The following is a 72,089-nucleotide window of genomic DNA, read 5'->3' on the forward strand; positions in this document are numbered from 1 at the left end:
GGTCTGTAACCTTGACATCCAGAAGAGATTTGGCAACATACTATAAATCACGGTGCTTGATGTTACCGATTGTTCACATGTTTTAGAGAACCAAGCTAAAACGTTCTAACGATTGTTCACGTTAGCGTGCCTCACAGGGCAGCTCTTTAAACGCCTGCTCTTACGTACAACGTAATCACACACTTAGCGTGACTGAAAGAAACGTGTTTTCTACCTATTTCCTTCCAACCGGGAAGGGAGGGAGCGTATTAGTAGGTGGAACCTTTCAGCCTTGCTGGCTTTGCGTGCCGTACAAGATAAAGGTGGAACGACATTCCTGTCACGGGGAAAATGGACTCATATCGTTTCAAGGGCGAAACAACTTCACATAAAATTTCAATGTACTTTTTTGCGACTCTCATACTTATTATGAAGGGAAAATAAAACCATTTATTAATACACTTTACAATTTGGGGAATTTAATAACACCTTATATGTGTTAACATTGTAACACCAATTATTTTCTGCTTCTTGAATAGCTTGAATTCTTTGTGCTAAGTAAAATACGTAAAATTAAATGAGAATAATATATATATATATGGGAAATATACTATATATGATCATGCAATGACAAATTCGTTATTTTTCTGTAATATTTGTTCCTCATATCCAGTGGCATATGCAGAACTACACTAAGGGGGGTTCAAATATTCGATTGCATTAGGATCAAGTGGTCTGCTTCCACACTTCGCACACTGGTTAGACATGCTACGGCCTTTCGAGACCAGCTCTGCTTCATGCATCTGATCCACAGTTCCTTAGATGTGGACATTTTGTCCATATGTACGCAATGCACCATCAAGGTGTAGCCCTTTACCTTAATTGGCAAACCCGACGTAACCCGTATTCTCTAAGGGAGTCGGACACGCACACTGCGCTGACAGACCGAAGTCCTGAGTGCCTAACAGGTAACCTATTGGTCGAGGCGGCCTACTAACGAGTCAGGTCCTCTCACACTATGCAGGCATGTTGCCTGAGCGTTAAGGCAAGCTCAACTCCCGCTCATGCTTGCAGTTACCCAGATTCCTGAGATAAACTCACACGAGCTACCAAATCCCACGATATGACGACAACCCGGCAGAGTCCAACCCAATCTGCGATCCCCAGCCATGCCTGAGGCGATTTGTTCAATCCCAGCCCTGCCTACCTCTATACGCACACTGGATACCATCTATCTAGCAGAGGTACCGTGCGCATGTCGAGATACTCTCGTATCTCATCCCGGCTCCAATAGTACGTGTTAAGTCACTATTAGACTTTGATGCTAGCTCCTTATCCTGCAGCTGGCTTCCTCCCTTCTATTGGGATCAGAAACCGTTACCCAGATACCTGGATAGGCATTTCTCAGTCACCGTTCAGTCCCCGTGTAGGTAGTAAGCTGACATTCCCCTCCCAGCAGGATCGTCCAAGCAATATGGGACTTCCTCTAATTGCAGTACAAGTACATCGTACAAGTACATCGTACATGATCAGAGCCAATGACTGATATAGACTGTCTGGGAGCGGATATGTTCATTTGAGAGCGTCTATTCCCTTGGTAGACTCGTCCAAGTAATACGGGGGACTACCTATCTTTTACGTGTTTAGGTACCACGTACACGTAGTAGCAAAGTTGCCTTTCGAACCTATAGGTACGTGTAAGCCACCATTGGGAAGGACCACCACACCTTCTTTAGATAAGGCTGTTCAAGCAATACGGAAATTCCTCTATTTACGGAAGAGGTACTCCATACATTTCCAGACCAAATAGCTTATGTAGACTGTCTCCCTTTAAAGACAATGGTCATTTGGAAGCGGCGGCTCCCCTGATAGGGTCGTGGATCCTACACGCAGTTGATGTAGAAAAACTGGGACGAAGGACTCCACTATCTCTCTTCCTCTTGAAATACGAGTGTGCGTTAGGAGACAAGTATCCCATCTTGGAACCAAGAGCACGCACGAAACATTCTTTGAGAGCTGTACTGGTAAATCTTCCTCCCAGAAGGGCGTTGGATCCAACTCTCTGGGCACATCTCTTTTTCTTACGTGTTTGGGTACGGTATTATTTCCCGGACCCAAGGGCACAACCTAGATGCCGATTTTGGAGGATAGCCAAAGTCTCACTTTCGCCGGTAGGTTGTTATCCTGACATGCTGACGCCAGCTCATGGCACAGGATATACGAGAGTAACGTGTTTCCACGCACTTCCCGACACCTATATCCTCCTCCGAGTGCACCCGGACACTACACTGTGTGTGAATCAAGAAAAGAGTGAGGAGTCTCTGCCCATTGCTCAGCACGGGCTTGGGGCCGGTCACGATGGGGTTACCTGGAAGTCCCAAAGCCAGGAGTTGATTTTGTGAGGAGAGGGGTGAAAAGCTGGTTTCACAGTCATTGCCAATATCATTTCCCTCTTGTAGAACTCTGCAGCCGCAACTGTAGATTCATTGATACTTATAAACTTAATAGAAATACCTGATGTTGGAAACACGTAAAATATCTGGGTTGGCAACGTTCAGGCGGCGACCACAACACCGAGTTGTGTGTTAGAGCAAACTCTACACTACGTGACAAGGAATAGAATGATAATGTGTAACGGTAACGGTAAGGTTCCGCCAAACATTAACCGGACTTTCAATCAAACCAGCGTACGACTGCGGTGCAGGTAACGGAGGAATTCAAGTAAGTGCTTCTGACAGTCTATTTCGAGTATCACTCACAGTCCGCCGTGGGTTACGTAACATAGAAATACGAGGTCTGGTTGCACGGGCAAAACTGCTAATAAGGGACGTCGCAGGGGTGCCAACTTGGAATCGAAAATCGAATCATCACAATTGGAACGGAACAGAAAGATGTGCGCATACTTCGGGAGGTGATTCGTGACATCAAAAGAAGACAAAAAGTCCTATTGCATGTTGTCGAATTCGCGTCATGTACTCCCATGCGCAAAAAATATTGCGCGTATACTGTAACTCACAATTTTTCGCAATTATTCCATTTTCCATGTGTTTATTGGTAAAATTCAGTTATTAGTAAGTGGAAATAATAGAAAGCAATCCATCTAAGGAGATATTTCCAAAAAATATAATAAAATAATAAAAATATAAGCAAAAAACAAAATTATGTTCGGTTTTGTGTATACTGGCAATAATGCTTTCGAGGGAATTTTTGGAGTAGCACAGCACGATTGCAGAGGGAATAACAAGATTAGTAGGAGAAAAGCTGAATCAAGGAACTGGAAATTGGAGTAAAATATTGCATTTATTGGCTTAAATCTAGGGTGTAAATTGTCTGCCAAATATAAATTAGCTTCTGTAAGCAAGATGTTATACGGAAATATATAAACAAAGAGAAAAACTGTTGTCTTAAGTTTGGAAGTGACATGCTCTATAGCCATGAGCATTTATTTCTTAAGAAAAAGATAGGCAACAAAAGAAAATCTGTGTGGGCAAGTGGGTCAGGTTCGCTACGAGCCTTCATACCGCGAGGACGTGCTTTGTCGCTGGTGCGGTTTTGTGGTGTGAGTGTTTGAACTACGTAGTACTGGTTATTGATATACTATTAGTGCCTTTCACTATCTGTATATATATATATATAGATAGATAAATAGAAGTGATATATAGATTTCTTTCTGTGTTGATACTGCATATACTGCATTGATATCAATATGTCCCAGAATATTCGTACGAATACTGTGAAATTCGAATTCGATAAGAGTACAAGATCAAGGCGGCCATTAGCACTTGAGATACATAAATGGCTAAGTGAGAACTTCGCACCCTTATTATCTGAGGCAACGGCCATCCAACTGCATAATGAGGAATATTGTATATATGTGAAAATAGGTGATGTGCATAAGTTTAACGTATTTATGTCGAATAACCCAGGAACAGTGAATTTCCGCCACAGTGATGGCCTGATAAGTGAAGTACGAATTTCAGACGCCGCCTCTGCTTTGACTCGTGTACGCGTTTTGGATTTGCCTATGGAATTGCCGGATGAGATGGTAGTGAATGTATTAAATGAATATGGAACTGTACATAACGTTTCTCATGAAAAATGGCCTGTATATCTCCCATACCCTATTTATAATGGAGTGCGTATTATTTCCCTGGAACTGAAAAACCCATTCCCTCCAAAGTGTTTTTTGACAACCAGAAAGCCACGGTGATGTACCAGGGGCAACAAACAACGTGTTGGATATGTGCCTCCCCCGAACACGTCCAGTCCTTTTGCCCAAAGAAGAGAAATGTAAAACCACCCGCATCGCAATATGCTGAGGAACTCCGGATGACGGAAATATTTAAAGGAACACTTCCATCTACCAGGCGATATGCGAATGCGCAAGTTGCTGAGACTCTACCGCCAATGAGAACCCCGCCAAATGAACTGCCGAGAAGTGATAATAGTGTGCCTCCTCTTAATGATGAAGTTGCATTTCCGGCCTTATTCAAACCCGTTGATGCATCTCATTCGTCCTTAGCATCTCCAGCGATAGCGAGTGAAGTGACGCCTTCTGCCATCTCTGGGCCTACTCAAGAACTACCTTCGCCAGTGCGCGCTTCTGAAACAAGTGAAATGTGTGAATCGTCTTCCCAGCGAGTAAACAAAGTAAATATTAAAACCCACGAACAACAATTAAGTGCCACGCATATATTAGACGAGGAAGCTGATTCGCTGCCTTTAGGTAAGAAACGAAAGCCGAATCTTGCTGATTCCCCCCATTCGAGTGATGTGTGTGAAACTGTAACCGAAACTTTTAGTTATGATTTAGATACTTCCTCCATAACATCTAACGACCAAGTAGAAACAGTATCATCAGTGGAAACAGTAGAAAAACATGCCAATCAGTTGCCTGTTGAATTTACCTACTCGACAAAATAGTCTGGGTCCAGAGTCAGTTCCATAGCATATTTCTAAGTAGTGTGCATCGATATGTTGATTGGCCTTGTACTTTCTTTCCCTCAGACATTTGTCTGCCTTTATCTTTTTTTCTGCAGTTGTAGTATTATTGTTTCCAACAGTAATATGCCTCTGCCTAATGCGCGGTCATTTTGTACACTCAATTTAAATGCGATATCCAACTTCTCAAATCAGTGCTTACTGCAACAATTTGTAACACAAATTGATGCCGATTTTCTTCTGTTTCAAGAAGTGGCATTCTCCTTATTTTCCTTTTTACCGGCATATACTGCTATTATTAATCAAGGTGAACATCAACGGGGAACTGCTATTTTGTACAAGAAAGGTATACAAGTGGACGACGTAAGATGTTTACCTTCCGGGCGGGCAATTCGTTGTCGCTCAGAGGGGTTCACAATTATTAACATTTATTCACCATCTGGGACGCAAAACCGCTTACGCAGGGAGCAGTTTTATAATGAAGACATAGTGCCGTTGTTACCAGTAGTACCAGACAAACTTATCATGGCAGGAGACTGGAATGCGGTGGAATCACCATTAGACACGTCAGGACATTATATACCATGTAAGGCTATGCAAACTCTTATCTCACAGCTTCACCTACGCGACGTTTGGTTATTATGTCATGCAGAACGACAAATGACCTACCGCTCCGCCCGAGTACAATCACGTTTAGATAGGATCTATATATCAGACGTATGCCGGCAACATATTACAGAAGCGGCCTTGCGCATCCCCTCTTTTTCTGATCATGTAGCCGTATACATTACCTGCAAGTTCCCACAAGCTGTGAGTCGATCTGTTGGTCGCTCATATTGGAAATTGCCATCTCGACTTTTAAACCGCGCTGATATTAAAAACTTGTTCCTTCGTAAGTGGCAGTATTGGTGTAAACAACAGGGCTATTACCACAGCCTTAATCAGTGGTGGGTAGCTTACGCAAAACATAAAATTCGTTCATTCTTTCAATGGCAAGCTCGCGAAACAAAGACCGATCTTCTCCATACTCAGGAATATTATTACAAAATTCTGCATGACATATGGTCACAACCAAGCACAACGGAAAATTTTACTCTCATAAACCACATTAAAGCAAAATTACGTCAAGTGGAACATCAACTTTTTTCTAAGTTGTACAGCCGCACACATCTTGGTGAACAACTGGAAAATGAAAAGACCACCTTCTATCATTATATGCGCAATGTGTACCGCAATACCTCCAAATATATAGATTGTCTTAATGTAGGTGGGGAACAAACCCTCTACAATTTTGATGATATTCAAAATGAGTTTGTTCGTTATTATCAGCAAATGTATGACACACCTCAGGATACGTTGATGGACATACAAGACTTTATAGATTTTCCTTTACCGCATGCCCCTCCCGACGCCTTGGATTCCCTCATGCACCCCTTTTCGATCGAGGAATTAATGAGTGTTTTGAAGAAATCTCATAATATCTCCAGCCCTGGACCTGATGGACTCCCGTACCTATTCTATAAGCAATATTGGGATATTGTGGGTCAGACAGTACTTGAAATAATGAATGAATTATTGCACGCCTCTAATATTCCACAGAATGATGGTATCTTGATACTCCTTCCTAAAAAATCCGGACGAATTTCTCTTGAGGACTTTCGTCCCATTACGCTTCTGAATACCGATCTTAAAATATTGACCAAAATGATTGCTAGCCGCTTAAAACCCATCTGTAGTCAGCTCATCAGCCCCTATCAAGCTGCACTCAATCCTACGTATAATATGCAAGCAGCACTATCCAAACTGCGAGATATTATTTCATATTACCAGTTGAAACGTCTCCCAGCCTGTGTAGTCTCACTTGACTTTCGGAAAGCCTTTGACAGTATGACCCATCAATATATCTACGCGGTACTTAACGCATATGCATTTCCTCCATCCTTCATCAGCCTCATTACTACGTTATACAACAATGCATCCTCCAAAATTCATTTAAATGGTCATTTGTCACCTGCTATAGACCTTAAACGTGGTATCAGACAAGGCTGCGCACTTTCGGTATATTTATTCAGTCTCGGACTTGACCCTCTACTACAAAAAATTGCGAGGGATCAAGATCCACTATTACATGATTTTCACAAGCTTAATATCCAAGCATACGCAGATGATGTTACAATGCTCTGTACTGAATTTTCTCATCTTCAGAAAGCAATGCAACATATTGAGCGGTATTCCTTGCTCAGTGGACAAATGCTCAATACACATAAATCTAAGCAATTATTGTTTCATAACTGGCAATGTCCGGATTCCCCGCCGAACCCTTGGAACGTGCAGTCGGTCTCCTTTCTTAAAATTCTTGGTATTACATTCACTAATGATGTCAAAAATCAACAGCAGCATGTATGGAACACGATCATAACCCAAATGCGTATACAAAGTCAAGCAGATAAACCACGCGCACTTCCCTTGTATCAACGGGTATGGTATGCTAACGCCTACCTTTGCTCCAAACTTTGGTATGTGGCACAAATTTTTCCTTTAACAGAAATGTATGCCAAGAAAATAGACTCCCTCATTGGGTGGTTTCTATGGAAAGGATGCCTTTTCCGAGTACGACGGTCGGTTCTGTCCCTCCCATATGCTCACGGTGGTCTCAATTTGATTATTATTCGACAGAAAGCTAAAGCATACTGTTAAAAAACATACATGTACAGTCTTTAAATGCACATTCACACACTGCACAGTGGTTAACGTGCTGGACAGCCAGCCTTCATGGAAATAACCCTCCTTACTTACGCCATGAAAATCTTTGTCCATCCTATCTTCGTGACCTCATCTTAAACTGGGCATATTTGCCCACCTTGTCCCCAGAACAAGCTGGTAATACACGCATTTTATACACCATACTTCAACAACAGCACGACAATTCTGAAACTGCCTCTATCATCATGCACCATCCACACCACAACTGGCCCGCGATTTGGCAGAATTTGAATCATCCTCTCCTCACCAGTGAAGTGAAAAGTCTGTGGTACCAAGCAATTCATAATCTGATTCCCACCAATGAACGCTTATACGCTATTCATCGAAGTGATACTGACTTATGCCTTATTTGTGGACACAGAGATACCTTACACCATCGCCTTTCGGAATGTTTAGATGCTAGACCAATTTGGAACCACCTTATTACTTGGCTGGCACTCATCTGCCGTAAACCTAAACAGTATTTTACGGCGAACATTTTTCTTTTCCCTGACTATCAATGGTTTCCGCCAACTCGGAACACAACCGTTACCTGGCTCCTCGGGACTACTCTCTATTACTTGCTTCACACTAGACCTCACTGTACAGCAATTGAATCTTTTGATTATTTGCAACGTTCCCGGTGGAAACTACGGCGTCGGGTGGAGGAAAACAAATATTTCGCGAATTTTTTACATGTCATATTTGATTAGTATTTTTTTCTTTTCTTTTCTTTTTTTCCTAGCAGTGTGAACATACAAGTACAACGTCTTGACTCTTTGTATTTACATATATTTCTCATGTATAGATTCTAGTTTCATAATTATGTACTGTTTTAACACCCATGGTTCTTATGTAGTATTGTAACCTGGAGTTTGTATTTCAGAACATCATGAAATAAATAAATAAATAAAAGTAGGTAGAGTGACGGACTAGTAATTCTTATACTGTTTTGACACCAGATCGAATCCCATCCGGTCCTGTTCAATTTTTTTTCTTTACAAAACATTGTAGAAAGTGTATAATTTTTATGTTAATAAGAAACGAAATAATATAATAATGAAATAACTTTTTGTTTTTCTGATGACGTATTTATTCAGAATTAGCTTACTATTTATTACTAATAGCGATTGTTTTTAGTTTATGGTATGGTATGCTTAACCGTTCCCTCTCCGTTTTTACACAGCTTCAACTCACTGCGAGTGTCTGTGAGTCAGGAACAGGAAAAAACAAAACAAGAGCAACCTGCAGCTTTACACACAGCGTGAGGAACACAGTCACAGCGATAGCTCGTTGTCATGAAGAGAAAAAAAACTGTTCTAGTAAACTGTGTGTGTTTATTTTTAAAGTATTGACTCTCTCTCTCTCTCTCCTTTTCTTTCATATCCACAAATGCAACAAATGCAAGTCTGTGTGAAAAAAAATCAAGAGTGCTTTCTTTAAACAAAACTAAATTTTACAGCTCTCTTTGTGAGGAACGTGAATGCTTCCAAAAGATGCCATGAATATTAACTATAATCGTACCGAATTATACAGTAGCGTGAAAAACTGATAATAAAATGATGTAACATGCATAAGCTTTTTTTCTAGAGTAACCACACATTAAACATAACAAATTAAATTTTTCGGATTACAAATTATCACATTACGTGTCGGTGTAGGCCTATTCGTTTTCACATTCGAGCGACGAAAGAAGAAAGTGTGGTGATAGTTATAAAAACCGAATACCCGATTTCAATAAATTCAAGTTACATGGCTCCTACATATCGAAAAAATGATTTTTCGATGTCTGTCCATCTATTTGTCTCTCGGTTCGTCACGCTTTTACACGCACTCAAATAGAGGCCATACTGTTCAACGTATCTGCACCGAATTCTAGACATAACGTTTTAATAACATAATATCTTTCGAATTTTATGTCCTTCGACACCTAAAAGCAAGGGTAATTTACTGAAGGATTAAAATTTAAAATAATTCAATTTTCTCAAATAAAAAAAAAAGCTGTGACGATTTTATTTACTTTCGATAAATATATATTTTATTAACAAATCTCCACCACATATGAATAATTTTTCTGAAAAAATATATATAGTGTAATTTACTGTATGGTATGCGTTCTTTTTGCACAATTTTCTCAACCACATTTCATAAATAAACGTATCATTAATTACCTAACAATATGACAACTCGTTCGAAGGAGTAGCTTAATCTTAGGGTGAGCTTACCCCCGATGGTTTTCCCATTAACGCCTCAGGCAATTTTGTTCATATTTCGTAAAGAAATATTTCAGTAATAAACTAACATAGAGCATAAATAGTTTATTCCGATAACATACAGAAGAAGTGGTTTTCTCAAGGGTTGATTTTTTTTGGACAATTGTCTCAGTAATAACTGAAGACAAATTTGTTCTAATTTCAGTAAAAATATTTTCTGTAATAATCTTACAATATGGTATAACTCGCTTGTTCCGAAAAGAAAAATCCAAAAGAGATAGTTTACTTTGACAGTGAAATTTTTCCCGACGATTTGCTTAAAAATTACTCGATATACTGTCAAAATTACAGATAGAAGAGTTTACCTTTGAGAGTAAGCTTTTCCCGATGACCTTCCTAAAAACAACTCAGGAGATGTTTGTTGTTCATATTTTATAAATACGTGTTACATAAATAACCTAGCTATATGGTATAATTCCCTCATCCGGAAAATCTAGAAATGGTATATTACTTTTGACAGTAAGTTTTACCCTGCGATTTTCTCAAGAACGACTCAGGCGATTGGGTTCGTATTTCATAAATAAATGTTTTATGAAAACACTAACTATATAGCATAGCTCGTTTGTACTGAAAAGATCCACAAGGGATAATTGGGGGTGACTTTTTGCATAATTTTCTCAAAAATTACTCAGACGCTTTTGCTTATAGTTCACATACAATTATATCCTTTATAATTCTAATATATGGATCAAGTTATTAATAATGGAAATATGACCAATGGGTACTTTACTTTGGGCCTGAAGTTTCTTCTAGCAAAGTTTTCCAAAACATTATTTTATTCGCAATTTCCCAAATAAATGTTTCAATAACAGTTGCAGCCTAACATAAGTCAGTGTAAAAAATTCGAGCGAGAAAGTACAGTGCGTTTACTCCGTACCCTTTCTTAAATATATTTTTAAATGTTACACCTAATCACAATTTTCCGAACAAAATCGAAACTTCTTTTTAAATGTGCCTTGTTGTGGTCAAATGGTTCAAGTGCATTGGTTCTGGATTAGATTTCCAGTGAGAGCTAGTGTATCTTCATCCAAGAGATGTGACACGTCGGTGCAAAGAAGAAAGTGTTTAAATAAGCCTAACCAAGCTAATCAACAAAAGAAATAATACAATGTTACGAAATTATCGTAGAAACGTTGTTAATATTAGGTAGGTTCGACTGGAATGTCGGGGCCGCGGTGTCTCAGTGGTAGAGCGTTCACCTCTGGTGCTTGGGGTCCCGGGTTCGATCCCAGCCCCCGCCAAGTGAACTTTGTGGCGGACAAACACCGTGTGCGTGGGTTTTCACGGGGTTCTCCCGTTTCCTCCCACTTTCTTCATTCCACCATTTCATTCATTACTCATCATCACCGTCTCCTTTAGCCTAACCGGCATAACCGTGGGACGTAAAACTCAAAGATTTAATTTTTTTCGACTGGAATGTCCAAACAATTGTCAATTCCAAAGGTCTTTGTTTTCGTCCGGCGGGAGCTCATGTGGTTCGGATTTCACGTTAATCAGTAGGTCCACGTCTCATATAGCCTCGCTGCTGAAAGGGACGATAAACTCAAAAATCACATCACATATCTTTGTTTTCGCCTTTGTTTTAGCTCATAAATGTCTCTGTTCATAAGCTCCTTAGTGGTTAGCGTACGCGCCTTTGGCGTGGAAGACCCGGCTTCGATTTCCGGTGAGAGCTCACGTGGTTCGGAGTCCACGTTAATCAGTAGGCCGACGTCTCATATAGCTTCGTTGCTGAACGAGACGTTAAACTCAAACTCAATGTCTTTGTTCATAAATGTCTTTGTGTATGGTTTTGCATATACGTGGCATGGACATTAAATTTTGATTTCTACGCCATATGTATCTAATTACATACACACCTATAGAACGAACACAACAAACTTGGAATATCTACATTGTTTGCGTATGGAAAATAATCACGCTCTACTGTACAGGACAGCCGTGTGTATGAAATTCCATACACATGGCAATCAACGTATTAAGAAATGTATAATAATAAGAATTAATAATAATAATAATAATAATAATAATAATAATAATAATAATAATAATAATAATAATAATAATAATAATAATAATAATAATAATAATAATAATAATAATAAACAGAAAACGATACGATCACTTACATAATTTATAAATATAAGTTAACATTTAATAAGCATATAACTGCAATGGAATTAAGTTGTTTCTCTCTCTCCCTGAACGCTACAGCCCTTATTGTTCTAAGGCGTAGAAGAGAACTTGTGGCACCCACGATTTGGGACGGTGTGTGGTCACAACTTGGTATCCCTTTGTTGTTAGTCCTAGCTTTCTAGACGGATGCAGTTATTACCGGTAGAATATACAAGCAAATAGACTTTTGTATTACTATTAAAGTAAATAATTACACTCATTCCTTCAATGTGATACTTGTGGTTGCTTAACCGTATACAGACAGCTGATCCGTGTAAAAATCGTTAATAATAATAATAATAATAATAATAATAACAATAATAATAATAATAATAATAATAATAATAATAATAAATAACAGGAACTCGACAAATATTCTTGCAAATAATAGGAAAAAGTTTGCGTCACACTGTTCACTTTGCTGGACACACCAGTGGGGCGCGTTATACCGATTGTGGCACACTGGAATATAGGGTATTTTTTTTTAACTATTCCAACTGCTTCAATTGAAATGAATCTATAATAATAAGAGAATGAATTTAGTCTTCTTACCCTTCAATTTAGAAATAAGGTTCGCGAGAATTTCATAAAAGAATAATATACTCAGAATTGTATGTAGTAGTTTGTTTTATTCGAAATTACATACTTCCTGCAACTGTTTTTTGATTGAAATGATTTGAAATGAAATTTTTAAGTTTTACGTCCCACGATTATGCCGGATAGGCTAAAGGAGACAGTGATGATAAGAAATGAATGAAATGGTGGAATGAAAAAAGTGGGATAAAACGGGAGAACCTCGAGAAAACCCACGCACACAGTGTTTGTCCAGCACAAGGTTCACTTGGCGCGAGCATAGATCGAACCAAGGACTCCATGCACCAAAGGTGAACGCTCTACCACTGAAACACCGTGGTCTCTGAAATTACTTATGGGACTACCGAGAACTATGCTGTAATATTTGAATGTGCTCCAAGTTTACAATAATTAGTTTAGTTAAATTCATTATTAACAATTAAATAATTGCATTCATTATTAACAGGTAAATGCTGCTGATGCAAAGACTTAAATCTAGCGATACCGCGAGCGTAAGTATTAAACAGAGGGATTTTAAAGAGCCCCCTGAGCTGGGGGCCCTAGGCTCCATTGGCTCCGCCCTTAATCCGCTAATGCCTATAGATTATAAATTAAGGGGGACGGGCCAGGTCCGTTCTAAAAATTCCGGCCCGTGCAGACCTCTAGCTCCTGTGTATATGCTATCTGAAAATACATTAGAGTTTCGCTTATCCGACATAAAACAGGCAGGCAGAACGCCGGATAATATGGATGTGGTAAGGAAAGACCTATAAAAAGTCAAACTATGATATAATTTTATACGCATCTAATTATCATCTTTGCAAGAAACAAAAATAATGGAGTGACTCAGTGACGTATCCAGCGTGAGGTCCTGGAAGCTGTCCCTTACCAAACCTCAAGCACTTTTTAATAAACCTACTTTTTCCCTTTTGAGGTTTTTTTTTTTTATGTCAGATTACTTTGAGTCAATGTCCAAACTGTGGACAATGCGTTGTTGTTATAATTCTAACAAGTAACACTTCCCAAGTGTAACACTCCGATTTTGATAAAATTTGGCAGGTAGATACTATACATAAAATAAACAAATAAGTGCTTTTTTTATTTTTTATTTTTTGCTGAAAAACGGTTTTAGGGGGCAAAAGCCCTCACCCAAAATTTGAAAGTTGACGCTCGAAAGGCAAAAACAAGTGGACCAAAGTGAACGAAATTGTGAACAGATATTGCGGACATAAAATTACGGAATACGTGTTTTGTATTTTCCTGGAAAAAACGGTTAGGTGGGGCACAGATCCTTCCAAACCTTTGATCATGAAATATGAAAAGTGCTAATAACAGTATGTCAGAAGTGCCTAAATTTACATGAAGAATTGGAACAAAACTTTGTGTTAGGACAATAAGCAAAAAATAAACAAATTCGGCTTTTTTATTTCCTGCGAAAAAACTGTTTTAGAGGACAAAAGGTCCCCCCCCCCCCATGAATTTTGAAATTTGACGCAAGAAAGGCAAGAAAAAATGTACCGAACTGAATGAAATTGTTCACAAATGTTGTAGAGGTAAGATGAGGAAATACGTGCTTCGTATTTTCCTGAAAAGAGAGAGAGAAAAAAAACCTTTTGAGTGGACCGAGGCGTTGAGTGTCGGAAGGATTGGACCGAAGCGAATGAAATTGTCTGTAGATATTGGATATGAAAAATAAAACCTCTCGTGTTTCACAAGTGTCTCTATCAGATTTCTTCAAATTTGGCAGATCAACATCAAGCACAAACAGTATAGCGTATTTTGTAGTATTTCACGAGGCAACTTTAACCCTTACAATGTTTTTCCGCATAAACAAAAACACGTGCCGATTAATTTCCTGTTTGCTGTTGATGTGCCAAAATTGATAGGGACATCTTTAAAACACGAAAGTCCTTATTTTACATACAGTCTATACAATATCTACACACAATTTCATTTGCTTCAGTCCACTCCTTCCTGCACTTTTACGGTAATATTAACTTTTTTTGGAGGGGCTCTAGGCCCCAACACTGTTTTTTCATACAAATTAAAATGCATTTCATTTATTGTTTTGCAAATTGTCCCTATACGAAGTTTCGTTGCAATTCTCCATACTCTTTAGGAACTTCTGACGTATACATACTTATTTGCACTTTTGATATTTCCTAATCAACAGCTTAGAAGGTCCGTGCCTCACTCAATCGCTTTTTTCCAGGAAAATACGAAACACAATTACCTCAATTTACGTCTAGAATATCTGTGCACGATTTCAAAATTTTGGGTGGGGAATTCTGCCCCCTAAAACCAATTCTTCGCAGAAAATAAACCCGTTTTTTTTTTTTTTTTTTTTGCGTATTGTCCCTACACAATGTGTCGTTCCAATTCTTCATGTCCTTTAAGCACTTCTGACATACTGTTATTAGCACTTTTGATATTTCACGATCAAAGTTTTGGAGGGGTCTGTGTCCCACCGAAACGTTTTTCTTTTTTTCAGGAAAATACGGAATCCATATTCCCTCATTTTTCGTCTACAATATCTGTGCACAATTTCATTCATTTCGGTTCACTTCTTCTTGCCTTTCGGGCGTCAACTTTCATCATTTTGGATGGGGGATTTTGTCCCCTAAAACAGGTATTCGTTTAGTTTTTGCGTATTGTCCATACACAAAGTGTCATCGGAATTCTTCGTCCTTTACACACATCAGACATATTGTTACTAGCACTTTTGATATTTCATGATCAAAGGTTTGGAGGGGTCTGCGTCCCACCTAACCGTTTTTTCCAGGAAAATACAAAACACGTATTCCTTCATTTTACGTCTGCCATATCTGTGCACAATTTCGTACACTTTGGTCCACTTGTTTTTGTCTTTCGGGCGTCAACTTTCAAAATTTTGGGTGAGTGCTTTTGCCCCCGTAAAACAGTTTTTCCGCAGAAAATAAAAAACATGTATTCGTTTATTTTATGTGTAGTATCTGCCTGTCAATTTTTATCAAAATCGGAGTGTTACACTTGGGAAGTGTTACTTGTAAGAATATACCGTAATGCCATTGATACCAGGTGGAATTAAAGAACACTTTTAAATGGGATTACAATTTCGTTTCCGGTCTGTTTGTAACATTACTGTATTAGAACGATACACTCATTGCCATTTGCTATTTTTGTTATGTGATATACGTAGCAGACAGTTTTCCTTACATGTCTCTAGAAAATATTTTTTGATTTCGTGTGAGTTAGAATTAAGTTTGACCGGTTCATAAATGACAAGTAAGAAACGTTTAAGAGAAATACAGAACTGTTGCATTATTATTATTATTATTATTATTATTATTATTATTATTATTATTATTATTATTATTATTATTATTATTATTATTGATATTGATATTGATATTTTTGAAACATTAGAATTACGTGCTTACGAGGATTCGTGTCGGGTCCCCTCCGAAAAGAAAAGCTGGATATGTGCCTGCACTGAATGATAGACGTATGAGTCAAGGTATAGACGAGCGTGCTAGGCGATCGAGTCCGGAGCATCAAAAACAGACTAAGACCACAACTTGCAGTTCTTCTTGACGATTGATGCTGCTTTTTACCTGCTATGATATGTCGGATAATAATGTGGAATAAACGAAGGTCAAGACCATGGCGTATTGGTGTTTCATGCACCTAAACCTGTAAAATACTTGTGCCGAAAACATCTTTCACTCACTAGCTAAATTTGAGGGTATGATCGCTCATCTTGCCTTATAAAGTATAGTCTTATAAAGAATATATATAGCATAATAAAAACCTTAAGACCAAATTCAATGATTTTCTATAGTTTTCTTTTTTTAATAACGGGAAACTTGTTTATTTCATCACGATAAATCACGTTTGATACTAAGATGTCTGTTTCTGACTATATATATTTTTCATACTTTATTGGAGACAATTTTTTTTTCAAGAAAAGAGGATGATAAAGGAAGCTATACAACACCATAAACTGAAAGCAATCGGTATTACTAATAGTACACTAATTCTAAATAAATACGTCATCAGAGGAAACAAAAAATTATTTCCTAATTGTATTGTTTCAGTTTTATTAACATAAAAATTATACATTTTCTACAATGTTTTGTAAAGAAAAAAGTTGAACAGGACCGGATGGGATTCGATCTGGTGTCAAAACAGTATAAGAATTACTAGTCCGTCACTCTACTCACTTGCTCACACAGATTTTCTTTTATTGCCTATATTTTTCTTAAGAAATAAATGCTCATGGCTATAGAGCATGTCACTTCCAAACTTAAGACAACAGTTTTTCTCTTTGTTTATATATTTCCGTACAACATCTTGATTACAGAAGCTAATTTAAATTTGGCAGACAATTTACACTCTAGATTTAAGCCAATAAATGCAATATTTTACTCCAATTTCCAGTTCCTTGATTCAGCTCTTCTCCTACTAATCTTGTTATTCCCTCTGCAATCGTGCTGTGCTACTCCAAAAATTCCCTCGAAAACATTATTGCCAGTATACACAAAACCGAACATAATTTTGTTTTTTGCTTATATTTTTATTATTTTATTATATTTTTTGGAAATATCTCCTTAGATGGATTGCTTTCTATTATCTCCACTTACTAATAACTAAATTTTACCCATAAACATATGGAAAATGAAATAATTGCGAAAAATTGTGAGTTACAGTATACGCGCATTTTTTTTTTTTGCGCATGGGAGTACAAGTGACAGGGGTGTCAACTAGGGATGGCCACAAAGTTCCGGTTCCGGCGGAACCGGTTCCGCAAGGAACCGGTTCTCGGAGATCCGGTTTTCAGAACCGGTTCTGGAACCGGTTCCGGACCTGGATCCGAAAACCCGGTTCCAGAACCGGATCTTAGGAACCGGTTCCAGACCTGGATCCGAAAACCCGGTTCCAGAACCGGATCTTAGGAACCGGTTCCAGATCTGGATCTGAAAACCCGGTTCCAGAACCGGATCTTAGGAACCGGTTCCAGACCTGGATCTGAAAGCCCCCAAAGACCCGTAAAGGAGGCATAAAGTTCACCTTCAAAAATAATGCAAAGAGGACCATGCGCTTGTGCCTTCCTCGCCCAGACCCGCTTGTGCCCCCAGAAAAAAATTTTGGTCCACCAGTGGGTGTTTAGCCAAATGAGTTGGCCAGTTTGCCTGTTTAACCAATGAGTTTGCCAGTTACCCAGTTTATTTAGCCAAATGAGACAAGCTGCCGCCGCCTGGGCGCCTGCCTGTCGCTTCCACCATTTCATCTAGCATACTGTTCACAGCTTGCCAGCAGCTCGGGTTTAGCGTAGGGATGGTCACAAAGTTTCGGTTCCAGCGGAACGGGTTCTGCGAGGAACCGGTTCTGTTTCAGAACCGGTTCCAGACCTGGATCCGAAAAACCGGTTCCAGACCTGGATCCGAAGAACCGGTTCCAGACCTGGATCCGAAGAACCGGTTCCAGACCTGGATCCGAAGAACCGGTTCCAGACCTGGATCCGAAAAACCGGTTCCAGACCTGGATCCGAAAAACCGGATCTTCTAGAACCGGATCCGTTCAGACCCGAAAACCGGTTCTACTAGGAACCGGTTCTGGCCATCCCTAGTGTCAACTTGGAATCGCAAATCGAATCCTGACAATTGGAATGGGACAAAAATATGTGCATATACTTTGGGAGGTGATTCGTGACATCAAAAGAAGACAAAAAGTCCTCTTGCATGTTGTCGACTTCCGCGTCGTTACGACTCACCTGATCTCGAATCCGATTACCCGAGAGGTTTGTACTCAGTTTGTATCCGAGGATCCGAGACTAATTAAATTTATATAAGATGAAAATTAAAACGGGTATTTTCAGAAACGTTGGGTCTTGGGTTCTATTATTTTAATGAAGAATTCATATACACCAAGTTTCAGTTTCCTAGGTGAGAGAATTGTGTGATACTCAATTTTCAAATAAATTTTGACCTCTTCTCGCTCCCCTTTAAGATACGAATTTTCATCACAGTAACATGATAAAAACCTAGGTTATACCATGGCTCGTTCTGCACTACAAAATCAGTCTAGCGCTGTAGAAGGAGTTTGCAGATAACGTAATTTTATTAACTTCTAAATCTGTAGAGGATAGATGATGCACTTGAAACGGGAATTGTTAAAAACGCTGGAAGACGGGTCTGCTTATTTTAAATGAAGAATTGATATACCAAGTATCATCTTTCTAAATTGAGAGGATCATGAGATATTCAATCTTTCGCATAAATTTTGAAGCTCCTGCTCCCCCCCCCCCATTAGGATACGTATTTTAATGAAAGTAACATGATAAAAACCTGAGCTAGGGAAGTGTCAAGTCATGTTCCAAAAATAATCGGTCTAGAAGGAGTTGAGGAACAAAGATTGTTACACTAATAGACTAGAGAATATCCGTTCTTCGCCCGGGGAGAATAGTTTCATTTTGCACATAAAATATTGATGGAAGCTGAATTTGGATTTAAACGGAATCGAAAATGTCACTGTTCATCTCAGCAGCCCCGAGAACTATGTATTCGACATTAATATCGGTCATTTTCGATCATTTGTATAGGGCCTATATATATACAATGAAACCTCCCTTAACGGACACCTCTATTATACGGACATTTTTTTTCCGGCAAAAATATATGTTCTCTCATGGAACAAAACCCTCTCTTTTACGGATACTCTCAGATACGGACGCGGGCAGTCCTTTTCTCCCCCAAACGTTTCAATAACCTCTTCATAACGGACAGAAATTATTCTCGGTTCTGCGATACATTACAGTAGACAGAAAAGTCTTTTCCCCATAAGTGTATCTATAATGAGTAGAGACCGGATGTTTAAGCACTAAAAACCTGGAAAATAGGCAGGCAAATAGGCACTAAAAATTTAAGAAATAGGCAGTAAAATAGGCACTGAAATGTAACTCGAAATAATGAAGATAAATACTCAATATAATTAAAAATAGATTCAAGTCATAGATAATATTCAAAGAATATAGAAACATACTTCTTTGTTAATATCTTCTTTTATTGTATATATAAAAACGAAGCTTGTTATGCATTCCATATATACTGGTTGAACCTGAAAGATGTGCACATACGTCAGGAGGTGATTCATGACATCAAAAGAAGACAAAAAGTCCTTTTGTATGTTATCGAATTCCACGTCGTGTAGGAGTGACAGGGGGGCGAACTTGGAATCCAAAATCAAATCCTGACAATTGGAACGAGACATAAAGGCGTACACATACTTCGGGAGGTGATTCCTGACATTCAAGAGGACTTTTTGTCTTCTTTTCCTGTCACGAATCACCTCTCAAAGTATGCGCACATCTTTCGGTTTCGTTCCAATTGTCAGTATTCGATTTTCGATTCCAAGTTGGCACTCTGTCACTCGTACACGATACGGAATTAGACAAAATACACGAGGACTTTTTGTGTTCTTTTGATATCACTAATCACTTCTCGAAGTATGAGCATATCTTTGAAGTTCACTCTGTATATATATTGCAACGTACCACGTGCTTGTGTTTACAAACCTAATATACACACATATATGTGTGTATTATTGATGTTATATAAATTACATTTTCCCAATGAAGGCTTAATTTCAAGAAAATGCATAGAATAGGCAACATTAGGCACTAAAGCAATTATTTAGGCAGTAAAGGTCGAAATAGGCAAAATAGGCAAAATAAAATTGGCTTAAATCGAAACTATAACCCCCCATATAAACTTTAAAACGTTATTTTTGATCATATCTTTAATATTAAAGAATAGGCATTTTGCCTAACATCCGGTCTCTAATAATGAGTCTATACCTGGTGAACCATCAAACAGAACTGCTTCAAGCTGAACTTGAAATTTTTCTCTTTTTCTGCTCGCAATAAACTGCTTTCTGGTGGAAATCCTAGAAAACCTTCAATAAGCAATAACACTCATGCAGGGTCAGTCATAAGACCAAGAATTCTATGCGAAAGATCTTCACTTCCCTAACAAATTTAGTCCTTTTCCCTCTGGGCCTTGCATCTTTCCCGACAATTTCATAACAAGTGATTTAATGATTCTTTTACAGGGTGATGACATGTACTTAAGAAAATTACCATACACGCATTATCTTTTGCAATATACGAATATATTAATACGTCCCCAAGCAATAATATTATTTAACAGAAATGAATTTCTCCTTCGTCCCTCCCACTAATTCAAATACGTACTAAATAAAGTATTTTCATATTGAATTTTACGTATTTACGCTCATACATAATGTATTTACTATTTATTACTGCATACAATAAACGTATCCACCCACATCAGTGGATAAAGTCATCGTTTTTGATCATGAGCACTGAAAACCGTCGGAAACCTCAACGAAAGTATTCACATAAAATTTTGTTCATATATTTCTTAAATTTAAAAGGGGTGAGGGGTTAAAACTTTCATTATTGACAAATTTTAACCCCAAGCTGTAGAGATAATCGGAATCCTCTTTTTTTTTAAAAAAATAATAATAATAATAATAATCACAATGCGTTTTGTCCAAATCGCATAATTTTTGTGTAGATTATCCTGCAAAATTTATTTTGTACGGAAATGTTCAAATTTGCACACCCTTGATCTTTGTAAATTGCAACCTCAAATATAAAGCTGCCATATTTTTTTTTTTCATGAGAATAGGGGACATGTTCAATCTCCCCCCCCCCCCCTTCAACTTTCCAGCACAATACATATTTTTGGAAAGTTTCACTGCATTGTTTGAAATGGATACAAGGAAATGGCGAACAATTCGTTCTCAGGAACTTTATACTTCTGGAGAACTCCTATGAATGTTTTGCATTTACACATAAGATTTTTTTTTTTTTTTTTTTTTTAATCTGAATATGCTATATTATTTAGGAATGTGGCAAACGAAAGGAAATCAAGCACCTACAATGTCCTAAGTGGACACAATAATGTGCTTTTGTTCTGGCACAGTAGAACTTAACATCATAATTTTTTTAAATGACCTTTGAGGTGTAACCCAATAAACTGTAGCTCTGGTTATAACCACTTATCTTCCCTGTGCTTGTAGATGTAGAAGCACTTGAAGTTGTATGTTTGCTTGTTTGTTTTCTGAAGTTGAAGAATGATCGAGTTTCCACCACGTGCAATGAAAAAGTAGCATTGCAAACTTTGCAGTCTAACTTCATAGTTCAACTTCGTACAATACAGGAGAAAAGGGTATTTCTCCTTCAAATTGCAAAAAGTGCACTTTCGTTTAGGCATTGTTGTTGACACAAAATTGGACCATTTCATTTGTATTATTAATAACAGCTTAGCTCGTGCACTTGATCAAAGATTGTAGATCCCCTTGACTGCCAATGAAAAAGTGCATCTCTGCGTTGTAAGCCTATTAGCTTACTAGCTATGAAATTGGAGAGAGTGGTATGATAACTTGCACCAAGCTGTTTATGTTACAGCTTATTATTCATTCACTAATAACAAGGTTGACAACCAATGTTAGAATTTTTAATTTTTACTTTTCAATAAACTGACATTGAAAGCAGTAATGGGACGGGACCAAAAACGGGACATTTGCCTGTCCCGACTAAATTTACGGGGACGCGGGACATTCGGGACCAAAATCGGGACTGTCCGGTTTTACGAGATGTATGACAGGCTTACTCAAACAATAAGTTGAAAGAGGCGCGTACTAAGTTTCATTAAAATCAGGTAAGTTTTATGAGTCATTGTGGAACAGACACATAAAATGCCAATCGAGTCGAGTGGTAGAAGCTTCACGTTATGCCTGTTAGGCTAAGGAAGACAATGATTAAGCAAGTGAATGATGATGCAAAGATTGGTGGTATGAGACAGTAGGAGGAGACGGGAGTACCCCGTGAAAACCCACGAGCACGATGTTATCCACCACAAACTTACTTGGCCGGGACCAGTGGCGTAGGGAAGGGGGGCCCAGAGGGGCCGGCCCCCCCAAAGAGGTCCAACAATGTACTTTGGTACTATGTAATTTTTTAAAATATATTTTTGTTTGTAATTTTTCTATATGTACCTATAACAGCACTTGCCACCCCCAAATACACATCCTGGCTACGCTACTGGCCGGGACAATCCAGGAACCCCACGCACCAGAGGTAAGCGCTCTACCACTGAGCCACCGTGCCCACCATGTCCCTCAGAACAAGATATTTGAGATCTCTGGAATTATAAAGACAAATTAAATAATAATAATAATAATAATAATAATAATAATAATAATAATAATAATAATAATAGTAATAGTAATAACCCTTCCCTTTTTGCATCATACATTTTGTGAAAAGTGATTAAATGGAAGATCAAGTGCTGTCCAATCTGTTTATCACCGAAGAGCTTGAGCGGGATAAACTTGCCATACGATGTCGCTAGTTTGCTATCTATGGGGTCTGAGACTGTGGAAGGTGACTGACTGCATGCCAAATGAAAGATGGAATGGGAAACCGCTCGGAGATGTGAGGGCAAGTCAGCTAAAGATGCCATTCATAGTTCTGAGTTCGAATACCACTCATGCGCGCATCACGTCATTGACAGTTTCTCTGAGCAGCTGTATCATTGAGCTGAAATTACCACAATAGATCTATATGAAGTTATTTACGGGTTAGAAGAAATATTATGTGAAACTTAAATACTGTACTTTCCTTAGTAATCTTGGGTGTGTGCAAATAATGAAAATTGTCATGCTCTCTGGCTCCTTTTTTTGTTTTGTTTTTTTGTTTATGTTTATATTTAAAAATAAATAAGTGCTATAATTGATTCTTTCTGACTTTCCTTTATTTCGATAATAAAAAAATCATATTTCACGTAAAAATATATTAACGCGCGCAATTCAGTAATAACAGTACTAATACAACTCGGAACATGTTTTTTGATGACTAATTTTTCAGCTTATCAAAGGAAGGCTTTGGGCCTAAAAGTAGTTCCCTTCTTTAATTTATATATTTCAAATAATGCACTTACCACATATGATACATTTTCCCAATATAAAAAATATATATACTGAAATCCTAATAAGAAACCATAATTCAATAATCAGAAAACATTATTGACAGATGGATGAATCACCTTGCGGAGTGATATTATACGTCCCAAGTAAAACTGGGACTACTTCTTTCAGCCAGCAGTAGTGGCAAGAAGAAGTAGGTGATAGTAGCTTTGTGTGCATAAGACAGTTTAACAAATTATTGAAGCATCATGAGCTGGCAGGATTACGTTGACAAGCAATTGCTTGCATCTCGGTGTGTAACCAAAGCAGCCATAGCAGGCCATGATGGAAATGTATGGGCAAAATCAGACGGATTTGAAGTAAGTACAAAACTTCTTTAGTAATCTGACCACCATGCTTGTACAGCAAGGTGACTACCATGATGCATTGACAGTCTTCGTACAAAGTGACATTGACAAGATTTTGTGTGACGAACTATTTGTGATTCTTATTTGAAATGAAGCTTGGGAGAAAATATTATTAAAATAATACGAAAATCGGTGGTAGTGCGGCAATTTGTTTTATTGTTTCATGTTCATTTCGTTCTGTTGAAGGAGGGGTGTGGGCTTCAAGAATGTACGTGAATTATTCGTAATACGGGGGAAAAGGGTAAGTTATAATGTGTCGAGTCTTTATAGTAGAAAGTTTAAATTGAACATTGAAATGAGTAAGTCAGTTTTGCTCAGCTAGTTAGCATATTTGGGAAAGATTGATAATATGCCGGCATTAAGCCTAACGGTCTTGATAGTCTCGATCCGGCTCAAGATGGCGGATCTTGTCCGACGTGGTGAATGAGATCGTTGCCGCAAGGCGATCATCATGTTAAAGTTAAGAGTTTTCTCAAAACTAGTTTTCCGGTGATTAATATGCTGGTATAATGAATTAACGGAGTAGAGTGCCCTATATTTTTTGTATATTGATGTCTGTTAACAATATGTAAGTGTGAAGAAAATTATTCTAGGTTTTAAATACGGCAAAAGCTGCGAGAGCTTTGTGTGTGTAGGCTTATATATGAAGCTAGGACATTTTTTAAAGGAAGTCAATGAACATTTCTCTGTGAGAAAGATTGAAATGAACTTCATGGTTTTAATGTTGATTTTGTCTGTGGGTTGCGTGTTCGAATTTTATACTGACATTTGCTCACTGGGTACGATGAATCACTATTTCATTCAGAAATACCGTCCATGAAAGTTTGTGTGATTAAGTTTCTAAACTTACCGGTGGATTGTTTCAGTGTTAGCGGTATTGATGTATCACTTTCCTAATTAACTGCAAAATTACGGTTAATCTTGTAGTGGTCATTTTTTCTTTCCAAAAGGGAATATTTGTCTTCGAGAAAGACTGTACTAGTATGTGAATGTTCGTTTATTTCGAAGGGTTTCAATATATGTACACTTCGTATGTTGCTAATAGGAGTTCGCTGTGTTATCTAAATTGCATTCACACAACCGCACAGATTTCGATTTACGAGATTGGGCACGTTTTATTAGGTTTCCTAAGTTTGGACTTACCTGTGAATATTTGTTCGTGAGCTTGCCCTGAGAAGTTAGCATTCAAGAGCTGGTGCAGTCTTACTATACGGATCCATAGATTGTAAAATGTACAGAAAAATTAGGACAAGTCAATAATTTGCCCATTTTCCTGTTGAGAACTGAACTCAGCCAACCCCTGCGGGGCTTCTAACCCATTCCTCCTACTACACTGTATACTATGGATCCGTATAGTAAAACTGCACGCAAGAACTAATTCAGTGTAGATAATCGTGTTAGCAGGTATGTAGGGATGTCGGAATGGTGATTCTTCGGTGGTAGAGGAACAGTAGACCTCAGTTTAAAGTAAATTCGCTTGTTCGTAGTTTTTCAGTAACTTTTTCTTTTTACTATTTTTTTTTTCTTCTCTGTAATAGGTTCTACGTATGTAATCATTACATTGTTTAATACCGGTTTAGTCCGAGACAGCTGTCATTGATTTTCGAGCTAACATTGCCATTCTGTCAACTTCCTTGCATATATTATTTACTGTTGCATATTAATACTATTATCTTCTAATAGTGTTAATACTTGGTCTCTGTAGTTGTGATTTCGTAGGGTGCCTGACTTCATACTTGACCAGCTACAACCATTGGCGGCTTTAGCGGGTAGGCACGGCCTACTCACATTTTGAAAAAAATATGTAAATGCAAAAGGATACAATGAAAAGCAAATGTATTTTCCACTATTTGTATTAATGATAGATAATTGTTTAATAAATAGCGTAAACCTTTACTTTAAAAATAATTTCCTACTGTCGTTAATCAAATGTGTAGGCTATGTATCCATAGCGAGGGAACGGGCCTACCCAAAATTAGACCAAAAGCCGCCCCTGTCTACAACAGTACAATTTATTTTGAGTGCAGATTCGGACGAAAAAGAAGAGCCAAAGATTTACTTTTTGTGTAAAAGTATTTATTCGAGCTTTAGCTTCAATTGTAGATCCTCATCGTGAATTAGCTTTCAGAATTGTTTGCTCTTGCACGAAGTAGCTTCACGTACAATATAACTGCCATTTCTGGAGTTTGACTAACAAAATTCTATTATTATTTCTTCCTTTTCCTGCACGTCGGATTGTTGTTCGTGTTTAGAATTTGGATGTTCATATTAAATAAATTGATATAGAAGAATGTTAAATTCTAAATATAGGTAACAGTCCTAGATGCATGGTAGGAGTTTGATTCCGAATAATGCACCCTATAGCAAGTATTGGCAAGTGAACAGAAGTTCTAGTTTGTATTTAAATTGCCAATAATTCTGTGGAACAGTCGGACTTTACAACAACCTCAAAGGTACTCGCTTTTGCTTCTCAGAATTCTTACAGATCGTAAAGATGTTTGGTAAGGATAGTCTGTACAAATTAGATGTTTGCACTCATGACTTAGTGCATTGGCTAGTGCACTCATAACTAAACTTTTGGGTGTTTTCTCCCCCAAATCGCTTGGTAGTGGTTATGGTTTGATATTTGTGACTGTCATGGGAAAAAATAGTGTGGATATGATATAAAAACTACAGTGCTTAAAACAGGTGGCCACGAATGCTCTCTATCAGTCAGGGCGGGGGCACAGCAAGGGAGACTCGAGCGGAGCGAGGAAGTGCGTCCGTAGGGTACAGGCGCGTCAGCGATGGTGGGTATATACACAAACAAGATGCAGCGGCTTACTGTAAGTGACTGCCGGCTTCGGAGCTTTCGATGATTTGACGGCGATACTAGATGCCATCCAAATTTTTGACCAAAGCAGTTTTTTGCGTTGAACATTCGTTGGGCAGTTCTAGTATAGAAAAGTAGTTCGTTGAAACTGCAGGACCCGCAGTTTTTTATATTTATATATGAATGCCGTAATTGTTTTTCATGACTTAATGGCAGGAGATAGCTCTTTTTGCTCATTGACATATTTTCAGAAGTGTGCACAATTTCTAAAGTACACAAGCTAGAAGAAATTTTTTAAGTATAAACTTCTGTTCATTGGAGATATATATATGAGGGAAGAGTGCGTTTTAAGGAGAAAGCTTGTCCCTATATTTTCGGTCTAAGTTAGGTGTTTGTAATTGTAGTACAATATGGGATAATGTATTACTGTTTAAATCTGGAAATCAGCTGAAATTGTGGTCAATTAGTGGTACTCAAAAGTACTAATTCAAAGTAGCTTATTGCTAAACGTGAGTTATGATATCCTGGTTTAGTTTGTTTTCGGTATGCAACAGGAGGTTAGTACATGCATGTGAAGTTCAGTTGACAACAAAAGTGGCAGTCTTAAATTTTCTCCGTGCCTTCAAATTACTCAAAGGTAATCAAATAAAATTTAACGCGAACTAAAATTGTAAATTTCCAGACTTTTTGAAAGTTTCCCCCCGAGTCATGTGGGAGGTATAAAGGACACAATTTTCGTAATCTACCACACCAATTTCTTCGGTTCAACTTCAAGATTTATCTCTAGATAGGATGGTAGTTTCTTTGAGCTCCCTAGTTAACCGAATTAGTCAGTGGTAAGGCAGCGCTATGGCAACGTACTGCAATTGCGAACATATTGAGTCTTGAGAGCACGAATGTCATGTGTTTAATTTTTCTCAATATTTACTTTGTCAGCTGTTTCGATAGCTTGATACCTGCTATGATAGTTTGATGTACTAGCATGCGTCAAAATGCTTAACTTAATCTCGAATGCTCAACTGTTTGTCACAATCCTGATTTTTGCCTCTTATTTTGAATTTTAGAAACAGTCTCCTAAAAAGTTTAGATAATTGGTCTGACATTTGTTCTCTCAAGACTCTATATTAGTTTGATTAATTATGCAAGGAGCAGGAATGAAGTATCTCTTCATTATTCAGGCACTGTACACGTTCTCTAAATATAACCATTTATAAAAACAGTTCTAGATTTCGGCGATTGCGCTTTTCTCGCACTGGACTTACGATATTGTGCTTTAGTACTTATTTTTCTTGATGCAGACATCTTTCTCCCTAGATTTAACTTACCATTAAATTATTTATCCACATTACTGTTAAAACTTTTCTTTGTATTGCTTTATTTGCATGAATGTTACATCAGTGACGTTGGAGGTTGTCATTTAAAGTTAGTGGGGAAGTTATTGCAAGAGTACGCAGGCTAAAATGAATTCAGTACATTGGCAGTGAGGAGGAGTCAATATGACACTTGGAGAATTAAATTCACAGTTATAGCATCACACGTTATGTAAATTTATTAGTGATATCCATTATTCAGGAATGAATCTTATGTACTTTTAAGTAAAATGAGTGAATAAAATCATTGTTTAATATAGCACATGCTTTGCCACTTGATTGAGGTTAAGGATACGAGCAAATGAAAAATTTAATAGTATTGTGCAAATTGACTTACCTGCCAGTGCATGATCAAATTATTAGCATAATTTGTGTAGCTAGTTGGTGACGAGATAATAGTACATATGTGTAAAGTTGTGCAGTCACTAGAAATACTTGATTAGGATATTTAAAAGAGACATTCCATATTAAATTTTCGCAGCGTTTGCGATACTGTTAGGTAGATAATGATGTTAAGTAGGAGTTTCCTTTGTAATCCCTTGAATCTTAAATCTTGAACTTTGCACTACCAAACAGGAGCAGCAGGAAGATGTAGGTGACTGAAAGCTTTTAATAGACTAGGTGAAGTCTGGAAATAAAGTTGCTGCTAATAATTCTTCGGATCACACTTACATAATTTAAAAAAAAAAAAAAAAAATATATATTAGGGTGGAACTAGGTTTTACAAAAGGGGGTAAAGCGAAATGATAGTGTAAGAAGCCCGTTCTGACCTAAACTAATTAATTTGTATATTCTCACATTGCTTGGTGAATATTTTAGGAGTTAGCCATGAATTGTCGGAGTTTTTGCAGGTTATTATTGATTGACTGGATTCAATAAGTATCATTAGTAGTGGGTGAAGAGTGTGATTATCACTGGGTTCAGTGATAAGTACATAGTTGGAACACATTAGTATACTGTACGAATAATTCTATGGTGTCATTCATTAGGGAAATTCCATTTGAAGTTAATCAGCCTTGGGGGAAATATGTACATGAGATTTCTGAAATTTTTACATGCTGCGTTGTTTGGAATAAGTTAAGAAAACTATAATGTATGACGCAGTACTTCCAGAGATGTTGTCTGAAAATTTTTACCTGTGGATCATATGAGAAATATGTGAGCAACATAAATTTACAGAATTCAGTGACTTTGGTAAAATGTAGCGATGATGATTCAAAAATAGTTTAAGCAGTGTGGTTTTTCATTCCATGATGTGAATCTTCTTTGTCATAATCTCACTAATAGAATTAAGAAGATGAAAGAAAGGAAAAAAGGGAGGGCGCTAATAAAAGTTCAGAAAACCCAATTTGAATCATGCTCCCAAGGTTGGGAACCAGTACTTGGAATGCAAGGAAGTACAGTAAAAGTAAACATTATATGTAACTCGACATGCGAAGAAACAGACTATCTATTTTAATCACGCAGTCATGCCCTAGGTACGGCTAATTGCTGTGGTAATATCAATCAGCATGATTCGTGTTGATAGGACTGTCAGTGTCACACTTCGTGGTAGTAGTAGCAGTATCAAGAGGATGCACAATGTGGGTTTAGGAAAACTAAATGTCTGTTTCGTGTTTACAATCTTTTGAGAGCACAGACCAGCCATCAAAATTCACGTGCGTATGTGACAAAACTATGAATATTGTGGAAAATTTCTGCATTTTCCTTTGTATGTTAAGATTTTTTTGCTCACAGACGTGGGGTATGACTTCAGCACAGTTTTCTTAGAAAGTGGGAGTAACCGTATAGGGTTGTTCCAGGAATGGTTCTGGTGTCTAAACCTCTGAGAGGCGTTTATTCTTGAAGATGCTCATTATTTGTACGAAATGAGAAGTAAGCTAATGTTCTTAACTGCTCGATTGTACAAATACCTGGGTGTCCATTTGTTCATCTAATGTGTTTTGTAGCCTTCTGTTACAATCAGAGACCATGTACGTGATGTCGGGGGAAGAGCATGAAAATTTTCGTATTCATTAATCGTCCGTCTTTAGTCGAAAGGTCATGACCATGGGATGTTACGAAAAAAGTCACTTTCTGTAGTAGGCACAAATGGGTGGATTGTGGCGTGAGGCCAGTAATACCATTGAATTATCGTATTAACAATGTATAACTTCCTACAGATATTAAGAAATTCAAACTTCAATGCATTAATTCATGTTCGTGATAGTTTCATGCCCTGTTTTGCATTGACTTAGTCTTGTCATCTGTTTTTCACGAAAACCGTCCATAAAGTTATATATATTCATAAGTTTCTAAACTACGGCGGCCTGTGGCCACCCAGTGTACCTGTCATCCAGCATATTACTGTATACAAAGTGTACTCAATAGTACCATGCAGGGGAGTAGTACCTGGGCAGTTTTAACATTTAGATGGCATTCACTTGTTGGATTGCTGCATAGTTTTGTGAACATTCCTCACATGTAAGGATGTACAGTTTTTTCGTACATCAACTTAAAGGATGGGGATAATTCGTGGTTCATTACATGTACAAAATTTGGAAACATGTACTGCATTATGTATGTGCTTATTTTGAAAAAAAATTCTAGTGAATTTTTAACAATATATAACTAAATGAACATATGGAAACAAATTTTCCCTGCCCATGTGTATCTTAAGTGACACTTCCCTGCCATTGGCAATCCTGTAGACACATACGTACAATTTCTCAATTTTTCTAAAAGTATTGTTACAAATCACCTTTTTGGACACCTATGTATTTTCGGTCGATGTTCAAGGTATTTTATTTGCTGTTTTCGTAATGCTTACCCCAAACGATTGTTGCATATAAAATTTGAGAGCGTTTTTTCTTGACGCTCACCCCATATATATATTTAAACCAAGGTGGTTTAAACCAAAAAGCGAAAAAATGTTCGTAAAAGTGTGTGTTCGTAAAATCTTGGACACTCTTTGTGGGTTATCACGTTTCACTCCTGTATATTATTCGTATTATATTCAGACCTAAATTCCCCATTCATTACTCAAAGGGATTATACTACAAAAGCAACTTTTGTTTATTGTATAAGTTTATGAATGTTTGTGATTTTTTTTCTTTATATAGTTTATTGTTATTATGCAGTTGCGATCAAAGAAATTCTAAATATCGTTTCGTTTTAATAATGTTTACTATCAATAAAATACATCGAAATGCCATACTTGGTGGTGGTGGGTCATCAAACCGCAGAGAGGAATTTATTGAAATCAGAAGTATTTTGGATATCTATTTATGTATAAATGGGTCAAAGTGGACTTAAATAATTCGTATCTTTATTCACTTTTCGTATTGATACGCCAATTAAGTCGTTGTATTTAACTTGGACTAATAAAAGACGTAGTGAACTAACTTGGACTAAATTAGTTCTTCTGTACTCTGCAGTATTTTGAAATTGTCCATATGTAAATCTGTATAATGGTTTCACTTGTTTAACTATTTATCTTTTTGTTCTTCTGAAATGACTCTTGACAATTATATTAACAAGTATGTAAAGATCAGTACAACGTATTTTTATCAGGTATCCTTCGTGAGTGAGTCGGCAGACGTATCGCAGTTGTGGCCAATTAGTCCCGGTTTCGAGTCCAAATGAAGGACAATTTCCTTCGGATGGAAGCCGAGAAACAGTTGGATTCCGCTTTGTGACCCCTTCCAACATAACCCGGTTGTTGCATAATAGCACCAAGGCGAAGCACTTATTTTTGTCCATATGTGATATAAATACATAGAGCAAATTATTTAGACCAAAAAAAGAAAAAAAAATAAATAAAATAAAATAAAAAGAAATGGTTTAAAGAAAAAAAGAAACAACCTTTTTTGTTTCTTCAATAAAAACCATGGTTTTTGCCAACCCTGCTACCTAGGTATATATCTCCGGGAAAGGGTTTTATGATCAGTTCTACCAGGGTTGCTTGATTTAAACAAAACTGGAAAAGAGCCACAAATTGTGTGGATTCATTGTGACATTCACTCATCTCGAACCATGTGGATATTTTCCTCATACATCACAAACCTAGTAAACGTGAATGTAAGAATTTATTGAAATCAAATGTATTTTTTTCATATGTAGATGTATGAAAGTTCAGAGCCATAGTGAACTCATTCAAGTGATTCGTATCTATATTTACTTCTATTAATATGCAAGTTAAGTCCCTTTCTGTATTGACTGAGTGAACTCTTGGGCTAAATTAGCTTTTTAAGATAGTCCAACTGGCTCTTAAATATTGTCTGGTATAAAAGATCAGAACAAGATTTCTATCAAGTATCCTTCATGGATAAGTTGGTAGAGTAGTCTTTGTAATGAAGATCCTGTGTTGGTCCAGATGGAGAGTAATTTCTCTGCAAACAGTAATGGTTTGGATCCCAGCTTGAGTTTAGGATTGCTAGGTTTTTCAGAGAAGGGGGGGGGGGAATTAGATCTTACGATTTTTAGGAAAAAGCTGAAGATACGTGATATTTTATTTAGAATGTACGTAAACACAGCCGGTATGTTACCATAGTATCGCATAGTTTTCATTGGAAATAGGATTGTTTAGAGTTGCATTAATAACAATTACAACACGAAACACAAAGCGATTCGCAGTAGAAGAATGTGTAGCTTAGATTCCGCATTAAGCAATAAGTTCTCGTGTTACATAAACTCGGTGCTGAAAGAGACCTTACATACAAATCGAACCAAGTACATGACATAAATCTTTGTTACTTCTCAGCTGTATTTTAATGAAGATTGCATCTCTTCATTGTTTACATTTAGAAAATACGTGGGAATTCTGCTTGCATTAATTCACAGTAGCGTGTATTGCTGGACATCAGTATATCACGATCGAGTTAAACTGTGATAATGTCGAGACAATACGAAAACCAAATGGTTAGGGTGTCTGCTAAATAGGATGTAAAACTTAACTGATGCATTGTCTTTCTAAATGCTAAGTTACATTTTTGGGTTATGCTAAGTATGAGATCAGTTTCATCTGCTTTAAGTCGCACAAACAGATGTACAGGACTATTTAAGAAAATTAAGTCTTTATCGGGGAAAATAAAAACATCACGTAGAACTTAGGGGAAGAACGTAAGTTCCGGCAACCCTATTTAAGCTTGTAGTTCGTCCTTCATAACCTCGTTGTTGCATAAGGATGTTAAAGCTAAACTTATTTGTATCTATGTGTAATCTGAATAAACAGAGCAGATCTATTTAAACCAAAGAAATGTGGTTTTGGGTTTAAATAAACGTTTTGCCAATCTTTGTTTCTATAGTCCACTTTCACACTTCAATACTTTTAATTGAACGTATAGAACACATATTTTACAACAAATTACTAATCTGTGCGTTCGTACAGTAATGGCAGATTTAAACTTCTCGTGTATTTCGAGCGTAAATCTCAGAATTTAGCTTAAAGCATCTCGAGGGTGAGCGTTGGAGATTTACGTTTGTAATATAAATTTGAGTATAAATTACTTACACGTAGGAACACACAGGTTAATAGTTTCGATAGAACTTCAGAACACTAGGTACATCCTGATTATTATTTTTAAAATTTTAATTTTGTTTGTTGGAGGGGGTGGGATACTAGTATTTTTTTCAGGTGTACTACATTGATCACTTCTACATTCGACATAGTAGTAATTCCCGACGTTATTTAAATACTAGAAGTGGGGGTCAGGGAACATTTCTCGTATTCCACTTTTATGGTTAACTTACTCGTTGCAGTGTGAATGAGTTTATTAAAAGTATTGGAAGTTTGGTATGGTGGTTTCGATCCATAAAGATACATTGTTGCTTGTGGTACTATAAATCTGTATTGCGCGATCTTTTCAGTTGATTTTGTGGTTTTAATATCAGTATTACATTAGGTAAGGCATGCATACATGAGTAGTCTAACGTGGAGAATGATTTTCGCGAATGCAGTTTATAATTTTTATATAAAATCAGTATTGGGTCATTCCACGCCAAATCATCACAGCTCCCAACCCGACCATCTCCGATTGACATGAAAGTCGGTGAAAAGTGAAAATACATGAAGTTATACACACACGTAAAATTTGACTACTCACTGATGTACGATGTCCATACAGCAGTGCTGCCAACTTGAGAAAAAATGCAAAATTTGACCTCGGGTGCTCTGCAAAAATAAATCATAACTTCGCTTCTAATTGAGATAGAAACTTCATATTGGTCTTATTTTGAAGCTAAAGGAGCATAGTATCTATTAAAAATAGTTACAGTTCAAAATATTGTATTTTTGTTTTCAAGGTCAAAAGGCGTAACCTTTGACCTTGAATATCTCAGAAAATGTATCTTGCTTTTCATTGTAGAAAAAATATAATTAACAGTAAAATATCATCTCTTTTTGGTATATATTTCATTTTGGGAAGGCTATGGGAACAGGAGTAAAAAAAAAATCCTGAAAGCATAATACTGCAGATTAAATTGAGTACTTTAACATTTATGTATGGAACGTACCTAATAGAAGGATGAAATGTAATGCTGTATACAACACGCAATGAAACTTATCAGCAAAAAACAAGTTATTGCCTCCTCCTCTGTAGTGCTTCTTCTGAACTTTGAGTGTCCACAGCAGTTAAAGTGTAAGTTCGCCCAGTTGCAGTACGTGGATCAACCTTAATGAGAACTTGTTCACTTGGAATGTTCAATATGTCTGGATGTGGAGGATACACATATGATGGTGATGGCCCTTCGGGATGTAGGAAATTGATCAAAACCTCTTGTGATGTTACATCTACATTCATGACAACCTAACCACCAGGTATCATTATAGATACAAGTCACAAAACCTTTAATTTCCTCCAACGGCAATGTTTCATGCGGGCTATTTGTTTCCTGCACAGTATTGGTTGTCTGTTGAAAACCTCTTGATTACTAATTCATTCCTTGTTCCTGGGATGAAAGCATGAAATGCGTGAGTTCCAGGTATTGGTCTTGCTTCTTCATGTCGACTGTGAAGCATCCGCCCATTTTCCACGATTTCATTTTGGCACACATATACAAAGTTCATATTCTTGATATTGCCTTTTGTCCACTCAAACAGTTGTCGTGGAGTTATAATTTGATCAGTATAGATACGTTGCAAACTTGCCCTAGCGGCTAGTCTCTTGACAGTTTTCCACCTAGTCCGTCACATGAATTCTTGCCATGCGATACGGCAAAGAAGTGCCACTCCGCTGGAATCCCAAAGTCAAATTTGTGGTGTACCAGTTTTGAAAAGTTTTTTTTCTGTTCTTGTATTGGCCTGCACATCCATCTGAGAAATATATCTTAGTTACATGTTGAATATTCTATTTTAGAAATTGAATGAGATGCCTTTGAAATGTATGTACAGCTATTGTAGTGTGTTGCAAACAATCTGAAATAACTACTAAATTTATACATGCCAATTCCCCTGCAGGCATTTCTCTGTAGTAAATGGCAGATGGATGTATTGTTGCTTGGGCATTGTTCCAGTGGAAACCCTGCACCTCGTCTTGTAGTATGAACGAATAATTTTCAGCAAAATCACACAACATAATTATTTCACCCACCTGTATGTGAAATATCTTCTCTTGGCAGTATGACTCTTCCTTCATTCTCATCTTCTTGATGGGTGATGCACCGACACTACTCATACTTTCATTTAATGACCGCATAGCAGATTCAGTCTTGTATGTGTCCACGTCGATATCACTTTCATCAGTTGATGTGCTCGGTTCTTCCTCATAAGTTCCTTTGATTTTCTTCCTACAGTTGTCACAAATCATTTGTTCACTAGTCACATGTGGTAGTTTTTCTATCATCCACGGTAGCACCTTCCGTAATTGCTTTCTATTGCTCTTGCGCCCTTTCAATTCAAAAGGGTTGCAGCACTGTGTCTGTATGTACTTCTTCATTTTCATGCACTTTTTCGAACTATTACTCCTTACGGAAGCACTAGTCTTTTAATCACTTTTGCCCTCCACAGAAGATTGAGCAGGACTAAGTTTGCTTCGCAAACTAGCAGTGCATCAAGGGAATGATAAAGAGAGAGTGTGAACTTGTGTTATGCATGTTTGGTGCGATTATAGTTTACTAGTGTCATTTCACATGCCAAAACATAACATAACAAAAAAAAAAAAAAGCTACACTCATACTTTCTATTTGTTTTTACTCCTGTTCCCATAGCCTTCCCAAAATGAAATTTATACCAAAAAGAGATGGTATTTTACTGTTAATTATATTTTTTCTACAATGAAAATCGAGATACATTTTCTGATATATTCAAGGTCAAAGGTTACACCTTTTGACCTTAACAAAAACACAATATTTTGAACTGTAACTATTTTTAATAGATACTATGCCCCTTTAGCTTCAAAATGAGAGCAATATGAAGTTTCTACCTCAATTAGAAGCGAATTTGATTTATTTTTGCAGAGCACCCGAGGTCAAATTTTGCATTTTTTCTCAAGTTGGCAACACTGCTGTATGGACATCGTACATCAGTGAGGGGTAAAATTTTACGTGTGTGTACAACTTCATGTATTTTCACTTTTCACCGAATTTCATGTCAATCGGAGATGGTCGGGTTGAAAAGTACACTTTTTTGTGATTTGGCATGGAATGACCCTATTCTCCTACAGTTTGTGGTTCCTGATGGATAGTGGGCAATACTTTTGAGCTTTTAGGCCCTTGACTCACACCATGAAGTTCCTTCTTTACTGTACAAAAATTTGTTGTTGGTGTAAATGTCGAATATATGGGTGTAAAATCAACCTCACCAATCTTGACATAATGCGCCAACAAAACAGTATTCCAATAGAACTTGAATGGGAATTATTAGAGTTTGACGCAGTATGAGTTTTGCTTTCCGATCTTCCTCATTTTTTGTTTCTGAAATCTGAAGAATAGGATGTATTTATGAGATTAACTTCACTTGTGGTGTTGTACAGTATAAGGAAATAATTGGCAACTTCGTAAGTCTGCTTTTAATGCAGTATGGTAAATATTTTATTTCTCGGTAGCTGCTGGCTAGATCTCAACGAAATTCAATAAATGAGTAAAACTAAAGATTGCTACATTTCTTTGCCAGGCTTCCACATGCTTGACTCTACACCAGAGGTTGTTTTACAGATTTGGCCGCCGGGAGTTTTCAGTTTTTTATTTTAATTTTAAATAACCTTCCTTCCTTATGCTTACAATGTATTGCTCTACATGTTTAAAATATAGTTTACTACACTTGAAAGGAAGTTGACACCAAATTGATTTTTCACTTTCGGAATATTCGGAAATCCTTTGGGGAGTCCCTTACTCGTTTCCACTTGTCTTATAGTTTAGGCATTTTTGATAACTAAAGGTATCACATCTAGTGTAATTCACCACACTGGTTTCTCCGGCGTCGTTGGTATCTGCGTTATGGCGCCCCATATATATATATATATATATATATATATATATATATATATATATATATACACAGATATTTCGGCGGCAACTTGAAAAGTACGCACTCTGCAGCATTTTTATATCTATAGGCTTTTTGGGTTTTAATGCATAATTACCTCTCAGGCGTTGCAAATGATATTTTGCAAGTCTGTATATTTTCCTTATTGGACTTCATAACTTTTGTAGTATTCTGATCACGTGATTGCTTATTCTTTTCTACTACGTATCTTGGCCCTTAGTGTCTAGTTACATACCCTAACGAGCATGTGGTTCCTGATTCGATTCCCGCTGGGTGAGCATATGAAATTAATGTATTACGGAGGTTAAACTCCAGTTTCAAGTTCCATGTAGCCTCGGTGCTGAAAATGGGATGTCGAACTTACACCTTCATATCTAAATTTTTTGTCTTCGGGCCACGGTGGCTTAGTTGTAGAGCGCTTACCTCTGGTGCATGGGGTTCTTGGTTCAGTCCCAGCTCGCGCCAAATGTGCTTTGTGGTGGACAGTGTGCGTGGGTTTTCTCGGTTCTCCCGTTTCGTCCCACTTCATTCTACAATTTCATTTCTTATACTATATCCTTTATCCTAGCAGACATAAGCGTTCGACGTAAAACTTAAGTTTCCTTTCATTTGTTTCTCTTTACCCCAAATTATGCCGCAATTCACTTTAAGTGCATAGTGTTCCTATATTGCCACCAACATTTATATATACCTAGTTACATCATAAATACTGTCAGTTTGGAGTGGCGCTGTAGGCATCCGCAATGGCACAGTGCTGCCATCTGTGTATAAAGCGGAAGATGCATGTAGTGTGTTTGATTGTTCATATTGTACTGAGTTCTGATGGAGTGGAGTGATTACGAAATCGTGTAGCAATAATTGCACTATACAAGGTCGGGAAGACAGCAGGTAAGATTTTCAACCCTCTGAAACCCCCTACAAATCAGCAAGAGATTCGTGTATCGCGCCATGCAGTGATACACCGAGACTGGAACGGCAGCTGACCGCGCAAGGAGTGGCAGACCACGAACGGTACGAACCCCGCAGGTCCAGAAAGCACTTGCAGCAAGAATTCTAAGAAATCCTGTTCGAACACAGTGATGACTGCCGAGATGAACAGCAGAAATTCCATGTCTCGTGTGCTTAGGAGTGACCTACGTCTACGGGCGGACTGGTCACTTTCTGACCCAAACATTGTCATCAGAGACTGTTGCGGCGTTACGCCAACAATCTGCACAGAAAGATTCTGTTCACTGACGAAAAGGTGTTCACAATTGAGCAGCTACAACGCCCAAAATGACCGTGTGTATGCCACGTCATCTACTGCAGCTGCTGAGGCAGCTTCAAGGGTTCAGGGGGCACATCATCCTGCCTCAGTGATGGTTTGGTGGGGAGTGAGCTACTCAGGCACAACCCAGCTGCATTTTTGCGAACAAGGTGTTAAAACATCTGCCAAGGTGTATCAGGACACTGCTAACACATGTAGTGAAACCACTGTCTGCTACCATGTTCCCTGGAGAAGGATGGGCCTTACAGCAGAATTTCGCTCCAGACCACAAAGCGAAAACAACCCAGGACTGGCTGGCACGGAACGTCTCCGACTTCATTTCTACCGCTGATTGGCCTTCTAGCACCCCGGAACTTAACCCGTTGGACTACAAACTTTGGGCAGTCCTTCAGACAAAGGTCTGCCATAAGCGGCATCCATCTGTGGACAGTGAAACCATCCTTGACCCGAGCAGTAAAGTATTTTCCCATGGACGTGGTGCGTAATGCCATTAACCAGTGGCCGGACAGATTTCGTACCTGCATCAAGGCCGGGGAGGGGGCATTTCGAAAAATTTGTGCGTCAGGTATACAACATATCAATGTAAAACGACCAAAATAAATTGCCTTGGTGTTAATACTCTTATTTACATTCAAACTTGACAGTAATTATGATATAACTAGCTATATTCCTCCTTTCTGCTCGTGGATCCAGTCATAGGTATCTCGGTCTTCACGTTCAAATTGTTTTATTTCCGAATGCAGTTTGAAATACTGCAAAGTACTGTATCACAGCACATAGTCAATAAGTGTTAGAAAGTAGCATAGATAAGTCAGTATTGTTATTTTTGAAAGTTTATAATTGCTTATGGGAGGCGCCATGTTTTTTGTCTTACTCATCGCGTAGTACTGGTTGTTGGATGTTAGAGTACGCCATTCAAAATTGCAAATAGTATAACTCAACGCTGACCCGTTGTGTACACTTGCAAAAGGCGGAAAACTAATCGCTTCTAATTGGAACCTATGCTATGTTAGAATTTTGTATATACTCCAATCCTACTTGAGAACTGTTTTTTTTTTTTTTTTTATAGCATCCTTTTTCAACATAGAGGCTATGAGGCGTAGATCTACAGTTGAAGGTGAACCTCCAATCATTTATATGCGTTTCAAGTTTTTAATGCTTTGCGACGGAGAATAGAACATTAACTATTATTGGACCAATGATGCTGGAATAGCAGCATGATTTATTTGCTGGGTAGTTAGCAAAGTTGAATACATAAGGAGTTCAGTTTACCAAAACTCCTTTATATATTAATCCTCTCCGTCTGTTCTGGAGACAAAAGTATCTCAAGAACTAATTGATGAATCACCACTAAATTTAGTCAGAATGTAGGTCAAAAGTGAGGAATTAAGTTCTTTGGAATATTCAATCTCCACCGGTTTTAACAGTAATCGTTATAAAGTAAGGACTATAGTAGCTATTTCCTGATTAACTTGAGCGTCCCAAGAATAAACACAATATTCACTCAGATCTATATTGAACCCAGAAATTGTATACCACTTCCAGTCTAAATATTAATTTCTCCTTCATTTGGTGTACACGTGACACTACTTGTTTCTTCTGTTATACTCTTCTTTAAAGCTTAAGTTACACTTTTTTTTTTTTTTTTTTTTGTCAGTGTTAATTTGTTTTCGGAAAAGGAGCAAATCACTTCGTTCCCTGTTTGGGAAGAACCAATTGTCTTCAGCATGTAGAGACTATCAATAGTAAACCAACATGCAGTTAACATCACGCATTTCTTCATTCGAGCATTAATTCTATTTCCGAGCTTAGTCGGTGCGTTTCATTTTTGGTAGTCTGATCCCACGCTTCAAATTAGTTATACGATTGTGGCATTCTAATGAAGGCTCGAGGGCTCAGTGGTAGTTGTTCTAGTGCGTGGGGTCCCTAGTTAGATCTTCAAATTTGTGGTGGACGACTGGACGACATCGTGTCCGTGGATTTTCTCTACTCCTGTTTCTCCCCATTCTCATTCCACCAGTTCCATCATTCACCTGCCTTAGTCTCCTTTAACCTAAAGGGCATAATCGTGAGGTCTTAAAGGGGCATGTACCCGATGAGGGGTCAAAATTTCGACTTTTCAAAATGTGTTTCCTGGAAGTATGTAACTTCCACAATTCAGCCTGTAAATTTTATGAAGCTATTAGAAGTCTAAGAAAACTTTACTTTTTATGATTCCAGATGAGATCTTTTGTGTAACTTGCTCACTGTGTTTGTTCTTGCATGGTTCTTAGATTATTTTTTCTACCACAAAGATATATTTTTTATCTGTGTAAGGGTTGTTGATACCATGAACTGGAAAGAATTTCTGCCTTTAGTCAGTGCATGCGCGCTAAATAATAGTATTTCATGCGTATTTGCAGTGAACTTTGTTTTCCTTTATTATACTCCATTATTTTTTTCTACTTGGCTGTTGTTTACTTTTCTGCTGCGCTACTTACCTCTTTTGACTATGGGAAGAAGTGGAAGTGTACAAGGAACGTAAATTCTTTGCTAACAGATTCACATTGCGTCTGGTATATACAACATTGCCCAGAGGAACTTTGTAAATAGTTTGATTTCGGACGTGCAAGAGCTTCCAGAAGTAAAGTTGCCGTATTTGCGGATAGTTGTTCTGGTATATCTGATTGTCCTAACAATGAAAGTGGTTTTCGGTTCATTGATCTGAGATTATCTGCAGCAATTCGAAATGCATGTTTCTGTCTCTTGCAGTACCTCGGGTCAGATGCGTGTAGTGAAGTACAAGGATAAGCATTGTGGAATCACATCTCTTTTACAAGTGCAATGCCAAGCTTGTGGAGCTAAGGCTGATTTTTGCACTTCAAACAAGACATCATGCTTGGAGTCTAATATTAGATTCTATCAGTTAGATTGAACAATCTATTTTCATTATCAACCCATTGTAAACCAAACCATATGGTGTCCAAAGGGAGAAAATTCGTGGTGTAGCAAAGTTATAGGGGAGCATTACGAACGCAAACTTTCTTTACCAGAAGCAGTAATGAATCATATTAAGCCAACTTTTCGAGCACTTGCTGACCCACAGCTCCTTAAGGAATGTCTTCACGATAAAGTTTAGAATCTGAACGAAAGTTTCAATGGCATGATTCGATAACGTTGTCCAAAAACGTAATTTGCTGGTGCAAGAGTGTACATATAGCTGTCCATGATGCTTTGTTGTGTTTCAATAGTAGTCCGATCAGGTGTGAGGTTTCGAAGAAGTTAGGAATAACATCAGTTGAATATACAGAAGCGATTCAGAAATACATTGATCTGAAACGTGATGCAAAAGCAGTTATCAATAGAACGACAGAGAAAAAGCTCAAAAAGGAAATGAACAAGGAAGAAATAGGAGGAGGACGTAGAGAACGTATAATAAGGATATTGTGCATTCTAAGTGCTTCAAGTAACCGGTAATTTGTGGAAACTCTGCTAATCTTTACATACGTTTTTCTCAGAAGCACATTGTTACATGTATGTACCTCTTTCTCAGACAACGTAAGGTTTATAGTTCTTTAATTCGTTGTTAGTCCTAGTGATAAGAATGTTTGTGAACTAGAATTATTTTGATTAATATTGGCCATATGATGGTGATTAATTGTATTTCTTATGTGTATTTTAGTACTACGTAAAATACAGCGCATTTTTTTCTCAGCACACTGAATCATTCGAATTAATTTTAGTTCACAAGAAACTAAATGCCGTCCTAAACAAAACCTGCGAATTTGATGCAAATCCATTAATCCGTTTCCGAAAAAAAAAAAAAAAAAAAAAGGTACAAATATTTCTTTCCAGTGATGTGCAATGCGGGTTGCATGCACTGAAGTTAAACACCACTCCACAGAAGCAATTATGGAACTACCTATAGCTACAGGAAAAGTGTCAGATATAGATGTAATAACACCTGAGAAATTGAAATTTTTCTCATCTCCCTCTTTTTCGCGTACATCCCACCTTAAAGATTTCAAAGATTGTAGCCTGACTCACTGAAGATACGGTACTGGAAACCATAAGAGGTTGTGGCGGAGAGCATTAGCATATGTACCTTTGGGACAAGTAAAGGAGACAAGTGATACATAGTCCTCCGTAGGTATGAGGGAAAGGAGAGGGAAGTTTTACACTAGTAATCACACTGACATAAAAAAAAAAAAATACGGAATGAAAGAAATAGGTGGGATGGTGTCACTCGATTTAACTTTTTTAAGTGTTGAAGTCGGGAAGGATTGTATTTCATATTTCGCTTGAATTTGACGGATACAGAAACAAATGTCGGTGAGCACGATATTTTATATCCTTTATTAACGGAAGATAACGATGACTTATTTACGGATTTTCGATACAATCTCCTTTTGAGATTAATGCAGGAAGTAGGTCGCAAATTCTCAATGTAGAATGAGGTGTTTTGGGTATTGTTCACAAATACCCAGTGAATGTTTGAACGAAGTTAAAAAACGTCCCAATTGTGGCTGTAGAGTTTTAAACTTGTTTGTGTGTGGGGTATTTAGACGCTGGTATAAGTCTGTAAGAACAATCCTAATTGATTGGTACAGGGTATATAGTATATTCCAAGGTTTTCTTTCTTTGACGAGCCTTTGAGACTCTGTAGTATTGAGGAAAGTATTACAACATAAATGTGTGTAGAACATAAGGCTATTGTGTATACCGTATTTGTGATATGGTGTGTGCATGCTACGAGCAATTGCAATTGTAGTTGTAACAGTTGTTTAGCAGTAGACTTCTTCCTCTTGAATATGGTTACTTCAAGTATTTAATATTTTCCAAGTACCGTGGAACTAAGTTTTCTGACTACGATTGTTTGCTGGAATATTCTAGAACTGAGCTTGAAGTTTTAACTAGTATTTCAGTAATTCCAGGTTGCTGCAACGTATATTTTTTGGTTGAAGAAAAATTAGTAATGGAATAGCTATCGGTAGTTAAAATATTATCACTATTTTTATTTCAATATTTGATTTATCGTGAACAATTAATTGGATAACAAGGATGCCTATGATTAGTATTTTTATTGGCCGTTTAATGACAGGGTCCCAGTATCAAAGATCGAGTCATTTAAAAGCTCAGGATTTTAGTTCAGGAATTGGCTTTGTGCCGAACAGTGTAATGGATCCGAAGACATCAAAAGAAATCACGTGCGTAAGGAGTGGGCGGTCTCTCTCATTGCACTCATTCTTGTCCACTGAGTACAGAATACTCTTTCAGAAGAGCAACATAGGTTCGGGTTTCATTTAGTCTGCATAAATTATTATATTGTATGCTTCAATAACTAGGAGTTAATATGAATTTAAAGATAACATTCAGCTAATTTCTATGACCCAGTTTCAGTGCAGTTCGCTGTAGTTTTGAGAGGAATGTCTTCTTGAAACTACAGAAATATGTACGTTGTATTTCCAATTTTTTATGTATAAGCTGATGTAGAATCACGTTCAAAAAGTTCTTTTGGTAAGTTTGTCACATTTTCGAATAAGTGGACTTACCTGGGTATATTTCTTGGTAGGCTAGGGAATGAACAGAAATGACAACTTGAGCTTTCAGGTGTGTAATGATTATCATTATGGCCTTTGTTAGGAAGACCTGAATTTATTCCTGGTGGTACACGTAGTTCATTAGGAAATTGTAATTTCAAACAGAACCCTAATTGGCCATTTCATCTATAATAAATTACAAAAATCCGGAAGTGTCATTAGTCGTGGCTAATTGACAGTGTAGTCATCATTGCATAATGTAATTTTGTTACGTTACTAACTTGATTTCGTAGTAGAGGTGCTGATTGTAAGGAGCGGGTATAATCGAAAATAGCGTGGGATTGAAAATAATTTTCTTCAGAGAAGTTTCGTCAGTGAAATCTATCGGAGCAACTGAGTTGTATGTAATAATCGTCCCTTCACCATAGCTCATGTATTATGGTCTTTCATGTGAAAACAAACTCACTATACTCCGTCCAATTGATTTGGTAGCCCCTCCTAGTTTTGTTAGGTAAATGGACTACAATCGGTATTGATCAGATACTGTAATGATAGAATAATCGGTCTTTCTTTCAGCAACCGATTGGTAGCAATACCCTGAAGTTACAATTAAGTAATTTTCAACGCTGTTTTAACAATAGTCACTCTTACTAATGTGTAATAACTATGGATCGTTCTAAAACTTGTATAGAGTAGATGGAGACATCACTAGAGTAACATACTACGATCACATACCTTTTGTCGACAAAATTTCCCCTAGTACAAATTTGTCTTGAACGTTACTTAAAACACAAGTTGCTGCGTCTTTAGTCAGTATGATTGTTTCATTTTGTTGCTGCCGGGCTTTATAGTTTGTCATAATTTCTCATTAGTTAAATTGATCAAGGTTGATTTGCTTTCGTAGTGTACTTTTTGCATAGTTATTTTGTAGAACCTATATTAGAATTTGGGGAGGGGTCAGTGGTAGTACTCGCCTTTGCGAGGAATCAGTTTCGTTCCGAAGTCCTGGAAGTTTGTGGGAGAGAACATTGTCCGTGAGTTTTCTCAGGAGCTCAGGCTTCGTCCTACATTTTCGTCTCGCTACTTCTATAATCATTGACGTCCATTAGCCATCTTCTTTAGTCTACAGGGGACGTAGAGAAGAACTTGATGGCCGCTCACGTTGAGGTTCTTTGAGCGAAATTTAATGATAGTGGGATAATCTAATACCGACAGATGTATTTTCATGTCAGTAAATCTACACTTCTCTCATCTTTTACTTTGGAGCACACATTTTGAAGTACACTTAGTTCCGTCTTTTCTGATGTTTCGTAAGATTATACCGCAAAAGTTAAAATAAGTTTTATTCTAAATGAAATCTAAGATTGACTTCCACAAACTGTAGCATAACATGATCTAGTTAGAGGTGTTGAAGCAGGAAAGTTTTCTTGTAGTCTGAGGCGATAGTTTAATTTTTACTATTGTGACTTCCTTTAATAGCTTCCACTGATAAATATGAATGATGGTTGTCGGTTCCTTGTTTTTTATCCTGACGTTAATTTGCAAGGTGGAAAATGTCTAAAATTCTGGATATAATCGATTGGAGCCGATGTATTTAACCTCATATCAAAATACGACCTGGCAGGCCATATCCGTGTGAAAATTCAAACTTCATACTGATATTGCATAGTCACTTGTGTGTGGCAAAGGTCTTTATTTTTAGTTAATGTGAGCGTTGTTCGTGACAGTACTAGGTATTTTATTGATCGATCCACAATTGTGTACTTGATGCTGCTGTTTGTAAAATCGATTGGCTTTAGAACTCCTTTTGATGATGCAAAGTGTACACATACTTTCAGAATGGTAGCGGTTTAAAGGATGAATATGAATAACTGTAACAAACAGCTGATTCCACTTTTCCGTATAATTATGCAAGGTACACAAGGTTATGTTGCATCCTTAATCAAGATGGGCACCGTTTCATTTCCTGATTTAAAGATGCGTGCTTAATTATGATAGTGAAAGTGACTGAAGTAACACTTTTTATTAATGCGAAATTTAGGTAGACTGCTCGTATATGCTGCCGTTCTCCTTGGACGTACTGACACGCTTTGCTGCACTGTTGATTCCATGTTCAGCTGGACAAAGTTTCATGTCAAGGTCCTTGCCTCTTGCTATTCATTCACCTTGAGCATTTCTGTATGCAGTCCACCCTCCTTTCTCCCATCTGATCTTGATATTGTGGAGCGGCCGAGCCATATTTTACATATTGAAGGCAACCGGGTATACAGCATTCTGACACAAACCAGGACTACTGTTATAGTAAAATATGAGAAATTCAAACTAGGGCGTCTCATATTTGGCAGAATGAACTGAGGCAGGCAAATTTGGAAACCATGCTTTCATGTAACTCAAAGATATAATGTAGCCAAGTTATTCTTCATCCAAACTATTTGTAGGTTTGGTGATACATTCGTTCATCATTAGGTATTGACTTTCCACTCGCTGCATTCATCTGTTCATTTTTGTCTTGTATAGTTCTAATATAATTCATACATTGCTCTTATCAGTATTTATTCGTGGTGAAAGCACTAATCCAGTATCAAGTTTGTCACTAGATATTCTTTTCCAAGTTAAAAGCTTGGGTATGCTCTTTGCTATGTATGTTTGTTTGTTTGTTTTTTTTTTTCTTTTCAGCTTTAAATCAATTCATGACTGCTATATATGGCGAATTTTTATGTATAACTAATTGTGAAATAGTACTTGTATATTTACACTTACCTAATCCACATTCAAAGTAAGATATTTAATTAAGATTTATTTCGTGCTAATTATCAGTTTTGTATCATGGTATAATTTATTTTGTGACAGAGTAATTAAAAAGAAACTAGTTTTGTTTTCTTACGGGTCTTGCATTTCATAGTTATGTACTCAGCCCATTTTCTTAAGCAGCTTCTCACTAGTGCAATTTTAATAACTAAATGCTAACATAGACATTACTATATCTCGAGACAAAAATCTTATTGCGCACGAACAGTTTATTCTTCTGCCAGGTTTAAATTGTGAAATATTTTAAATCCTATGCCATGTTAATTGTTTGAATTCCTCCCAATGAATTGCGAAGTTTGTGGTGGACAATGTAGTGTTATGGGTTTTCTCGGGGGGGGTACTTGTTTCCTCCCACATTCTCATTCCACCAATTATTCCATCATTCGCCTTAATCATAGTCTCCCTTAGCTTAAAGGATATAGTCGTGGGATATTACACTGAGATTTTTTAATGAACCAAACTCCTCTGCACCATTAATTTTTTTCTAACCCAACATTTTTTCTTTTAACAGATGGCATTACGTCATATAATTACACACTTTAAATTTACATGTTAAAATGAGAACTTACAATACTATTGTATTGTTCAGAGTTACAAACTAAGGACGCTACAATATTACAAAACCAAAGTTTGAATGCCGCTACATTAATAACACAAGTGAGGCTGATGGGACAGTGCACACTTAAAGTACTGTAATGTCAGATACTAGTATTGGTTGCAATATTTCGAATACATAGAAGGAAAAGTTAAAAGGATTTAAAAGGCAGTTTCATAAAAGTTCAACAAATAAGTAAACAGTACAGCAATCTCTATCTTATTTTTCACATCGTAGGAAATCATTTATCACGTACTTGATTGTTGACATTTACTATATAGACAGAAGTATTTTTCTCATACGTCGATTCACCCGACTGAGTCTGCTGCTGAACCTCCAGATCTCCTTATATTTCCGAAACAGTTTTAGATCAAATAGCTGTAAACGGCGTTATAAACTTGTCAATTGGGAATCCTCTACGTGATAAGGCGGGATACTTATCTGAGCATATTTCGAAATAAAAAAAAAAAAAAAAAAAAAAACCTTTTAAGGTGAACTTTTTAATCCCTTGTAAGTTATTTTTTCTATTCAAAATTATTGCTATAGTATTCAACACTAATATACTTTGAATGCTGGATACACATCGTTATGGATTCTATACAATTGCGGGAGTATCGTATTTGGATCTTATTTAGTATTTTTAGTTTATCCGTATCAACGCAGGGTCAAACAAGTGGGCTTCCATATGTAATGTAACGGTGTGTATAGATATAGTTTTTCATATTCTGACAGAAGACTTGGTTTGCTTTTAGTATGTAGAAGTCCGTCCTCCCTGAAAGTCATGCTCCCCCTCCCACGCCAGGAACAACTTGCGCCGTGGATATTTCTGTAACGTCCTTAGTTTCTAAGACTTAGTAATGAGCGTGGTATTGTAAGTTTTCCTTTAACATATAAATTTGAATTGTGTAGTAACATATAAATTTGAATTGTGTAGTAATCTGATGTAATGTCTTCTAATTTCATATTCTGTCGGAGTGCGTAGACCAGGCCGAGAACACTTATAATTTTCAATGTATTGAGATACAATACAGTAATAACCTAGGTACTATACATTGAATTTTTACAATCTTTTATTCATCCAAGAAGGAATATTGAACTAAAATAATTCTGTTCTCGCTCTATTAAAATAAATTATCCCTTTGGGTTACCAACATACCAAAATATGATACATCACACTTCTCAATCTTAAAAAGCCACTCATTCTTCATTTTATACCAGGACTTGCACACTCAACTCAGTTCCATATCACAAGCATTTTCTGCCCAAGGTTAACATACCTTTAATCAGTGGTGTCTTTTATGTTTTGGAAACGCTGACATGCAGTTCAGCACTACCAGATTGACTATCTGTCCCTGTTCATATTTGTGTCGTACATTTTATGCCCCAGTTTAAAAGTTAAATGGCCCATATGTATAATTCGGGCTTTTCTTCTTTCAGAATACAGTAATTGGTTTTTTGTGTTGTAATAAGAAAGGATAAGAAAGGTAGAACGTACTGTCATTTCTTCATTGAAATCGAAATAATAATAATAAAAAAAAGTGAGGTTTTTAAAAATTTTAGCCCTTGCCTCTCTGGAATAAACGAAAGTTTTGACAGTTCGAATAATCATGAATTCACAAGTAGTCTCCAAAACCATCGATTACCCCTTGTTTACCTGTTACCATGGTCTTCTATTAACTGTAGATTTGCCTTCTTGCTGTCTGATTTATGGGCTCTGACGTCACAGAATTCAGTTGAAAATAACTGACCTAACACAGCACTTACAATCGCCAAGCGTTGCACGTGCATCCTCAGCTTTACATATCTTACGTGTTGCAAACTACAGATGTTTTCATTGTTTTGATGTTATGTTCGTGAATTCGTTTCAGAATCAGAATTATAACCGCTTATCTTTATTTTTATTTATTTATTTATTTTTCAGGTCTCAAAAGATGAATTGTGCAAACTAGTACAAGGTTTTGAAAAACAAGATATACTCACTTCGTCTGGTGTCACGTTGGCAGGAACGCGTTACATATATTTGTCTGGGACAGATAGAGTTATTAGGGCTAAGCTTGGCAAAGTTGGCGTACACTGCATGAAAACACAGCAGGGTAAGTATTTCTTTTTCCCACTAATTTTCATGCTGCACTTAAGTATCTTGTTATATAGGCAGAATTTAGAACTTTCAAGTAAAATTTTAAGTAGTTTTAGGGTATTAATGTTGTGAACAGCTGGAATGCATTGATGGAGACCTAAAAAGTTAAGTTTCATGTTTTACACTCAGTGGTTCCCAACCCTGTTTGACACACTATGCTTTACTGAACATCAAGAGATCGGGACACACTAGTTTGTGTTTAGATAATAGTAGAGATTATGATAGGGTAATATTAAAAGTTTCTATGAAATAATATGTGTGTAGTACTGAGCATTGTTACCGCCACCGGAGACGTTGCCTGGTATAGTTTCTCCAATTTGATTTTAATTATTAAATGCTTCGTGAGTTTAAATCAAATCCTAAATTCCGCCGCACACGCAATGAGACTGCGGCACATCGGTTGGGAACCACTGTATTAAGTTACTGAAGAATATTGAAACAATAACAAATCTGTATTCTGTTGCATGGTACTGTAAGTAAGCTCAGTTATAAATGCTTCCATACTTCCCGTCACGTAATTATTTTCTCGTTTTCGCAAGTAAACAGTTCACTTCCATCCCGTGCTTCTTTCAGAGCTTTGATCAATATGGTCAAGGTTCCCACAGGCGTGGAAATGTGAGGGTTACGGATTTTTATTTTACAGAACAAATTTCTTTACCTTGCTATTTGGTAGAGGATGTATTATAATAGTTATTTTGCAAAGTTTCTATACTGTATACGCATTATAGATGGCGAAACCCCCTAATCGGGGAAAAAATGTTAATTATTTTTTTAAAAAACATTATATAGACCTGGAAATTTGTACGTCGTGACCTGGAGAAGCCAAGTAAGTGGGAACCCTGATAGCTTAAAGATAACATATCTTTACACGCAATTAGTAAAAGTAGAAGTTAAAATGAGCAGAAATCCATTAGGACTGTAGTTAGACAGATCGAATGATTTTTGTCAGTTCCTTATTGCCATTATTTCTGGCTTTGTCATTTTGTAAGTTTCCCAATTCTCACATTAAATCATAAGCTGGGTATGCGAATGAAGGAACCTTGAATTTCACTCAATATACAGCAATAGAACTGTCTGCGGATAGAACTTGAAAGGACAGTTATTAATTGGTGTTAGTTTAAGTTTATGGTTTTCGACTATCTGCAACAGTTATGAAAAACGTGACCTATGTGCTGCGGACCATGACCAGGGATTGAATCTAATGCATTTACTGGTGCACAAGACAGTCATGCAAAAATAACTTACAGTATAGCCTGCGTCCCTCATTGTACCATCAGCCCTGGCAGCGAGGTTTCGAAAATGCTCAGTTTTGTGCAGCAGTTATAAAGAACATGTATCGGATTTATTTCTTAATTACCTAAAATTTATTTAATCCTTTCATTCCGATGTCGCGCGACCCAAGTATATTACGATGATAGAATAATAGTGCATGTATTAGATTGATTTGATTTGTGCGAGGTGCTTAACAATGTAATTGAACGCAAATATTACTTCCTAATTAATTGTGTGAATGAATACTTCAGTTTCTTCCGCGTTTCTCTGAGAGGAATAGAATAAAATTGATACTTTTTATTTAAATCACTTATTGGTTATAGTTACCTGAAGTTTACATTTTCCTTATAGCTGTGGTGATTTCACTTTATGAAGATCCAATACAACCCCAGCAAGCTGCGTCTGTAGTGGAAAAGTTAGGCGATTACTTAGTGTCTTGTGGATACTAGAGGTGAGTGTAAAGTTACTGGTCTTAAGTTTTTGCATAATTCACACTAACGTAGTAAATATGCTGTTTTATTAAGGCTTCTTGTTCCTACAAATTAAAAAGTAGTTTTGATCTAAAAACCTGTGCAGATATGTCAAAAAGCTTTAGAAAAAAGATTGATGTTCTCATTGAATAATAATAATAATAATAATAATAATAATAAGGAATTTGCTCATTTATAATCTACCGAAAATAAGTACTGAAAGCAGTTCTTAGAGAGATATATTTCACCAGATTGTTACAAATGATCTGCAAAATTATTGTAACCAATCACGGAATTTCATGCAAGTGCCCAATCAGCAGCTGTTATGAATGTATTACATCCCATGACAATTTTAACCTGTAGTTCGTGTACGTTACGTGTTCTTAACTGAAGTTGTTAATGATACTGTAAATAAAGAGTAAGTTTCAACAGATTATTTTGCCTTAAACCTAATTGACGCTTTTAAGATTTGCTTTGAAAGTTTCTTCATTTCACAGCATTCATCAGTGACGTATGAATCTTGGCCGACTAAATTGTTGTGTATGATCATTGTAATATGGGCTGTTTACCTTTAAATAAAGCTGTGAGCAATAGAGTGCACCATAAAGTGTGCAGTATAATTGTACACAGGAATATCGTGCATAATGCGGTTTTATATTACACGTATTGTTCTATAGCACGTGAAACTATAGATGGAAATAATGTATAAGTGGATTGGAGATTTGGCTTGATTGGACGATATTACCTAAAATTTAAAAAAAAGCTTACTCCTTACTGGTAGTTCTTACATCGGTGCGAGGGATCTGGATCGATCCCAGGTCGTGATAGTTTTTGACGGACAACATGGTTTCTCTGAGTTCCCTCGAAACTTTTGTTTCACCTAAATGCTAATTTCTTAAAACTTGCTCGTTTAAAACTTAATTTTCTGTATTATATATATATTGTAGTACTTTCAAATGACGATGATACAAGAAAATATGGTGATCGTGAAAAACAAATTCATTTACAGGCAGGTTTCATACCCCCTACATACCAAAAATCAGATTTTTTTATGTCTGTTCGTCCCGATGTAAATGTTCTCACTTAGAATTCTTATTTGTTCAGTGTATCTAGGCCAGTTTTAATCTTATTTACGTAGTATGATTCCCCAGGGTTTTTTTTTCGAATTTTCTTTCCCAAAAAAAAAAAAAAAAAAAAAAAAAAGGTATTTTACGGAAGGGTAAAGATCAAAATTTGTAATTTTCTCAAACAGCTGTAACTATTTCGTTCATACCTCCATAAATCGAAATTTCATTAACAACTCTATATGTTAGTTTGTAAGTAAATATCCAGAAGATAGTTTATCTTCGGCGTTGGTTCTTTCGGGAAAAATTTTCGAAGTCTACTCTGAAATTTTTTTCGTGTTTCCTAAATAAGTCCTATTAATACAGGTTTAAAAATTACAAGAGGCAGTATATTGTTAGGGAAGGAGTTTATTTCTGGGTAATTTTTCTCAAACTACTCAGGGGACTTTGATCATATTTTAATAGCATCAGTGTTGCGTCGCCACTTCTCAAATTTTATCCACAAGTAATTAACTTTTCTGTACAATTTCCTCAAATATGACTGACGCTATTTTCTCAAATATTTTATTAACCGTAATATGTCAATTCATTTCATATGAAAAATTCTAGAGGGTAGGTTACATTTGTGGCATTTTCTTTGAACTAACACCTTCTGTGTAATCTTGTGGCGCCTTGTGGTCCCAGGATTAGATTCCTGGCGAGATCTAAAAAATTTTCAAAATTCTTTAACCATTCTCCCCTTTTGCCAAAAGGGCATAATTCTGGAACTTTGATATTTAAGAATAGAATTCTATTAGATTTTATTAGTTCCGTAATCAAATATTTCAGTAATAACTGAAAAATGTAATTCAATTTTTAAAAATTGAAGCTAGAAAGTTTGCGGTAGTTTTTTTTTTTTTTTTTTTTTTCTTATTTTCTTATTTTTATTTTTAAACATCCTAACTTTTTGTGGAAAAAAGTTATTTAAACCCATCGTAAATAGACTTCGAATAATGGGGTTTTGCACAACTCGAACGTTTCTTCGAACCAAGCAACCGCATTATGCAAGATTTTCCTGTATTGCATATTGGAACAGTCACCAGCAAAAGTGGGTATGTTGTTTCTCTTAACTTCTGAACGAATGCCACTTTGATTGTTTTTACTTTCGGACGCAAAGGCCAAGTTAATTGTTTGTACAGTTGAAAAATTCATTCTGAAGGTGTTAGTTACTATACATACCTATTGACTCGGTAGTTTTCGTAAGAAAAATTAAGCCCGTAAGAACAGAACAAACTACATGGATTTGTTTCTATTTTTTTTCCAGATAGTGATTAGGGCTGTTTTCCTGGCAACCTGACCAGAACCAGAAACAAAAGGAGCATCGAACTTCGGAGCAAAAGTTTTTTAAAACAGCGAACAGTTGTGTGCATCATGGTTCCGGCTAATTGTTCAGTTAGGGTTAAAACTTGTCTGGTGAAATCTTGAAAACTGCATTTTTCTTTCTTCTCAGAATATCTTGTCCTGATATGTGGCAAGCATGTGTGATTTTTGAAATAAGGAAATGAGCGTTGATGGGTTCCTTAATGTGGATATTTGGAAGATAACTCTCCAAGGTACACCTTGAATCCTATGCGAGGTCAAGTTAGTGTTTGAAAAGTTCACTTCATTTGCATCAACCAGATATGTCCAGCGATATCGTCCTGTCTTCAACTGCAACTAGTCTCGATGCCAAGGTGTGCCTTGCAGATACTTTAAAATACAAAAGAATTATATATATATAAATATAAATATTAAAAAAGTTAACAACATTGTATAGGTGATCCAAGTACGCCCAGTACATTTGATACTGAAATCATTGGCGTTTTTAATCTCTAGTCCTGCTCTTTACCCCCAGTGTGTGTGTGTGCACATCTTCATCACAAGTTGTAGGCCTCTGTTGGCTGGTTGTCTCTAGGCTCCTTTTCCTGCTTAACAATACAATGTAAAAGTATCGCTGTGTTGAGGGATCTGTTAATTGTATGAAACTTAAACGAAAATTCCTGTTCAAAGTGGAAATGCTTGACTGAAGTGTATTGGAGCTCCGAAGGGAGGGCATGTTAATGCAGGTCGTAGTGTGTCCAGAATAGGGCGCTCCATGTGAGGCCTTATGTCTGCATGCACTGTGATTTATTTTTTAATGGTTTGCAGACTTTTCAATATGAAATATATAAATATACACAATGCTCAGTTTAGTGCTAAGTTACTGGTGGATTTTGACGAATTTTGTTTTTATCGTCTAATTGTAAACAGTAAGTAGCTTATTCACAAAATTTCTATGAAATGAGAATGATGTTGTATAAAGTGTCCAGTAAGTTTGGTGGAGAGGCTAGTGGTGATCGTCTGGGAAATTTCTCAGACAGATTGATGGGGGAGTGATAAATTTATTTTTGCAATTTTTTTTTTTAAATCAATAGGATGTAGCTGTTTATATGTTTTTCTATCTGTTTTCCTAATTCTGCTTCTAAACTTTAATCGTAGTTCCAGTGTAGACACTTTGTGTCGTTTCTTGCTCAGCCTTTCTCATTATTCGAAAACGCAAATTTCGTTATCAGTCTTATTTTCCTTTAAAAATCTTAATATTCTGAGATGTAGTGATGGAAATAGTCTGCTGAGCAGCCTGGTAGATTTTTGGACTTCCAAGGCTTGAGCAAGAGCTGTTGTGTGCCAATTGTTCAACCTCGTGATCAGTTTGCTGGGTTTATACTTTTTGTACTAATTTTGATGACTGTTGTATTCCGATAATTTTGAGTAATTCTGAAATTGTACCACTTCCGTTCAGGACTTCCAATAAAAGTTCAAAAACAGATTTCCGTGTTTTCTCTAGCTTGATTATTTTAATTTTTTTTTTTTTAAATTCCAATTTCGTGGTAAGTATCGTTATAATAGATTGTATATAGAGGTAAAAGATGATCGGAAACTTAAACTTGTCTAAGCTTGTTTTGCAACGAAATGCATTGTTTTGCACGGTACTGTCTTAAATGCTTTGCTATTTATGTATAAAGACTTAAAAGAAAATATAGTTTGTAAATGTTGCTAGTTTCACAGACCACTTATCGATCGTGTGCCGAACTGTGGTAATTATTAGTAAGTTAAATTTTCTGTAATATTTGGTTGTTAATTATATTCAAGAAAAGTAAATTCGGTAATTGGGAAGACAGAATCGCAGAGTAAGGTTACAATAATTCACTTTCTTGTACCGGATAAGTTTGTGTAAATGTTATTGTTGCATTTGTCCTTAATGTTGAAGTATTTTTCCCACTAATGTTTATTTTTTCTTGAATATAGTTACATTAGATGTGTAGAGTAGGTGCAAAATATTTCCCTTTATGTACGTAATTGTTTTTGTGTGCATCAAGGCCTAAAGTTCACAAGTGTCAGTATGCATGACAGTGACCGAAAGTGCTATCCTATTTTTATTTTTTTTTAAATAAAAACTGAGGGGACCAAAATATAATAATTCAAAAATATATTTGTGATTCTTGGATTGTGATCTTACAAGATGGGGGAAAATACACGAACTTGCGCCCAAGACTGAAAGTTTGTAAAATTTGCAGTTTCGTTTTGAGAACTTCGAAAACTGCAGTTACTAAGTCAAAAGGCAATGGGGAAAGTAACATATCAGAAGGTAGTCAAATGTGCTAAAAATAAAAAGTTAAATTGCATTTTTCTCTGTATATATTTTTCTTTAGTTTTTCTTCTGATTGCATAAATAAAATTGTGCTGGAAACAGAGTAATATGGATTTTGAATGAAGTGCAGTATATGTTCAATCAATGTAATTTTGATGAGCATTTATTGTTTCAAATAATGTATGTGAATTAATGCCATGACATTGTAAAGTAATGCTAAATGCCAACCAGCCAGCAGGTACTGGTCATTAAATCATACCCTCAGGATATACATAACTAGGCATGCGCATGGAGTCCATAACTGATGTTCTGTGGCTTTTACTGCCTGCCTCACAAAGCAAGTTTACAATAGAAGTACTTCTCTTCCAGGATGGATTGATACTGCTTCCAGTTTTTACAGACCTTTATTGCATGGTTTAATAAATTTACAAATGTTTGTCAGTTACTGAGATGTTCTCTTGCTGTTTTTAGTACTGAATGCTTGAGCATTTTGTAAGTAACTATAATAAATATATATATTGACCAACACCGAAACTTTATTAAGTAATTTGTAATTTTAGTTTTAATTTCAGACTAATTAAAACATTGGATACAGAAATGTTACCGTAATGCGCTATATTACAAAATCGTAATCTATAATACTGTGACATGTAGATTAATCTATTAAGTAGGCTGTAATACTGAAGTCTCATTTTGGCACAAGTCAACTAGCTTCGTCAGTGAAAGTCTTCATAATAACTGTTAAGAAACTTACAAATTTCGTCCTTCGGATACTGAGTGGGCAGATTTTACTATTTGGTATAATCCTTAAGAATGCAATGTCTGATTAGTTGCCAGCAATGGTTGTGATAATTTCTTCGCAGCTTCCCTTATGCTACTGTAATGTGCTCTCCCGCAGAAGTAATTTTCAGCCTGAATGCAATTTTTTGAGCCAGCTAGCATGGTCCGAGTGATAGAAAGTAATCGCAGTACCAGTCACTAGTTCGAATCCCGTCCACGGCTTAGGTGTTCGTACGTTACTCTTTAAACAATCATTTTGTAGTTTCTCAGTTTTCTGTAGCCTGTACATCAATGTGCTGAAACTTAAAAATGTATTAATATCTGGAACCTTAATTTCTCAAATGGTAAGAAGTGGGATGATTCTGGTTTGGTTCCGAAACTCAGATAGCTGCAGAAAAGACGTTCAAATATTTTCTGATGGGCTGTCTAAAATTAGTTTGCATATCCAGAGGCAGAGAAGGACGCAGTGGCTAAATGTTTGAATGACGTCCTCCTAGAACCAACACAAAATTCAGACTGCAGTGTTTTAATAATAAATTCTTGTTTTAGAAAATAATTAACATACATAGGAATGTTAAGGTATTGAAGAGTCTGTAGAATTGTCATGAATATGAAGTAAGAAAATATTCCTGGATTATGATTTTGGTATGCCTACTATTAGTACTTGTGACTATTTACTTGCCAGAAGAGTAATTTTTAAGTTTGAATTTGTTTTACGCCCTTATTGAACAGAGGATATGAAGGACGGCCTGCTATTAACGTGGGTTCGAACCACGACCGCTGCTTGATTCTTGTGTAATTGGCAGGTGCATAGTCACTATAAAGCCTAACTTTAATATTACACACTATCTCCTGCAGAGTTTACAAAAGCACGCCATTAATTCCATTTTAAGGCTATAGTATTATTTTTCAGTATTATAAAGGAAACAATTTTATTTTAAACTTTTTTTCTTCGAAGTTAACGTGGGTATTCAGGTCTATCAGATGATATAATTGATCTATCGAAGTCCATTGTTTTCGTGTAATCTTAGGAAGCTTTTGAATAAAATACTATGGAAATTTAACATTTCTTCAAATAAATTACAGAAAATAATTTGCATGAAGATATTGTATTCAGTTGTCCGATAGGGTCCCTAATGTTTTAATTCAAAATTTTGTCCTTTTGCAGTTCTCGTAAGTTACTTTTAATAAAGCAAGTTTCAATAGAAACTGTCAAGAGATCGGAGCTTATTATGGACACTTTTTAAAAAGCTTTTATCACAATCGCTCGTTATTTTATTACGAGGGTTGCACTGAGTTTCGAGAAAATGATATAACTCAAGAACAGCAAAGTACAGCAGTTTTTTTTATTGCTTTTCAAAGTACTTCCCCCCCCCCTTCTGTGCAGCAATGCATTATCATGGACAGAACCACATCTTGATACAGTTATGCCACTCCAAAGTTGGTAGTTGAGACATGTAGGTGGTATGTCTCGATGGCTTCCTGGAGTGCAAAAGCTCTTTCCATGCAACATGTTCTTGACTTGGGAACAAAAACCACTGGGGGCTAAATCAGGGGAATAAGCCGGGTGTCATGACCAAAGTTTTTCTGGTGCAGAAAATCACTTGTAGCAGCTGCTGTATGCGAGTAGGCATTGTCGTAGTGCAGAATGATTCGACGGTTGGGGTTACTGCTCACAGTCAGTACTTCTGGTAGACGTAGGGTTGTACACCACTCTGTATTGACTGTTCTAAGATTCTCCAGTAGGACAGTTGCAATATCACCTGATTTACCAAAAAATGATGCAGTCATTTGTTTAGAGACACTGCGTGGACGAACAACTTTGGTTGGTTTACGTTCATCGCGGAACACCCATACAATGTAAATCGTATGCGTAAATCTGTTAAGATGTTGGAACACCAAATTAGATGATCCAGACTTGATCATACCTTTCGTTATAGCTTTCCACCACTTTACAGGGAGTCTTTTTGTGTTTGAGTTAAATTGTGTTGGATCCAACGAGCGCAGTTTTTTCACCTAAGTAATTATTTGGCTTACGCGAATGCCTAAGGTCCTGAATTTCGCGATAAGTAACATGTCGATCTCGGTTAATTCACAATAGCTTCATTGTTCTGGGGCATAATGGCAGTCGATGGACGACCTGCACGATCAAGCTAATCCGACCACATCTGAATTCTTGAAACCACCTGTAAATTGTCTAGGATGGGGTTTCATCAGGAAAAGTAGCAGTCATCCGACGAACACTTGCTGTGTTAACCCTTGACGAAAATCTTAAATCATGGCACGAAAGTGTTCTCATGTCTTAGATCATGACCACCTCATTTAAAACGTGCCTTGCAACGACAAAGATTCCGAGTTTTATATACAGTTTTGCATTTAGTGAATAAAGGTGATAGTTTATAACAATCTAACATTATTGTTCCCAGTACGTGATTCCAGAAACTTAGTGCAACCGTCGTACAACAATAGTTACAAGGTGTGATTGATAAGTACCGGAACTTTTTCCGCCGCGCGGCTCCCTGGCGTTCGAAAAATGTGAGAGGTGGGGGAAAATGTGCGCGGGATCTTCCTCTTTCAAGCGCAACTTGGCCCAGTGTGCTGCGAGCGGCGGTTGAGAAAGCATCGCTGTCCGCGCGAACGTAGTTTTGGTCGTCAGTCACGTTTTTTGAGCGCCGAAAATAGTCAAAGATTGACCAACGCTACGCCATCAAGTTTTGTGTCAAACTAAAAAAGACGTTCACCGAGACCCAGAACCTGCTCAAGGAAGCCTTTGGGGAAGATGTGATGTCCCGTACTCGGATCTTTGAGTGGCACAAGGCCTTCAGGGATGGCCGGGAGGACGCCGATGACTAACCACGCTCTGGGAGGCCGTCGGCGTCGAAAACCGATGAAAACGTCTACAGAGTTTGCGAATACCTAAACCTGGACCGTCGGACAACCCTCCGGGAGATCAGCGAAGAACTTAATTTGACATACTATGCAGTGCAAAAAATGGTGACTGCAGAATTGAACATACGGAAGGTGTGCGCCAAACTGGTCCCCAAGGTGTTGACCGAGGATCAAAAAGAACTGCGTGTGAAAATGAGTCGTGAAGTGCTGGATTGTGTGGAAGCCGACGAAGAGTTATTAGACAGTGTGATCAGTGGTGATGAAACATGGTGCTACGAGTACGACCCCTCGGTGAACGTCTTTTGGCGTAGCGTTGGTCAATCTTGGACTCCATTTTCGGCGCTCAAAAAACGTGACCGACGATCAAAACGACGTTCGCGCGGACAGCGATGATTTCTCACCTGCTGCACGCAGCGCACTGGGCCAAGTTCCGCTTGAAAGAGGAAGGTCCCGCGCACATTTTCCCCCACCCCTCACATTTTTCGAACGCCAGGGAGCCGCGCAGCGGGAAAAGTTCCGGTACTTTCCAATCACACCCTGTAGAAACAAGAAAATTAGTTTGGTGCATATCCTTCAATAAAATGTGAACTTCAAAGTTAACACGCCACTCCATTATAATGTAGATGTCCTTTACCAAATGTTCATGATTTTTCACAATCGTAGGAAAGTTAGATAAGCAAACCTATTGTATTTTGAAGTGCGGAATTTTTGCTTCCAAATCAATTTACCAAAATTAACTTCCATTTACTAAGGTAAGTGAAAATTTGTTTCTATACTGTAAGGCGGTTTCTTTTAGCTAAAAGAAGTGGTGTACATCTCTTGTGATTTAAGTTACGGGAAAAGTTTAAAATTTTCGTAAAGAGTAATTTATGGCTTAGTGAAGTGGACACGGCAAAAGCTATTAGGTGTTTCTCAATCTAATATGAGACCGCTTTAAAGTAGGTTAAACGGGGCTCGAAAGGGAATTATGTATACACAGGAAAGTGTCTGCGGTCTCCCTGTCTGTCTCGCTCTCTCACTATATATATATATATATATATATATATATATATATATATATATATATATATATATATATATAATACCTCGGCAAAAGTTACAGGTTAAAAAACCTGAAGGTCCAAGCTCGTATCTCGCGAGAAAAATGGCAAGTTATTTTGTGATCACAATAGTTTCTCTTATGTGCAAAACTATTGTAAATATAGCTCTAAGATTATCCCAAAATCAGTGTGTATTAAAACAAAAATGACAAATTTCACGTTATGTCACTTTTCTATAGAGGATAAGAGCTTGGGCCTTAACGTGTTTTTTGTCACTTGATATAAATTTAATACAGGGTGTTTCAAAACAACACCGACAACATTTGGGAGGTGATTCCTGACGCCAAGATAAGACTACAAATCTAGACCAACCTGGTGCACAAATGCTTCCTTTTGCGTGAGTACCTTAGGATTCTGAAACTTCTATTTTTGTATAGAACATATATAAGTTCCTAGGTAGTCTTGACCCGACCACGGTAGGTCCCATAGTTTTGGAGCTATGGACCTTTAAAGATAATTTTTTCAAGTTTTCGGCAGCCTATAACTCCGAAAGGAAGCATTTGTGCACCCAGGTTGGTCTATACTTTTCGTCTTATTTTGGTGTCAGCAATGAACTCCCAAACCTTGTCGGTGTTGTTTTGAAACACCCTATATAATATATATATATATATATATATATATATATATATATATATATATATATATATATATATATATATATAAAATATAAAATCCAACGCATGGCATGTTTGAGTTCCTAAAGATGATCGGAGTGCTCAGGACATGCACGCCATATGAACAGCTACCTAAAGTTCATTCGAGGAACGTTCAGTACCTCATGTAAACAAATACACGTGGTAATTGTTTCATTTTATTGGTTAAAGAGCCTTGCCGCATCCATGCGGCAGAAGAAAATAGTCCATTGTCAAGTAAGCTGTTTTTCAGTGTTTTTGTTGCTTATAAGGCTCATTACCAGAAATACAATTTACTTACAGTGAAATAACAGAAACAACACACTATCTAAAAACTAAATTGAATTAATGCAATAGAAGAGAATACGCATGCGTAGAAACTGGGTTTGGCCAACTTTATGCGCGAATCACAGTTTACAATATGGCTGCGTGCGGGGAATTTTGCAAAACGCCGACAGGGTACAAGCACGTGCTTCTCGAAAGAAGCGGTGACCGATAGCCAATCATCCGATGACTGGCGGAGTAATACCATTCTACAATGTTTACATCAGGATCAGAAGGTTCATTGAATGAACTTTAGAAATGGAGCCGGTGTATGGAAACAGTTTAGAAATGCGAAGTAATGTAATGGGGAGTGCAAGAAGTTAGATAATGGACGAGAATATGTCCAGAACAGTTGATCCGGCTAACACCGGACATGCACTTGTTGACAAATCCCCATAGATCGGTAAACCGATACTTAGTGTTTTGGGATCGTCCCAGGACCTCTCGTACTGATTTCCTGTCAGTTAAATCAACGCAGCTGCGAACAGCCATTAGGAAAAAGCACTCGGATGTATTTTTCCTCCATGACATCGAAACACTATACGTGGCAGTCAAAATTGCCATACTTCATTCTTATTTATGAAACATACTCCTTACAGTGTAGACTTTGCCTCCAGTGTTTTCCATCTGTTTGGTCCATTGAAGTTCGTAGCAGGACAAGTTTACGAATGGCACCGAAACTCAAAACTTAATTCAGTGATCAGCCGGCTGCCTTTACGCAGTGAGCATCGAGAAACTTGAGATACGGTGGGACACGTGATCTGGCAATAAATCAGCGCAAGGACTGATTTTTTCCTCCTATGTTATTAAATTCATTGTTAAAAACTGATGCAATGTAAAATTCTTTGTACAGGGTTAACCCTGACCTTGAAAATCAGGGAAATTGTCACTTTTTCCTGTGGCATTTTTTTTTTTTTTAATTACAAAACATGAAGTTCGCAGTTTTTCAAACTTAATTTTTGAAGGCATTTTTTTTATCACTTTGCATCTAGCTTCATTCTGCAGATGTTCTGTGGGACAGCTAAGCCAAATTATGTTTATTTGCTTGTTTTTATTGACATTCAAAATACATATACAGGGTGTTAATGAACTATACCGACAAACTGTAAGAGGCGATTCCTCACATCGCAATAAAAGAAAAAGTTCATATTGACCTATGGCGAAAAGTGTATAGTTTCAGAGCTAGGGCGGTACAAAATCGCGAAAAAGCTAAATTTCAATAGGCCCTATTTCGAATTCCAGAAACTGGACGACGGTCCTTATCAGCATAAAGGGGGCCACGCATACACAATCCAAATGTGCATATTTCATAAATTGTCAATAGGTGTATAGGGGATTCCCTACAGGGTGTAATTCTCAGATATACCCTGATTTCAAGAAGGGTCCAAAGTATGTAGGAGGTAAGCCTTGACAACAATGGACATCCAATGCTTTGGAGGGAAGTCTAAAGTGTTAGGAACAGGCAGCTGTGTGTGTGTTCGAGTTCGAAATAACGTATGATACGCTGTATTACGATAAGGTATATTTCACGTTTTCTTCACTTACAAGCGCAAAAGAAAACATCTTAGCATGAGTTTTCTCGAGTACAAGAGACCGTGCTTGTCAAGGCTTATAGTTTGCCTACTTTGGACCAATCATAAAATCAGAGCACATCTCAAAATTCGGTTGATGGCATGTCTGGGAATTTCACCGTGCAGGGAATACTCTGTACATTGAACATCAATGAAATATGCGTTTTAGGATTACGTAAGTGTGACTTCCTTTACACTGATAAGGACCACCATCCACAGTTTCGATTTCGAATTAAGGGTCTCTTGAAATTTGGCTTTTTCGCGATTTTGGACATTCCTCTGCAACTATGCACTTTTCGCCATAGGTTCATATGAACTTTCTCTTATTTTGATGTAAGGAATCCCCTCTTACAGTTTGTGGGTATAGTTCATTAACACCCTGTCTGTACATTACACAGTTAGTGTATAATTAATGTTTTACACTCTGTAAAGAAAAAATAGCGACACTTGCTCAAATATGGTTTTCGCAACATCCATTAACCAATATGGGTTTTTTCATGAATTGCTGATAATATTACAATGCATATTCTTAATGAGCAGTTCATTCTTAATACTTGCGCCACAGTTTCAGGTGTTTGATATGAATATAATGAATTTATATGCATATATTAGTAGTTGTGTGTGTTTTGAGCAAACTTGTCTATAGAAAGAGTTATACATAAAAGTATAAAAGATCAACAATAATAACACAAAACAAAATATGGACTTTCTTAAGGGTAAGATACAATGTATACGAACATCGAGAGGTACAGTACATCAAACTAGTATTTTCTATGTGCACCATGGGCTTTAGGAAATGTAGGGAATCATCGAGGCATTTTGGTAACAAGGCTATTGCAAAATGCAACCTTGATTTCATGGAGTCACACCCGGATTATCTGTTCCGTGAGTTTCATTCTATTCGAGGTAGTTGTCTGTTGAGTCTTCTGCTCATATTGATCCACAAATTTACAATTGGATACATGTCAGGTGAGTTTGGAGACCACACGAGTCTTTGAATAGTCATATTCTTGAACCACATATTAACGATTTTCACTCGGTGACATAAAGTATTATCGTCCTGGAAAACGAAGTAGTCCATTTTTTTTCAGAAAAGTAATCTAGCTGCTGTATGAACTTTACGTGCCAGAATATGAAGATATTTTCGTGCATCAAATTATCCTTCACATTATATCCAATGTTCTGACGTCTTCAGCGATGAAGCAAACCCATACCATCACTCAATAACAGAATATTTGCATTTCTTAAACCAAATTCTTATCAAGTTTCTCGCTCGTTCGTATCCACAACTTCACACCGCCATCCTTTTCCACTATTCTAAACTTTTTCCACGGAAAAAACAACGTGCTTCCAGTTGTCATAATTCCAAGTTGCATATCACCTCACAAACTTACGTGTTGAAACGCTCTGAGTTTTTGTCAGTTTCGACTTTCCACGAGGTTTCTTCTTCGTAATATCCTCTTCATACAGTCAAGATAATACAGTGTACGAGTAACTTCAGTTTTAGGATCATCTCAAATTATAGAAACGATTTTTGGGGAAATCATTCCTTAATTATGCGATCTGCTCTGGGTGATGTCTTCTTTTTTCTATCATACTGTTGACGGAGGGATGATTTGTTACACTGTTTTTGGATGTGACTTACTCTTCCTGCCGTTGAATGATGGATTTTGAGTATTCCATCCATCTCCCTTAGAGATTTAACTTAGTTGTGCAAAGCAAGAATTATGTCTTGTTCACATGGCGAAAAGTCACATTTCTTACTCATCTTACTTGTTTACAATCCACATGTAGCAACAATTTCATACAAAAACAATGCTACACAACAACAATATTGCCACTTGATACCGTATAAACAATGAGAAAAAAGAACAATCACAAAATGCTATATAACTGGCCCTACACATCACAAATAAAATGCAGAATTCTCACTCCAATAATTTACGAGATGCTCTCAGTGCCATCTGGCGAGGATATTACTGATATATAAACAATTATTAAGCGCCGTTGTACACCATAGGTGTCACAGATAATGCAAATGAACTTTAGCTCTCATCATTTCCTTCTATTCCTCTTCTAACGAGCTGTACATATGGTTTTCTGTGTAAGTTGCCTTGAGAATTGAGGTGTCGCTATTTTTTCTTTACAGAGTGTATACTAGTTTGGATTAAGTCGCACGGCAGATCATCTGCTAGCACTGTGCAGCGTACCAGAGAGAACTTCGCCGTATGAGTGGCTTCGGGATGGGACAACAAGAGCTCGTGAATTTACGGATAGAAATACCGAACTACAAATATAAAAATCACTTTGCTTGTATTTCGCGAAAACCATCTTAGTTTTTGAGAAAATGACAAAAGCTGCATCACGTCTATATCGTAGTAGTGTAATAATTCTTACGATTTGAACTGTTCAATCAAAAAATGGGATAATAAATGACAAGAATGGTGTCTATAATTAACAGTCCAAATATATTGTTGCATGTCGGAATCTGCATTATGTACTGTATATACATTTACACCACACAAATGGCGCTTTATAAACTCGGGAGGCACGTACAGGTGTTTTTTTTTTTTTTTTTGTCCAATATTGCAAGACACATGTATCAGTGTTATTCAGGGTGCGAATCCTGGGAGACGGGGGGAATTTCCCCCACCAAAAATTTTATGCTTGCATTTCCCTCCCACCGAAATTGTAGGGGGGACACCTTAATATGAAAATATTAGTATAGTGAAAATTTTCAAACAAACAATTTTAAATGCATGCCTGCTCAAATATATATATATATATATAATATGTGTGTGTGTGTGTGTATGTATGTATTTTATGTGTGTATGTATGTATTCGTCCATATCTCCATATCATAATCTAAATCTTCGTAATCAACTTGTTACTATTTCATATAATCTTGATTAACACAATCAATCTATCTGTAATTCTAATTATGTTAAGTAAAATATGTCGTATATCAAACAAGGTTGGGAACCACTGGCTTAGATGATAATTTTCCTTTGGATTAAAAATATGGCTTGTTATTATTAATAATAAAAAAAACAAAAAAAACATATATGTAGTGTTGGCCTAGACTTGCTTGTTCTTATTTTCCGACATATTTGTGAAAAAAAGAAAGAAAAGCTTCTTGGTGTCTATTTGCCGACATATTAAATCATAAGATGTGGATGGAACTGATGCACAACACGGTACTTAACTGTAAAATTGTGGTTGAATTTAAATAAAATCCATATTTTGGCACTACACGACGTGGCTTCTTAAAAGCGACAATAAAGCTCTTAATTATTCGTTTAGGTGTCGTCTTCTTAAAATTCTTAATCTTCTTCTTTCTAAGAACGTGGCATGCAATCCGATTTTCTTTTCCTTACTTATTCTTTATCATTCTTTATTCTTACCTACGTTATTTCGATTTCGCGTAATAGATAAAGCTCTGTCGCTGCTGAACTCTAAATAGGCTAATTAAAGCGAAAAACTACAACGAGTTAATATTATTGCTTTTTTCAAACCAAAGACACAAATGATCAATGGACTGCAACTAACTGAAACAAAACTTTTTAAAATTAGTGAGAAATGACTATAAGAGAAGTGAAATAGAATGGATGTTTCGAATATTTGCACTAATTAAGCACTAATTACCTATAACGTTTAATTTGAATTTCTTGTTACAGGTAAATTCAAATCATGTGACATCAAAGGGCTTGCATGTATTGCAACTTTATATATATTGCAACGATATGAAAACATCCTCTGGCGTAGACTTGGTGTTATCCAAAATAAAATAAAAGTTCATTAGCTCTCTTCGTGTACAATGTTTGTCCGATGCCGACGACCGGTCGGAGGAGAGTCAATGAGGATGGTTGAGGCTGACAGTGTTCTTATTGACACATTTCTTTTTCCCTGTTTTTTCTACAGTTGTTTCCTTGTGATGAACAAACAGTTGCAAAATTACTAATATAGTATAGAGGGCACGGTGGCTCAGGGGCAGTGCGCTCACATCCAGTGCGAGACATTGCTATGAAGTTTTTCGCATGTTCCAAATCGTGAAATATTGTAGAAAATTATATATTTAGTATAAGTGTCAAATTTTGTTGTTGTTTCATGTTCTAGTTTCATTTTTGCTTTAATTCTGCGTCCTTTCTACAGAGCTAATTAAGAGTAATTTTCCGTTTTTATTGTTAGGATGTACTGTACATATTTATTATTAAGATATATATTAATCAGTCTGTGTTTCAAAATAAAATAAAACATTTACCAAAATTTTTGACATTTGCATCTATTATAGAAGTTTTTTGTTTGTTTTGCTAAGCCAGTTATAGTACTTACTATTCTATTACTATAATGTTTAATCGGAGTTCAAGGGCGACATTTTCGTTTGCTGTGTCACATTGTTCTGGTTTTGCTGTAAAACTGGTTGCTGTATTTGAGTTATAATATAACCCTCCTCCATTTGAAATATTGTGAAGTTGAAATTATCTGGTCAGCTCCCGTTTCATGCTCTCTCGGAATCATGTTTTAATTGATCAAAAGGCACAGTGGACACAGGCCACAATAATAGACTTTATTCCCAATAAACAGGATTGTAGTGCCAAATTGATCTGTGCTGGAGCTCTTTCTGACAGAAAAGAGAACCAGAAATATAGACCCTAATTTAAGCATAGACCCAAAACTGAAATCAAATTATGGATGTTTATTTTAATATTATATAGTGAAACAGTACATAACAGAAACAACCATACCATAGCACAATGCTTTCCTTATTCTGTACTGGAGTGTCTCTTCTCTCTCAAAAAAATGGTCCAGTAACTAGCATATTCACAATAGATTGGTTAAAAATTATTGTGATTTATATTTCAGTGCGTTATTTGTTTGGACTGATTTGTGTTTAGTATCCCTCTCCAGCCCCCAAGCTGAATGGGACAGCACCTAATGTTTAAAGTGGTTTCAGAACTACTACTCAATTTACATTCGAGATCTTTGAGTTTTACGTCCCACCGTTATGCCGGCTATACTTAAGGAGACTGTGATGATGAGAAATGAATGAAGTGGGAGGAAACGAGAGAACCCCGAAGAGACCCACGCACACTGTGTTTATCCAGCACAAAGTTAACTTGGCGGGAGCTGATATCGAAGCTGGGACCCCACACACCAGAGGTGAACGCTGTACCAGTGAGCCACCGTAGCCCCTCAATATGCATTCGAGTCAGGAAGTGTGAGAGAAGAAAACGAAATCAAAATAAAATATGTGAATATTTATTGCCTGTTTTGTGTACAAGTAATTCGTGAAGCTGCGGGTTGATGTCTTATATACCCTATGCCGTAAGCGTCGGAACACCAACGATGGACAGCTAGCGATATCTCGCCAAAAATTGGCGGCCCAGCAGCGACGTTCCGCGGTGGCCCCTCTTCCGTTTTGAAAATTATACCACCAGCGGCAGAGACGCAACAAAACGCCAATTAACCATAAAATTACTCCCCAAAATATGTTAAATCGCCTATATGTATGATTTGTTTACATAAAATTGTGAGTCTAAAAAACATTTTTAAAAAGTAGCGAGGAGGGGACTCGAACCAGCAACCTTATGATTACTAGGCGGGTATTTTTTCGACTTTGCCACGGAGGCAATAACGAAACGTCGTTTGTAAAGGGATAAATCGTTGAGATCTTTTTAATTTGGTCAATCAGAGTGTTCCTTTAACCGTGTATGTTAGACGATAATTGTTTGGGATAAGATAAAATGCGTTCGCCAGGTAATTTTATAACAAAATGACGCGACCGCATGCACATGACTGGCGATAGTTTGTGTTGGTCCCTTCGCGATTCTCCGCGACGAATCGAAGGAGCGCGGTCCTCGCTGCTACGCAGTGGTAAGTTCAACACCCTGACTCGAGTTATCTGTTTCGACTTGGCAAAACCCTGCCGCCAGTGGGACACTAGCGGCAATCCTTCGACGCGTCGCTATGTCGACGATCGACATTTACCCGCAAGTGGGCCACCAGGTGTTAGCGACGTTTACGGCATGGGGTAACCTCGGTGCTGGAAAGGACGTAACTCCAACCAACCAACTAAAAGGGATTCGCGAGCACCTTTTTAGTTGTGTTATAAATCACTGGAAAGGAAATGTTAGTTTGAGTTGGACGTTACTTCCTGCCAAGAAGGCTACATTAAACGTGGACCCCCATTTTAAGGCAAATTAAAACCATCGTAATGTACACATTTAATGTCTACGAAGAAATAAATACTTAGCGAAGAAACGGGAATTTCAAAATAAAAACTGTACTCTGACTCTATAGCTTATGGAGATCTATGACTAGCCAGGTGGAGCGCATCAACTTCGTAGGTCTAATACTTGGTTAGCACATCAGTTCTCAGGCGCCATTACTTCTCACACCGCTATTTTCGTGAATGCAGTCCTCCATATAATGGTAAACACAAGGGGACTGTGCTTCCGCAGGAGTCTAACCTTGGACCGTACGCACCGAAGTATATATTAAATGCAGTAGATAAGTATACCAATTTAGGTTAAATGAATAAATAACATTATTAAAGTATTTTAAATAACAATGACGACTAGTTTGAACATATTATTATTAATAATAATAATAATAAGTGAATATTTCAACTTTTTGGATCCCTCACTTCATTTGTGAAGTACAGTAAGGCAGTAGTGTGGATCACTGAACTTATTCCTCTCACCATTTTCAAACGATTTCGAACCCTGGTGTTATTGTACACTCAAAAAGATTACAATGAATAGTATAGTACATCCACCTATATTCTTAAAAAAAAAAAAAAAAAAAAGTCCTATATGAAGTGTAAGATCAAATAATTAAGACTAAATGAGACATTTCTCTGCTAAACGAAGTATAGTTTTAAGCATACAAATGCATGTGAAGTTACGAATAGCCCAGTAAATAAAGGACCGCGGGCTGAAATAATTTAGAAAAAGCTGAAAATTTCAGGATTTGTTTTTCATGTGATCTTAAATGAAATATCAAAAGTCCCCTAAAATCCCATGTACGCTTCATCCTCAAAATGGCGGCCGTCCGGAATGCGCATGTCTCTCGATTTTAGCTTGTAACTCTGAGACTATTTAAGATATTCCAATTCTGTAAAAGCACTTTTGTTTTAGAAGCTCTAATCTGTAACTTTTCTTAATACTTCTTTCTCGTAAAGTTTTACACAAAGCCACCATTATTCATTAAAGTATAAAGTGATACATTTCGAAAGTCCTGTTCTTGGATTGGTTGTAGAAAATCTCCAAAACCGTTAGGAATTCGTAAACAATGCTCGGAATAGTTTAGATCGAACATTTAATTAGCTTTGTTTTAAAAAAAATCATCCAAATCGGAATACAATTAGTCGAGGAATTCGACGTTTTTGAAAAATACAGGTGGACAGAGCTGTTCTCTTGTCACCCAATTGTGCATACTGTGTTCCTTTAAATCTGCTTTTTTTTCTTTTTAGTAGCAGAAATAAAGTATAATGCAGTGAAATATATATATATTCAGTAGACTCACCGTTAACATCACTGGCGTAACAACTAGTAGTATATATTATTATATTCTAAACATACATAAATTTTAAGCTAGTGTGGTTCATAGTGGAATGAAAGTAAACAGAGCAAACCCCTGCCTTCTTATCTCAAAGAATGAAGCAAACAAGAAAAGAAAAACAGATCATGTATAAAAATAGAAGCATCAGCAATGCATTCGTATCGCGTCTATCTACAAAGAAGCCATTCCTTCATTGGAAAAAGTTACTTCCGAGAATGGACAATTATTGAATTTTTTTGTTGAAAATGTAACTAGAAGTAAGAAAGGTGATTCAAATAAGTTATCTCGGATGCGTATCATGATCTGCCATTCAATTATTTCAATGTGTCGGCCTCGTATGTTTATATCACCAATCCATCTATCAATTGGAGTTCACTGTTTGCGATACTATGGATTTCGTCAATATATAAATAGATATACTTGCATAGTTTTGGAATATCAGCCAGGTACGCTGAAGTAAGAAGATGTGAATATTCTAGAATGTGTTTTATTATTCCAATCTGAACTGATCATTCTCAAAATTTGATTCAGTTTTGTTTTTGATAATGCAGCGAGAACATTAGATAGTCACGGTACTTTCCACAGTATGGGCAAGATTAAAATGTGCACACCTAAAATAAATAGACAAGATTTACGTATAGAACGTGCTGTACCACCCTAAGCAGTTATGGTATCCGCTCTTGCTAGAAGGAATATTAAATTTTATAACAAACCAACAAACAATGAAC

At 37.0% G+C, this 72,089-nt stretch overlaps 1 protein-coding gene across 1 annotated transcript; it reads left to right on the top strand.

Annotated features, from left to right (window-relative positions):
• The first annotated feature begins 23,830 nt into the window (after positions 1-23,830).
• chic (profilin chickadee) lies at positions 23,831-55,680 on the top strand. The gene is made up of 4 exons (XM_081768528.1): positions 23,831-24,034; positions 49,835-50,006; positions 51,674-51,773; positions 54,160-55,680. The coding sequence occupies exons 1-3, from the start codon at positions 23,924-23,926 to the stop codon at positions 51,769-51,771; spliced, it is 381 nt and encodes a 126-aa protein (XP_081624654.1). The 5' UTR covers positions 23,831-23,923; the 3' UTR covers positions 51,772-51,773; positions 54,160-55,680.
• Positions 55,681-72,089: the final 16,409 nt, after the last annotated feature.

This window comes from Thermobia domestica, chromosome 8, assembly GCF_964235325.1.
Source record: "Thermobia domestica chromosome 8, izTheDome1.hap1.1, whole genome shotgun sequence".
NCBI lineage: Eukaryota > Metazoa > Arthropoda > Insecta > Zygentoma > Lepismatidae > Thermobia > Thermobia domestica.

Excerpts from the sequence above, each read along its gene's own strand:
- chic (XM_081768528.1), top strand. The coding sequence starts at position 23,924 with ATGAGCTGGCAGGATTACGTTGACAAGCAATTGCTTGCATCTCGGTGT. Across the intron at positions 24,035-49,834 it reads CAAAATCAGACGGATTTGAA|GTCTCAAAAGATGAATTGTG; the intron begins GTAAGTACAAAA and ends TTTATTTTTCAG. Across the intron at positions 50,007-51,673 it reads CTGCATGAAAACACAGCAGG|CTGTGGTGATTTCACTTTAT; the intron begins GTAAGTATTTCT and ends TTTTCCTTATAG.